Source organism: Pseudorca crassidens, chromosome 2 (assembly GCF_039906515.1).
Source record: "Pseudorca crassidens isolate mPseCra1 chromosome 2, mPseCra1.hap1, whole genome shotgun sequence".
NCBI classification, from domain to species: Eukaryota; Metazoa; Chordata; class Mammalia; order Artiodactyla; family Delphinidae; genus Pseudorca; species Pseudorca crassidens.
The window spans coordinates 27838677-27910127 of record NC_090297.1 but is presented as its reverse complement, the minus strand read 5'-3'; the positions used below and the strand labels follow the sequence as shown (position 1 = coordinate 27910127).

At 40.5% G+C, this 71451-nt stretch overlaps 2 protein-coding genes and 2 pseudogenes across 20 annotated transcripts; 3 read left to right on the top strand and 1 right to left on the bottom strand.

The window, feature by feature from the left end:
• Nucleotides 1-16298: 16298 nt before the first annotated feature.
• ZMYM6 (zinc finger MYM-type containing 6) lies at nt 16299-59745 on the top strand. Of its 15 annotated transcripts, none has more exons than XM_067725410.1 (17): nt 16299-16466; nt 17523-17689; nt 19025-19118; nt 28046-28130; nt 28950-29199; nt 32340-32514; nt 32613-32804; nt 37339-37489; nt 38414-38529; nt 39348-39620; nt 39793-39943; nt 42758-42930; nt 44078-44228; nt 45454-45588; nt 46362-46402; nt 55074-55218; nt 57787-59745. In XM_067725410.1, the coding sequence occupies exons 2-17, from the start codon at nt 17613-17615 to the stop codon at nt 59616-59618; spliced, it is 4041 nt and encodes a 1346-aa protein (XP_067581511.1). In that variant the 5' UTR covers nt 16299-16466; nt 17523-17612; the 3' UTR covers nt 59619-59745. The 15 variants fall into 15 exon arrangements, with proteins under 15 accessions (XP_067581511.1, XP_067581518.1, XP_067581514.1 ...); XM_067725413.1 differs by having other exon boundaries at nt 16307-16370; XM_067725414.1 differs by lacking the exon at nt 16299-16466 and adding an exon at nt 16525-16641.
• LOC137212404 (small ribosomal subunit protein eS12-like) lies at nt 19441-19822 on the bottom strand (annotated as a pseudogene).
• LOC137218487 (ribonuclease P protein subunit p20-like) lies at nt 22822-27503 on the top strand (annotated as a pseudogene).
• Nucleotides 59746-61178: 1433 nt separating the features above from the next.
• On the top strand, nt 61179-70870 carry TMEM35B (transmembrane protein 35B). Of its 5 annotated transcripts, XM_067725407.1 has the most exons (4): nt 61189-61326; nt 63895-67825; nt 68481-68583; nt 69129-70870. In XM_067725407.1, exon 4 carries the CDS (start codon nt 69142-69144, stop codon nt 69940-69942), a length of 801 nt encoding a protein of 266 aa, XP_067581508.1. In that variant the 5' UTR covers nt 61189-61326; nt 63895-67825; nt 68481-68583; nt 69129-69141; the 3' UTR covers nt 69943-70870. The 5 variants fall into 5 exon arrangements, with proteins under 5 accessions (XP_067581509.1, XP_067581508.1, XP_067581505.1 ...); XM_067725408.1 differs by lacking the exons at nt 68481-68583; nt 69129-70870 and adding an exon at nt 62736-62916 and having other exon boundaries at nt 61179-61326; nt 63895-64463; XM_067725404.1 differs by lacking the exon at nt 68481-68583.
• Nucleotides 70871-71451: the final 581 nt, after the last annotated feature.

Sequence of the window (71451 nt, the reverse complement as noted above, 5' to 3'; positions counted from 1 at the left end):
CTGTGCCACCAGGGAAGTCCACAAAATCCTGTCTTTTAATAAATGTACTCATGAGCAATTCCTAACAATAAATGTGTTTTACTTTCTAGGTTCATAAAGTTTGTCTCACGCAGCAAGATAAAGCAGTTGAGCCTATAAGATGTATAGGCTCCTGTTTCTAATGAATGACTCTTACGAGTAAAAAATATCCATGAGACAAGCCTTACCTTTTGTGTAGAAACTTTAAGAGAACTGGAGCAGTGAGTGCATACCTCTGCTTCTGATAACAGGACTGAGGAAAAAGAAAAAAAACACTATAAAAAAAATTGAATCCTCGTTCTGGGTGAGGACTTCCATCGGGTGTGCAAACTGCTTGTTCATGGGGCAGTTATCTAATTTTTTTTTTTTTTTTTTTTTTGCAGTACGTGGGCCTCTCACTGCTGTGGCCTCTCCTGTTGCAGAGCACAGGCTCCAGACGTGCAGGCTCAGCGGCCATGGCTCACGGGCCCAGCCGCTCCGCGGCATGTGGGATCTTCCCGGACCAGGGCACGAACCCGTGTCCCCTGCATCGGCAGGCGGACTCTCAACCACTGCGCCACCAGGGAAGCCCCAGTTATCTAATTTTTGAGATATTAATTTGTGTTATTTGTTGTACACTTTTCCTCCCTTGCATCATTATCTCAGGGATTTTAGTAGGACCAAAAGCAGAAGCTGTTGGAAGTCAAGAGCTGGTCTCGTGTTTTGTAAAAATTCAGTCTGACGGAAAAGAGTATGAAATTATCCAGGGAGGGAGGGAGAGAGAGAGAGAGTTGTTAGGGGAGACAGGAGGCAGAGACATGCCTTAGAGGAAACCAAGGAAGAAAAGATTTCAGAATTACAGGAAGAGGATGAAGGTCTATAGTTCTGTGATTTTAGGGGACCTGCAACATGTTCTTCAACCGCATTATGGGGAGAGTGCTGGACCCTGAGAATAAGGAGTTACATCCTTGCCGAAGATACTCATGATCAAGCCACTGGTCCTGATGAGAACCTGCAGACTGGGGCAATGGTCATCTCTGATGTAACCAGTCTGGACTACTGAGCTAATAGCTGCAGAGATTCCATGATGCTTTGGTGGCGAGTAAGACCCACCATGGGACCTATACATACCTCTGGTGGCATTCTTCTCGGGAACACCAATAATGACTGAGATTAAATTTTCTGCCAGTGTAAGCATGAGGTCTCAGATTTAGATTTAAGCTGATTATGAGAAAACAAGTAAGTTATTTCCTCCATACTTGCGTATGCCCTAAAATTCATACCTGTTACTTTTGGATGAAGCATGGGAACCCAACTTGTTTCCTTGCCTTACCTCTTTGAAATAAGTATCTAAAGAGAGAAGCCCAGTAGGAGTCAAGCCATAGTCCAAGAAAAGCCCTCAGGATCTCATCCATAATCAATGACATTCATACCCTTAGGAAAACACCCAGATATTAAGAGTATCCTGCCTTTGGCCCAAGAGTAGGAGTTCAGAAAGAATGGGAATTAATACCACAACTTTATTCTTTGTATTCTATGCCCCCCCCCCCCCACAACAGGCTTCATTTATTTTTTTAAAGTCTAGTGCTAAAATTCCTTCATTTGATTATCCCATTTGGGTAGTATATCCATTTAGCATGCTTGTTTGCAAGTATTATATAACTCAACTTTAACAGGTTTAAACAATAAAGGGAATGCATTGAGTCATAAAATTGAACAGTATAGAAAGAAGATAAACTCCATACTTGTCTGGACTAGGTTGTATTTTTCTGTAATTCTCTCAGCTCTACCCTCTTTTTTTTTTAGTTGAAGTATAGTTGACTTAGGTACGTTAGTTTCAGGTGTATTACATAATGAAGCTCTGCCTTTTAAAAAAATTTTAAACATCTTTATTGAAGTATAATTGCCTTACATTGTTGTGTTAGTTTCTGCTGTATAACAAAGTAAATCAACTATACATATACATGTATCCCTATATCCCCTTCCTCTTGTGTCTCCCTCCCACCCTCCCTATCCCACCCCTTGCGGAGCACAGGCTCCGGACGCGCAAGCTCAGCGTCCATGGCTCACGGGCCCAGCCGCTCCACGGCATGTGGGATCTTCCCGGACTGGGGCACGAACCCGTGTCCCCTGCATCGGCAGGCGGACTCTCAACCACTGTGCCACCAGGGAAGCCCCAGCTCTGCCTTCTTTGATTGACTTTATTTTCAAGCTGGCCTCCTTCATGGTAGCAAGCTCATTACCATGGAGTATACTTTCTCATTCACAACCAGCTGGCCTATCTGGGATCTTGTGCTGATTTTGAACCAGTTAGTGTGGTAAGGAGTCTTAGGATACTGTTACTGAATTATATCAGGAACAACCCTTGGAATTGAGTGGTAGTATCAGTCCTCTTTGAAGCACATGGCTACCACACAGTGAGGACAGTTGGAATGGAGGATTGCATAAGTAGCATCATTTCAAATACATTTTAAAAAATAACTCACGGAAAGAAGATAAGGGAAAATATGCTAAATGTAAAGAATTGCTGTCTTTGAGACAATGAGACTGAGGGTAGATTTCTTTTTCCCTTACAACTTAAAATATTTCTTTCTTTCTTTATTTATCTCCCCCACCACCCCAACCATAACCTTGTATCACTTTTATAATGGGGAAAAAGCCTCATAAATTTGCTGGGAGAAAGAAATCAAGAGTCAAAGAACGATGCAAAACTGTAGTGTGAGATTTCACCAGCTTGTGAGTACGTAGCTAACTGGCAATATGTGGAACAATGTGCCACAGGGAGAGTAAGAATGTGTCAATTCTGTTTGTCTCCTTGAAGAGCCCTTCTCCCTCCTCAAAGTTCTTTATGCTAAAAAAAATTTTTTTTTAAAGCACCTTAATTATGTGTCTCAGGACAATTCTTTGAAATACATTTTAGATTTTATTTGCTGGTTATCACACAAACAAACTCAGATGAAACTCTTTGTGTGAGTCTTGCTCTGCATCTCTGCCTCACGTGCACTTTCTCTGTTTCTGAAACTGGGTGTCTTTGCCTCTTACATCTTATTTCCTAGCACTTAACACAATAGTGGACAAGGAGTCACTCAATAAATGTTTGTTTAATGAATGGATCAGTGAATGTATCATTTCTGCCTCAGGATGTCTTTGTTTCTATTTCTCATTGTTACTGTCTCTGGACTATGAATACAAATGACCAAATACTAAATAAATTCACCTTGAAATTGGCTTATTTTTTTCAGCTGATATTAAATCTTACAGGGGCCTGGCATTTGGCACTGTTCCCCAGTGTTTCCATCATGACCTCCATGGAACTCTTGGAGTCACTTAATCTGGGCCAACCTAGTTGGTAATATCTGAAATAATAGTATTCTTTTCCTGCTAGCTCATCTTCCCATTTTAAAGATCAGCATATAACAATACTATCTTTGGAGTCAGACAGCCCATGTGTAAATTCTGGCTCTCATTTACTAGTTGAATGACCTTGGGCGTTAACCTGTGTGAGCCTCAGTTTCCTCATGTGTAAAATGGAAATGACAATAATACTTTATGGGGTTGCTGAGAAGATCAAACGGGAAAATGTATATAAAGCATAATATCTGCCCAAAAGTAAGTGCTGAATATCATTAATTATTATTATTAATTAACAGGTATCTGTTGAGTGTTGTTTATGTGACAGGCACTATACTAGATGGTAGGGATTAAAAAAAGCACCAAGATAGACACAAATTCCTGCCTTCATAGAGCTGGTCTAGTGGGGGATTTTGACATGTAACTAGGTATTACCAGCATGACCCTATGAGAGTGGAAGTATGGGATGCTGGGAGGCCCATAAAAGTTCCCATCTAGCTCAGGCTTGGAGGTCAAGGAAGGCTTCCAGGAGAAAATAACATAAAAGTTGATATAAGAAGTCTGAGTAGGACTTAGCCAGGCAAAGAGAAGGGGGAAGAGTATTCTAGAAACAGCCTGTTCAAAGGCTGAGGCAAGAAAGAGCTTGAAGCATTTGAGGAATTGAAATAAATTCAGTATTACTGAAGCCTATTATACAAAGTGGAAGGAGCAGCTAGAATTGAGGCTGGAAGTAGATGGGGGTCACATCATGTTAGGCCTTATAAACTAGGTTAGGGAGTGGGAAGGGTAGTGGGAAGACAAAAGAATTTTAATCAAGGAAGTTACTTGATCGGATTTACACTTTAGAAAAATTGCTTTGGCTGGTTGGGGGTAAGGGTAGGAAGGGCAGAATAGCTGTAGGTACAGAGACCACTTCTGAAGACCAGTTCAGAGACTGCTGTAGTAATCCAAATCAGAGATGATGGTGGTCTGACCCAGGAGTAGAAGTGGGGATGGAGAAAAAAGGACCTATTAAAGAGATGTTTAAGAGAAAATCACTATGGATTAGTATGAGATGAAGGAGTTAAGCATGATGATCAGAAAACCTGGTAGGGAATTCCCTGGCAGTCCAGTGGTTAGGAGTTCGCACTTCCACTGCCAATTGGGGGGGGGCGGTGGTGGTGGAAAGAAAACCTGGTGGATGGTGGTATCATTCCATGAAATAGGGAACACAGGAGAAGGAGAAGTAGTTGAGGGGGTGGGGCACTGGGGCAAATAATGGGTGCAATATTAGATTTGTTGAGTTTCAGGTCCTATGGAATACCCAAAGGAAAATATTTAATAGGCAGCTGGAACAGTTCAGAAGAAACATCTGGGAAAGAGTTATAGCATTGGGTCACCACAGTGTTGATGATTATAGCCACAGAAGTGGGTGATGAGAGTACACCTATTGTGGGTACAATGAGGTGAAAAGAAGACCAAAGAGAGAGACCTTGAGGAGCACTGATAATTTAAAAATTAGTACAGATATGGGAACATAGGAAAGAGATTAAAAAGAAATGACCAAGGCGTACGAGAATATTGTATCACAAAGCAGTGAATATGGTATCATAGCAGTGGATTGAAGAGTGGGTGTGATACGAAGAAATGAAAACAGTGAGTATAATCAGCTCTTCCAAGAGGTGTGTTGTTATGACAAAGAAGATAAAGTGGTAGCTGGTGAGACACTCCCTCCTCTGTAATTGGAGGAAAGAAAGAATGGTTGGTATAATTGCAGAAAACCTTGTGAGTTTGGTGCCAGGAACTGAAGAAGTTCTTATTTAATGGCTTCTATGGTATTTTCTCTATGGACTAAGAGGTCAGGTCATCTGCCATGAGTGAGATGAAAGGGTCACAGATTTGAAGAGAAGGGAGAAACTCTGAATAGTCATTGTGAAGAATGAAAGAGAGAACTGACAAAAAAGGCATGGGAAGATTTCTGGACAATACCATTAGCACAGTTGAGGTTGAGGAACTTGAATGTATATTCATACCAGCCTGGTAGGCTGTATGATTTTTTACCAACAATAGTAAGCAGCCCAGGTGTAGGCATGGAGAAGTTGATTCAGGGTTGTTTTCTCCAGGTAGGTACAACAGAAGGGCCACAGGAGAAAGGTGAGCGTATTGGCAAGTGACTAGTACAAAAATCTAAAAGGAAGAGAAGACAGTGGAAGGTTAATAGGATGAAAATAGACTGATTAAGGAACCAGATGTCTTCATAAGATAGAAGTGTAGCTTTAGAGAGAGAAATTGAGTGAGAAAATAGAAAAGGTAGAAGGCTGTAGTCAGAAAGTGGGATATCTTAATATATTATTTCACAGGTGGAGCAAATTTAGGTGGTTGAAGGATTCAGATTGTGGCCATTGGATGTGAGGTTTCCGTGATTTTGGTCTGGCCAATTGCATAGTATTTTATTATGTCTGGTATGTAAAGGGTACACAGGTTGAGTTAACTTCTTTTTTTTTTTTTTTTTTGAGTTAACTTCTCTTTCCTTGTGCTCCCAGAGTATCTCTTCTGTAATACTCACCACACTGTAGACTAATTATCTGTTTGGTTGTCTGTCCTTCTCAGAAAGTGTATGTGGCACAGTTTCCCTGATTCTTTCAACCAACCCTTTATTCCAGTCCCCCATTTATTACATTCTCTTCTTCCTAAGGAGTAGTAAAAGCATATTATCTACTTCGTGACTTATGATTCAGTATTTGCAGCCTCAGCGGCCATGGCTCACGGGCCTAGCCGCTCCGCGGCATGTGGGATCTTCCCGGACCAGGGCTCGAACCCGTGTCCCCTGCATTGGCAGGCGGACTCTCACCCACTGCGCCACCAGGGAAGCCCATGATTCAGTATATTTGATGGATTCTTTTACATCCAGGGGACTTTTGTGCCTGGGGGAGAATACTCAGAGCTACTTGTTTGTTGCTTAACACCCAATTTACTAAAGTCATATTTCTAATAAACAATATGTTGAAATCATTTTCTTCTTGAGCATTAAACATGGAATACACGTTTGATTACTTTAACTTCCTTAAACAATTTAAACTGCAGTTACAAATTTAATATGGCTGATACTTTATTTATTTATTTTTGGCTGCTTTGGGTCTTCCTTGCTGCGCGCTGTCTTTATCTAGTTGCAGCGAGTGGGGGCTACTCTTTGTTGTGGTGCGCGAGCTTCTCATTGCAGTGGCTTCTCTTGTTGCAGAGCATGGGCTCTAGGCATGCGGGCTTCAGTAGTTGTGGCACACAGGCTCAGTAGTTGTGGCTTGCGGGCTCTAGAGCACAGGCTCTGTAGTTGTGGTGCACAGGCTTAGTTGCTCCATGGCATGTGGGATCTTCCCGGACCAGGGCTCGAACCCGTGTCCCCTGCATTGGCAGGCGGATTATTAACCACTGCACCACCAGGGAAGTCCCTGGCTGATACTTTTGAATATCTCATATGCCTTAAAAATCAGCAAAGCATGTACAAATGCAAAGATTACACAATTGACTACACTTATATTTGACCTATTCAATGCCGTAGGTTAAATATTACTGCATTATTTTTGCACTGTTTTTATACCTCTTAAGTTTATACCTATATTATACCTATACTTCGTTATCTTCTTAAGGTTTCAGTAATATTATTTTAAATATTTCTGGGATTTCAGAAATATTACCAAATTCAGTAGAAAAAAATGCAATTTTAGACCAGTTGAGGTTCTGGGATCTGCGATATCAACTAATTCTTTCTTAGTTGGGATTTAAGACCTAGTTTTGCTGTTCAAGGTAATTTAGACTAACTTAAAAGCCTTTTTTTAAGTAGTAAAATTTAAAAAAATATCATAAGACATAACTCTCTGCCGTCCTTATGGTTTTTAATTTTCGAAGCTTAGTTTCTATACTGGAAACTTTGTAAGCCCTAAGTTTTGCATGATCAATAGTCCCTAATCAATCATCCTGCCATTACATAACATCATTCTGCTTGAAAACTTAGGTATTTCTAACCAGTATTTTATTATAAGTAGTAGGGCCATTTAGTTGTTTTATCACCTGAGAGATGAAAGTTTGATTCACTTTTCTCATCTTTAGAATATCTGTTGAACTCTATTTTTACTTGCTTACTGTTAATCTGGTGCTGAGTAACTGCTGGGCTGTCTTTTATCTGGTCATGATAATTTTATGAAATCACTAGTGCTGATGGCTCCTTCCTATACTTGGTACTTTTAATTTTTTTTATTTTTTAAAACATATTTATTTATTTGGTTGCACTGGGTTTTAGTTGTGGCAGGTGGGCTCCTTAGTTGTGGCTTGCCAGCTCCTTAGTTGCAGCAGACGGGCTCCTTAGTTGCAGCAGGCGGGCTCCTTAGTTACAGCTCAAGGGCTCCTTAGTTGTGACGTGCAAACTCTTTTTTTTTTTAATCTTTATTGGAGTATAATTGCTTTACAATGGTGTGTTAGTTTCTGCTTTATAACAAAGTGAATTAGTTATACATATGTTCCCATATCTTTTCCCTCTTGTGTCACCCTTCCTCCCACCCTCCCTAACCCACCCCTCTAGGTGGTCACAAAGCACCAAGCTACCTCCCTGTGCTATGCGGCTGCTTCCCACTAGCTATCTATTTTACGTTTGGTAGTGTATATATGTCCATGCCACTCTCTCACTTTGTCACAGCTTACCCTTCCCCCTCCCCATATCCTCAAGTCCATTCTCTAGTAGGTCTGTGTCTTTATTCCTGTCTTACCCCTAGGTTCTTCATGACATTTTTTTTCCTTAGATTCCATATATATGTGTTAGCATACGGTATTTGTCTTTCTCTTTCTGACTTACTTCACTCTGTATGACGGACTCTAGGTCCAACCACCTCACTACAAATAACTCAATTTCGTTTCTTTTTATGGCTGAGTAATATTCCATTGTATATATGTGCCACATCTTCTTTATCCATTCATCTGTTGATGGACACTTAGGTTGCTTCCATGTCCTGGCTATTGTAAATAGAGCTGCAATGAACATTGTGGTACATGACTCTTTTTGAATTATGGTTTTCTCAGGGTGTATGCCCAGTAGTGGGATTGCTGGGTCATATGGTAGTTCTATTTGTAGTTTTTTAAGGAACCTCCATACTGTTCTCCATAGTGGCTGAACCAATTCACATTCCCACCAGCAGTGCAGCATGCATGTCCCCCTGACCAGGGATTGAACCTGGGCCCCCTGCATTGGGAGCGTGGAGTTTTATTCACTGTGCCACCAGGGAAGTCCCCTACTTGGTACTTTTTAAAGGTGCTTTGGCTTATTCATAAATTTTTGGTTCATTTTTACTTGCTTGTATATATATATATATATATATATATATATATATACACACACACACACACATACATACATACATAGAGCATAAACATAAGTAAATTATATGTAGGTATATTTAAATCAACATACCCTTTACAGAAGAAAAAATACATGTGCATTCACACCTCTACTTGCAGATACACATATAACTCATTATTAAATGTATCATATTGTATTCATCCTTTTATTGTATTAAAGCTATTTTTCTCTTTTCAGTCTTAGTATGGATGTATAACCTTTATAGATTTGAATTATTCCAATTAACCCAAATTATGATGTTTTACAATCAAATTATTACAAGTTGGTCAGAAGAAAACATAGGCATAAATCATAGCAATATTTTTTGGATGCCTCCTAAGGCAAAAGAAACAAGAGCAAAAATAAACAAATGAGACCAAATTAAACTTAAAAACTTTTGCACAGCAAAGAAATCCATCAACAGTGAGAAGACAACATACTGAATGGGAGAAAATATTTGCAAATGATATGACCGATAGGGGTTAATATTGAAAATATACAAACAGCTCATATAGCTCAGTAACAAAAAAACCCAAAAAACTAAACCAACAACCTGATTAAAAAATAGGCAGAAGACCTGAATAGACATTTTTCTGAAAAATATATATCAGATGGCTGAAAGGCACATGAAGAGATACTCAACATTGCTAACAGTCAGAGAAATGCAAACCAAAACCACAATGAGATATTACCTCACACCTCTCAGAATGACTATCATCAAAAAGTCTACAAATAACAGATATTGGTGAGGATGTGAAGAAAAGGGAACCTTAGCACACTCTTGGTGGGAATGTAAATTGGTGCACCCACTATGGAAAACAGTGTGGAGGTTCCTCAACTAAAAACGGAACTACTATAGGATCCAGCAATTCCAATCCTTTGGTTATATATATGAAGAAAACGAAAACACTAATTCAAAAACATACATGCATCTCAAAGTCTATAGCAGCATTATTTACAATTACCTAAGTGTCCATCAACAGATGAATGGATAAATAAATGTGGTATATATATATATATATATATATATATATATATACACAATGGATTATTACTCAGCCATAAAAAAGAATGAAATTCTTGGGAATTCCCTGGTGGTCTGTGGTTAGGACTCAGTGCTTTCACTGCTGGGGCCCAGTTTCGATCATTGGTGGGGGACTAAGATCCCATAAGCTGTGTGGCATGGCAAAACAAAAACAAAAACAAAAATACCTAACCAGTAGGGAAATTGAATCAGTAATAAGAAGAAAATCCTCAACAAAGAAAGCCTAGGACCATATGTCATCACTGATGATGAAAAAAAGAATGAAATTCTACCATTTGCAATGACATAGATAGACCTAGAGGATATGATGCTTAGTGAAATAAGTCAAAGAAAGACAAATACTTTGTGTTATCACTCACATGTGGAATCTGAAAAATAAAACAAACAAATGAATACAAGAAAACAAAAACAGACTCACAGTTATAGACAACAAACTAGTGGCTACCAGTGGGGAGAGGGAATGGGAGAGAGACAAGATAGGGGTAGGGAATTAAGAGACACAAACTGAAAAGTAAATAATTTAAAATAAAATAAAATAAAATAATTGCAAGTTGGTCAGTGAGCACATCTTTAAGCTTTGGCCTTTTAGCTCTGCCCCTGACATCCTTGAAACACTCTTGACACAACAGAATGTTCCAAAGCCATACTGATTTTTCTCCTGCCCCATAGAATCATCTATTCTGCAATGAGTTCCAGATTCTTTTGGTGGGAAAAAACCACCAGAGACCAAATTTAGGTTTCAAGGGTGTACACAAGAGTAAATGTTAGGCAAAAATATTAGAGCTGCTATTGGGCCTCTTTTAGTATCGAAAAACCTGGAAAAATATATGTATTTTAAGCTTATGGCAAATCTGTAGTCATCAAAACAACATGGTACTGACATAAGTATTGACATATAGGTCAATGGAAAAAAATTGTGAGACCAGAAATAAACCTTCACGTCAATTCATTTCCACAAGCATTCCAACATAATTCAGTGGGGGAAAGAACAGTCTTTGTAACAAATGGGTATGGGACAACTGGTATCCACATACAAAAGAGTGAAGTTGGACCCCCTACCTCACACTATATACAAAATTAACTCAAAATAGATCAAGACCTAAATGTAAGAGCTAAAACTATAAAATCCTTGAAGAAGACATAGACATAAATCTCTGTGACATTGGATTAGGCAATGGTTTCTTAGATATGACACTGAAAAGCACAAGCAACAGAATAAAATAAATTGGACATCAGTAAAATTAAAGATTCCATCAAGAGAGTAAAAATGCAACCCACAGAATGGGATAAAATCTTTGCAAATCACATATCTGATAGGGGCATTGCAATAAGAATATATAAAGAACTTTTATATCTCAATAACAAAAAGACAAGCCAGTTAATGGACAAATGATCTGAATAGACATTTCTCCAAAGAAGATCAACAATTGGCCAATAAGCACATGAAAATATGCTCAACATCATTAGTCATCAGGGAAATGCAAATTAAAACCACAATGAGATACAACTCCACACCCACTAAGACAGTTATCAGCAAAAAGAGAGATAATAATAAACGTTTAGGGGATGAGAAGAAAATGAAACTCTCATACACTGCTAGAGGGAATGCAAAAAAGGTACACCACTTTGGAAAACAATCTCAAGTGGTTAAACACAGACCTACCATATAATTTAGCAATGCCATTCTTAGGTATATACCCAAGAGAAATAAAAACCTATGTCCACATAAGAACTTGCACCTGATTGTACATAGCAGCATTATTCATTATAATCAAAAGTCCATTAAATGATAAATGGATAAATAAAATATGGTAATCCATCCATATTAATTGGCAATAAGAATAAAATACTGATACATGCTGAAATGTGGATGAACCTTGAAAACATGCTAAGTGAAAGAAGTCAGTCACAAAAGACCACATGTTGTATGATTCTATTTATAAAAAATGTTTAGAATAGGCAGATCTATAGAGAAATAAAGTAGACTGGTAGTTGCCTAGGAGTTGGGAGGAAATGAGGAGTGATGGCTAATAGATACAGGGTTTCTTTTTGGGGTGATGAAAATGTTCTGATGTTGATTGTGGTAATGATCGCACAATTTTGTGAATACACAAAATCCATTGAATTGTACATTTTATTTTTATTTATTTATTTGGCTGTGCCGTGTGGCACGTGGGATCTTACTTCCCCGACCAGGGATAGAACTTATGCCCCCTGTAGTGGAAGCGCAAAGTCTTAACCACTGGACTGCTAGGGAAGTCCCGAATTGTACACTTTAAATGGGTATATTGTATGGTATGTGAATTATATCTTTTTTTTGTGAATTATATCTTAATAAAGCTATTAAAATTTTTTAAAAAAGAAACCCATTCTGTGAGAGCCACTTACAAGATACGCCCAGTCTATCTATTTATTTATTTATTTTTGGCTGTGTTGGGTCTTCGTTTCTGTGCGAGGGCTTTCTCTAGTTGCGGCGAGCGGGGGCCACTCTTCATCGTGGTGCACGGGCCTCTCACTTTCGCGGCCTCTCTTCTTGCGGAGCACAGGCTCCAGACGTGCAGGCTCAGTAGTTGTGGCTCATGGGCCCAGTTGCCCCGCGGCATGTGGGATCTTCCCAGACCAGGGCTCGAACCCGTGTCCCCTGCATTGGCAGGTGGATTCTTAATCACTGCACCACCAGGGAAGCCCATGCCAACTCTTAGTTGCGGCATGTGGGATCTAGTTCCCTGACCCGGGATCGAACCCAGGCCCCCTACATTGGGAGCACAGAGTCTTAGCCACTGGACCACCAGGGAAGTCCCCCGCCATTTCTTATTTTGATGATATTGTGCTAGCTGGAGAGACTGTCCTGGACCCTTTATATTTTGTCTAATTTCTGCTTGAAAACAAAATAGTTCCTTCTTTAGCTTATTTCTCTTTTACAATAGCTTATCACAGATGGTTAAAATAAATCAATAGGCACTTTTAGTATTCTTTCTGGAAATCCCCTAATCTAGGTCCACAAGTTCATTAAGTACATTTTCTATCTTCTAAGTTAGTACAGGTGGCAGCACTGCCAAACATTTTGTCACTACATAACACTGGTTAGTCTTTTTCTAGCCTCCAGTAACAATTTCTTGACTGCTCTTCCAGACTCCACTAAGAGTTTCCTTGCTGTCTTTCCAGACCCTGCCTGCTGCCTGGTCCCAAAGCCAATGTTGTATGTTTTAGGTTTTAGGATTGGCAGTACTCCACTTCTAGATATTAATTCTGGAACAGATACCTATTGCTAAATAATAAAGCAGCCCAGAAGTTATTTACTTAAAACAAAAACCATTTACTTACTTGTGATTCTACAATTTGGGCTTAGTTAGGCAATTCTTCTGCCTGAGCTTGCTCATGAAGCTGCAGTCAGCTAGCAACCTGGAGGATCTAAGATGGTTCCACTCACAGGTATGGGGCCTTGGTGCTGGCCATGGGGCCACTCTTTGCATGACTTTTCATCATTCAGTAGTTTAACCCATCTAACTTTGATATGTTGTAGGAATGTTCCAAGAAAGTAAAAGCAGAAGATGTGGGACTTCCCTGGTGGCACAATGGTTAAGAATCTGCCTGCCAATGCAGGGGACACAGGTTTGAGCCCTGGTCCGGGAAGATCCCACATGCCATGGAGCAACTAAACCTGTGTGCCACAACTACTGAGCCTGCATTCTAGAGCCCACAAGCGACGACTACTGAGGCTGCGTGCCACAACTACTGAAGCCCGCGGGCCTAGAGCCTGTGCTCCACAACAAGAGAAGCCACCTCAATGAGAAGCCCGCACACTGCAACAAAGAGTAGCTCCCACTTGCTACAACTAGAGAAAGCTCATGTGCAGCAACAAAGACCCAGCGCAGCCAAAAGAAAAACCAGAAGCTGCAAGGACTATAAGGCCTATGCTTGAGAATTCACATGACATCGGTTCTGTAATACTCTATAAGTCAAGATAATTCACAAGGCCCAACCCAGAAACAAGGGGTAGGGAAATAGACTCCCTTTCTTGATGGGAGGAGTTGCAAACAATACAACATATTTAACCCCCCACAGGTGACTGCAAAAATTCTAAAGCAAATATGGTATTTAATGGTTTTATGTTGAAAGCAACATAGCAGGAAGAAGATACAGATGCCCAATGTCACTATTTCCATTTAACACATTGCTAGAGGTTTTAGCCAGCACAATAAGGCAAGAAAATTAAATAAATAAAAGTCATCTGTTTGGAAAGGAAGAGATGATTTGTCATTATTCTCTACATAGTTGGAAAACTAAAAAAATTTTAAAAAATATATAGATAAACTGTTAGAATTAATAAATGAATATAGCAATTGTGCTGGCTTCAAGACCAACATACAAAAGTCAATTGTAGTTCTACAATTGAAATGAACTATTAGAAAATGAAATTTTACCATTTAAAATGACATAAAATATCAAAGATCCAGAAAAACATCTTAAAAGGATGTTAGCTCTCTATACTTAAAAACTACAAAACAATATTAAATTACAGGCATTTAAATAAATGAGAGATATACCATTTTCATGGATTGGAGGAGTCAACCCTATATAATGCTATCTTAGTTTCCTGGGCCTGCTGTCATAAAGTGTTACTAATAAAAATTTATTGTCTCATAGTTCGGGAGGCTTGAAGGCTAAAATCAAGGTTTCAGTAGGGCCATTCTCTCTTTGAAATCTGTATGGGAGCATCTTTCCTTACCTCTTCTAGTTTCTTGTGTTTAACACCAACCCTTGACATTCCTTGGCTTGCAGTTGCAGCACTTCAATCTCTGCCCCAATTGTCAACTGGTGTTCTCCCTTCATGTGTCCATCTCTACATCTCTTCTTATAAGGACACCAGTCATACTTGATTAAGGCCAACCCTACTCCAATATGACCTTGTCTTAAATAATTACATCTGCAACAACTGTATTCCCAAATGAGGTCACATTCTGAGGGTTAGTACTTCAACATATTTTTTTTGGGGAAACAATTCAACACAGTGAATAACAAATGGCAATTCTCCAAAACAGGTCTACAGCCTTAGTGTAATAGTAAACAAAATCCTTGCTGATTCTAAAATTTATAAGGAAAATTTTGTCACATTTGGCAAGATGATTCTAAAATGTATATAAATATGCAAAGGACCAAGAAAAGCCAAGACAGTCTTGAAGAACATAATGGGACAAAGGACTTTTTCTACCAGATATCAAGTTTTATTATAAAGCTACTACAGAAATAAAGACAGTGTGATATTTCCACAAAAAGAGACAAAAGGAATAGATTACCTAGTCTTCAAACAAACCCGCATTTATGACAACTTATATATATATAGGTGATGATAAAGAACAGTGGGGGAAAGCACAGACTTTTAAACAATAGCACTTAATCAGTTTAACATTCACATGGAAAAATGAAACCTGACTTACTTCACAGCATACAGAAGATACAATTTTAGATGGATTGTAGATCTAAATGAGAAAGACAAAGTAATAACAATTCCATAAGTCAATCAGAACCTTTGGTAGGAAAATATTTCTTGACAGGACTCAAGAAACACTAAGCATAAAGGTCTTTTATGTTCATCAAAGGACACCAGAATTTATATCCATAAGAAAATGGCAGACAGTCCAATACAAAAATGAGTAAGAGACTTGAACAGGCACTTCATAAAATAGGCTATCCATATATCAAAAAACATGAAAATGGGTTCAACCTCATTAGAAATCTGGGAAATCCAAAGTAAAATCACAACGAGATACCACTATACCCCCACCAGAATGGCTAAAATTAAAAAGATGTACAGTAGTAATTACTGGCAAGGATGTGGGGCAAATGGAATTCTTATAAATGGCTGGTGGAAGTACAAACTGAAACAACCACTTTCTAAAGTTGTTTGAAATTATCCACTTAAGTTTCATATATACACAACAAGCAATTTCACTGCTAGGTATAAACCTAGCATATGTGTCACAAGAGGCAGGAATGTTCACAGCACTATTATTCCTAATGGCCGAACATTGGAAATAACTCAAATGTCCATCAGAAGTAGACAGTTAAACTGCAGCGCATTCATAAAGTGGAATACTATACAGCAGTCAAAACAAATAAACGACAGCCTCACAGATCATAGATGTATCTCCAAAACAATGTTGAGTGAAAACACATCAAATCTTGACTTTGAACAAGTTGATGTCTTCATTTACAGCTCCCAGACAAAAATTGTACCTCTTGGAGTTGTGGTGAGCATTAAGTGGAAAGATTCATATCAAGTGTTTACCAAACACTTGGCTTAATAAATATCAGCTATTATTTATTCATGTTCTCTTGGCAGGTCACCTTTCCAGACATGGGCAATAAAGAATGGTGCAGGGCACTTAACAGCGTCATCTTACGCCCCTTAGTTTCTTCCCAACCTCTTCCTCTATCTTCTCACCATTGGGTTTTGGTCTCTTTAAGAAGTCAACCATAACTGAGGAAAGAGGAATGCTGGGAAATCCACTCAGCTCAGGTCTGGAGCATAATGGGAAAGGGGGCGGAGACCAGGGTTGCGCACGCGCAGTTGTCCGGGTGTTGCGTTGCGATGGATTAAGCGGAAAAATTCCCGTAAGAGAAAATAATCTTCGTCCCAGGGTGGAGGCCTTGGGTTCTACTCCTCCTTCCCCGGTCGGTGCTCCCCGGGAGCAGGGAAGCCACCAGAAGGTGAGCGCGGCCGGTAGCAGCGGGAGGGGCCGCGTGGGGCGGGGCGGCGGCCGCGCCACGTGACGAGGCGGGCGCTGGGCGGAAGCAGCGCAGTCGGGCGTTGCGGTTTCGCTGCAGGGACACGCTGACAGGCATTTGCGGGTCGCGTTCTCTCCAAAAGATACAACGTTGCAGCGTTTGTACCCTGTGACAGGCGTGGGAATTATTGGTGGGGACGAGATTTTGGGAGCGATTACGACACGAGAGCCCATAGATTGTTGTAACTGTGGCAGGTAGTCCTAAATTCTCATCCCTCGCACTGGTTATTAAGCCAGTTGCCCATTTCCATGTCTGGCTTGCCTGTTTGGGTAAAGACAACTTTGGAGAGTTTCCTTTTTGCTTTAGGTGTACTACGTCCTGTTTAGGGGAAGGGAAGTCCGCTGAATGACTAAAGATTGTTTACAAGAAGGAGATTGGGAAGCGGATCTCAGAGGGGCTCATTCCTGGGCATGGCTTTCGTGAGACCCTGCAGGTGGTCCACTTTAAGTAAGGGCATACCTGTTCATTTGTGGTGGCAACTTGCGCTCTTATCTATCTTTAAGCCGAGAGTTGGGGCCCTTATGGAGGCCTCTAGTGAAGGCTGAGTTAGAGGTGGGGGTGGGGAGTTTGGTGTGCCCCATTTTGAGAAATATAAGCTGAGGTGGGCCTCCAAGTACTAATTCTCATGGACTCAGAAACAGTATTTCTGAGTCCTTTCTTCTAAGAGCTTGGTAACGTTCTCTCACGTGTTGGTCTGCCAGTCTAATTACCTCAGTAACTTTCAACATATAAAAGACCAGAGTATTTGTCTTTAAAGCTATCAGGGAAGCGGGAGCTATTGCTGTAAGACTTTATGTGAAGGCAGCTACCAAAGAAGCAGAAGGCAGGAAGAAAGGAGAAGAGTCATGGCCCCAGAAGAGTTGTTTTTTTTTCAAATGCTTAGCCCTAAAACCTTGTGCTCAAAACAAAGCTTTTGATATAGATAAACATGAAAAAAAAAAAAAAGCCTGAGTACCAATCCTTTATGTTGTGTTTTAGGAATCCAACTATCCATCACCAAGAAGAAATCTATTAGTTTTAGACCGGGGAATTCCTTTACCTAAAAAATTAGAATGAAAGAACCTTTGGATGGTGAATGTGGCAAAGCAATGGCACCGCAGCGGGGGCTTCTGGACAAAATTAAAGAAGAACCTGACAATGCTCAAGTAAGCATTTCATATTTATTTTAAATTTTAAAAAATGTCTTCCTTTCTACCTGGTGAATTCAAATTTTTAGTTAGTTTCTGACTTGTAAGGTAACCCAAACTGATTTTTTCCCCATTAGATGAGTAAATCACCTATTCTGCTCTTTGAATGAAAAAATATCTTGGTAACTCTACTATATTTCTTTTTGTGGGAAGAAAGTACCTTTTTCCATTGGTACCTTTTTAAAAAGTTCTCTTGTATCTGATAGTAGTTTCCATTTATTCTGTAAGTATTTGTGGTCTACTCTATGCCAGGCTCTGGGGATCCAGGAGTGAGCAAAATCAGTTTAGTCCCTTCCTTCATAGAGCTTGCAGGTTAGTAGAGGAGATAGACATTACACAAGTAATTGAGCACATGATATATATAATTACAAACTAAGACAAGTGCTGTGGAAGAAAAGCCTGAAATGGGGAATCTGACCTAGTTTTGATTGGGGGCAGGGGGCTAGAGAAGGATTTGTCAGCCGCATTATGAAGAATGAATTGACTAGGTGAAGGCATGGAGGAGAGTGTTCCAGGTAGAGTAATCTCCATACAGGAAAGCTCTGATTTGGGAAGATGCTTGGTTCTTTTGAAGGACTGCAGGACCAGTGGGTCTGGAACAGAAGAGGTGCAAAAATGGTGATGACGATGATAATGATGATCATAATAACAATACTAATAGTGATATTAATATGTCAATATGTAGAGTATATTATATCATAATAACATGATCTTATAAATACTAACTTATTACTATTAACACTTATATGTACTTAGACTGTGCCAGGCACCATTCTCACAACCATATTATTATCCCCATTTTAGAGATGAGGAAACCAGGTACAAAGAGGTCAAGCAGTTTACCACAGATCACAGCTCATAAATAGCAAAGATTGGATTCAAACCCAGGTATCAGACTTCAGAGCCTATGCTATCCTACTTCTAGGATGAGGCAGTGTAAGTAGTTTGGGGCCAGATTATGCAGAACCTTGTGGACCTTGTTACGAATTTTGGTCTTCTCCTGAGAGCTTTGGGAAGCCATTGTAGGGTTTTACTTGGGAGAGTAAGATAAACATGTTTGGAAAGATCATATGGCTACCTTTTAGGGACCCAGATTGGAAATCTGTGGAGATTAGTGTGGAGAGACCAGTTAGTTGTTTTGGCAAAAAATGATTTTTTTTTCCTTCATGGACAGTTCTTTTGCTTTATACTCTAGTTATTGGCTTCATTGCATAAGCAAATCAATAATATTGAAAATATAAATAATAAAATAAGTCATAGTGATAATACTCTATTTCTCTTATTATCTCAAAGGCAGTGTCATTCCAGAACAGGGATGTCAAGTAGATGTTGTTTTGTTCATCCACTCCACGCCTTCCTAAAATGCTGTGCTGCGAAGGGTTCTGAGGTAGTGTCTACAGGATGTGGGGTGGGGGATGGTGGTATCCATGACACTTATTTTCCCTCCAGATGGTAAATTCTTTCTCTTTTTTTGCCAGAAGTAACCATTTGTTTGTCAAGTTTTGTGGGTTCTGCCTTTTAAGAATATTTTTTTTACCTTGCCCTTTCCTCCCTGTTTTATTATTTCTCATCTGGACTTTTATAACAGTTTCCTATTCATCGTCATGTCTTCAGTCACATATCTCACCAAAACTCTGTATAGTGATTTTTTTTTTTTTTTTTTTTTTTGAGGAACAAGAGCCAAGTTTTTAATTTGATCATTTCTTCTATTAGAAGTACTCCTTAATGACATCCTTGGCCTGAGACTCTTTGCTTAACCACCACACAACTGCAACCATCCGCTTTACAGGGATTTTCCTGTCTGTCAGTTTTACAGAGGCCTACCCATTCCCCTAGTTTCTTGTTACCATCAATCTTAATTAGGTTGATTTGTCATTCAGCACAAGGGCCTTTACCAACTTGACATAAGCTCATCAGAATTGGATGCAAGCACACAGAGATGGGATTGGCACTTGTCTAAGGCTTTGGCAGCTTTGGAATCCCACATGCTAGGCTGTCCTGGATGAGGGTGGTCTTCAGCATCTCTTGTAAAGCAGTATTAATGTCCATTACACCTCCAGTGGAAATGCTTTCCTCCACCAAGGCGGTGGGTTATGGCCACAGCAATGGGTTATGGGTGGAGCCGAATCTTGAATGCACCGGGGCCTCTACCTCCCATGCAATTCCCCAGCAACAGGGAAAGAGCACTATGGTGCTCTTTATAGATCTGATGACACTGCTCTCTTTAAAGACCCTGTCTCCTCATGAGGGATAAAACATAAACTTTTTAGTGTGGCATCCGAACTATCCATGTTTAGGCCTTTGTTTTCCTCTTCAGTGTCGTCACTCATCCTTCCCACCTTTTTTTTCTTTCTTTTTTTTTTAACATCTTTATTGGAGTATAATTGCTTTACAGTGGTGTGTTAGTTTCTGCTGTATAACAAAGTGAATCAGCTATACATAAACATATATCCCCATAGCTCCTCCCTCTTGCATCTCCCTCCCACCCTCCCTAACCCACCCCTCTAGGTGAACACAAAGCACCGAGCTGATCTCCCTGTGCTATGTGGCTGCTTCCCGTTAGCTATCTGTTTTACATTTGGTAATGTGTATATGTCAATGCCACTCTCTCACTTCGTCCCAGCTTACCCTTCCCCCTCCCCATGTCCTCAAGTCCATTCTCTATGTCTGTGTCTTTATTCCTGTCCTACCCCTAGGTTCTTCAGAACCTTTTTTTTTTTTTTTTTTTAAGATTCCATATATATGTGTTAGCATACGGTATTTGTTTTTCTCTTTCTGACTTCACTCTGTATGACGGACTCTAGGTCCATCCACCTCACTACAAATAACTCAATTTCGTTTCTTTTTATGGCTGAGTAATATTCCATTGTATATATGTGCCACATCTTCTTTATCCATTCATCTGTTGATGGACACTTAGGTTGCTTCCATGTCCTGGCTATTGTAAATAGAGCTGCAATGAACATTGTGGTACATGACTCTTTTTGAATTATGGTCTTCTCAGGATATATGCCCAGTAGTGCTTCCCACCTTTTCTAATCTATGCTCCTGCAAACTATTTGCATTTCACAGGAAGGTATATTCTGTTGATTTTTATTTCCTTGCCTTTGCACATGCCATTTCTTCTGCCTGTGTATCCTAAACTGGATACTTTAGCTTGGCAAAAAGTTCCTCCTCTTTTAAGATATAGTTTAACTGTCACTCAGGTAGAATTAGCCATTCTTTCTCTGTCTTTTTTTTTAAATCATGTAGTGCTTTTACATTTATTATGGCATCTGGAGGTCAATGAATTTGGTTTCCTGGGTCTCGTCTTATTTGATCTCAGTTCCTTGCACAATGACTGGCACATGCTCAATAATCAAAATAAAAGAGGCTGTGTTTCACAGATGAGGAAACTGAGCCTGAAGGAATAAGTGACTTCACCAAGGTCTCATGGCAAAGCTGGGATACAAAACCAGTTTTTTAAAATTCCAGATCCAATATTTCTTTCATCGTACCTTGCCTGTAGTATAAAAATTTAAGAAATATTGTACTGTGAGTTAATTGAGTATTCTTTCTGTATAAAAATTGTGATAATGAAAATCCCGTTAACAGCTTACATTGTAAATTTAAGTGGATAGGGACCTACTTAGTTCCTTTTGGTTTATATTAATGCTTCAAGGTGAATAGGCTATACTTTTTCATGATTGAGAGTGTGACCTATGGTGGAAAAGCCAATTGAACAAATAGTATGTGCAATTTTTCATGTCATATTTGAATATTGGAAAATAGACAAAAAATTGAAAAGTTGAGTATTTTATGATATACTAAGGGTCTGTTCTGGATATTAAAGCTATAGTTGAGCTCTCATTCAGTCGTTCAGTGACTTTTATTCCTGTTTATATAACCTAAAGCACTTGTTGAACACCATTGTAAGCAGTTTACATGTGACGCTTACAACCCTACGAGTTAAGTATGTTATTATTCCCACTTTACATACAAGGAAACAGAGACACAGATGGTAACTTGCTAAACTAAATGTAACACAACTAGTAAATGGGTGAGTTAGCATTTGAACCCAGGCAGTCTGGTTCAAGAGCCCAAACCCTTAACTAGGATGCTAAGCTTTGTTAGTTATTTTGTTTTCAGAGGAGCTACAAAGATGAAAAGATAGGGCCTCTGCTCTCAAGAGAATTGATAGTAAGGGGGAATAAAGGTATGGAAATGGGAGAGGTAATTATTTGCTGGGTGACTTCTCCCTGCCAGAAGGTATGCTACGTATGTCTTACCTATTCTCATTTAAACTCTACAAACATAGGAGGGAAGTATCCTTACCCCATTTTACAAAGGAGGGAACTGAGGGAAGGACAGGTTAAGTAACTTACAAACTCAAAGGAAGCATCAGAACTAGAATAGGAACTTAGTTTTGACTGGCTTCAAGCATATATTCTTTCTGTTGCTTTGTGCCACTTCTATACAGATGTAAAATCACAGTATTATGTAATTACTGTAATTTTAAATATTGTGTAAGGTGCATTGGGAGCACAGGGAAAGGATCCCTTATGTCTGTCTAGGGAGGAGAGGAAGGCTTCACAGGATGGGTAGCGCTTGAGTTAATAGCAATTGATGAAGAGCTTCAGACAGAGAAGAGCATGTGCCAAGTCATGGAGGGGTGAGAGAATGTGGTGTGTTTAGTGGTTGAGTATTTCACTAGTAAAGTGGGAGAAGAGAATAGATTTTAGATGTTCAGGTAGAATTGATCCAACTTAGAGATAGCAAATGAAGTATGAGGGTCAAGGAGGATCCAGGAATACTCAAGAGGTTTCTGGCTTCAGTAAGTTGAGTTTGTGACAGTACCATTTACTGAGGGGCTAGGAACAGGATTTGGGGGGAAGTAATAAGTGTTGGAATCTGTTGTGTTAAGGGGCTCGTGGGACATTCAAGTGGTAATTTGCACTGGGAGGCATTTGCCCATATGGATGTGGTATTTAGAGATTAGAGAGTTACCAACCTGTAGGTATTGTGTTGCCAGATAAAAATGTAGAATGCTCAGTTAAATTTGACTACCAAATGAACAATGAATATTTTTTCATATAAGTATGTTACATGCAATGTTTGGGACTTACTTATACTAAAGAATTATTTGTTGTTTATTTGAAATTCAAATTTAACTGGTCATTTTATATTTTTATTTGCTATATCTGATGACCCTATATAGGTGATAGTTGAAGTCATGAAGGTGGATGAGATTGTTCAGGGAACAAAAGTAGAGAAAAGAGAGTAGAGCTCAGGATAGAAAGCTGGGAACTAGATTAATTTAGTGCTTCAAAATGGCTTCAAAGTAGTCCCTCAAGCAGCAGCCTCATCATTACCTGGGAACTTGTTAAAAACGTATATTCTTGGGCCCTGCTCCAGACCTGCTGAATCAGAAATTCTGAGGCTGAAACCCAACACTCTATGTCTTAATAAGACTTTTAGGGGCTTCTGATGCCACTGAATTTGGAACCATTGACTTCAGGGGTGAATATAAGATCAATGAAGGATACTAAGAAATAGTAATGATGAATTGAAGTAATAACATAATACGAAGACAACCAGTGGAATCATTGGCAGTGTCAGATGTATCTGAGAAGCCAAGTAAGATAAAACCTAAAATTGTTTGTTGAATTACACAATAGTGAGATGATCGGTTATCTTAAAACACCTTCAGTTGAAGTAGTAGCCTGATTGCATTGTGTTCAGGAGGGAATCAAAGTGAGGAAGTAGAGAAAGAATGGAATACTTTTTCTCTAAGTTCGGTTGTAAAGAGAGAGAGAAGAGAGGGCAGTAGTTCCTTAGGGAATAGGTTCCTTGTAAGCCGAAGGGAAGAAACCTTTATGGAGGTTGTGAAAGGAACAAAGGCAAGAATGACTGAGACTGTCTTGAGGATCTCCACATTTGCTGCCCATGCTGAACTTTTGCTGAACTCTCTAACATAAAACTGCTGAATAGTTGCTGAGTTGCCAAAAGGAAAGAACAATGCTGAGAACTGGACTCTTTCTGGACTAAGGAAACCATACCTTTCCCTAGTAATGGATGAAACGTGCTTGATAACCCAATCGTATGAACAGAACAGTTTTATCGTCCAATCCAAATTCTTGGTAAACAGCTTGTGTAAGCCTGTGTGAGCTTCCTCCTTTTCCCCATAAAAACCTCCACCCATTTTCCTCCACTGGGACACTATTCTGGGTTCTTCCAGAATCTGTGATCCCTGAATTACAATTCTAAGAACCTAAGTAAACTACCTTTTTGCCTCTTTACAGTTCATGCTGCTTTTAGTTGACAAGATAGAGAGAGGCTGAGGATACACAAAATCAGTATGAAGTGCTGTAAGAAGGGAGAGGGAAAGAGATCCTGAACATAAGCGCTGTTTTAGTCATGACTGAGAAGGTTGCCTTCTCCTGTAAGGTTCAAGGACAGTTTGCTGATCAATTTGTAGGCATGGTGGGGGGAGCGGGAATCAGAATGTTGCAGGAATTCTTACTTAGCTGCTTCTATTTTCTTGGTGAAATAGAAACATTACTGAGCAGGAAGAATGTGGGGTTGGGACTTATGAGTGATGGAGGTGTGGAACAGTTACTTTATGAAGTAAAAGAAACTGACTAGGGAAATGTAACAGGCATATTAGAAAAATACTAGAGATTGAATTGATGGTAAGACAATTTTTTATTGAGTCTTAAGTGTTCTTTTTGGTAAGTTGAAGGAGGTGTATATAGGTACTTTAACTTCCTCTTCTTTTTGCAAGTGCCAATAAGTAAATACTGTTATTTGAGTATAATGTTTAAGAACATTTGAATTGAATGAACTTGAATGCCCACTTTGAATTGAACTAACTTAGATTCATTCATTCAACAAATATTTATTCAATGTCATAATTATGAAAAGAGTAAGAGCTAGCATTTTTGTTCTTAAATCATATTTAACTTCTGGCTAACTGCAAGACATCACACTACACACTTTATTTGTATTAAATCATTTATCCCCCATAAATCTAGTCCAGTGGGTTAGATAATATTATCTTTATAGATAAGGAAGTTGAAACTGAGAAAGATTAAATAACTTGTTTAAGAACCGGGATCGCTAGTGTTCTGGCATTCCTGCGGCATACCCCTTTCCTTTTCTCCCCTTCTTGGGGCCTTGGGGTCATGGGCAGCATTCTGTATTCTGGCTGGTTGGCGCAATGCTTGAGTGGCCTGGCAGGGGAGTGGGCCACATGCGCGTGGAGGACACTGTGGACCGGAGGGAGGCACACAGCATGGCTGAAAATCGAGAGCCCCACGGGGCCATCGAGGCTGAGCTGGACCCGGTTTAGTACACCCTGTGGAAGCGGCTTCCCCACTGCCTGCACTGGAAGCCCAATGACATTTCTGTCAACATGAAGACTGACGTTAAGGCCCAGCTGGCCCACTGCCAGAAACTGCTGGACGGACGGGCATGGGGTCAGAACTCATGCACTGAGATCTACATGCACTGGCCATCAACTGCACCATGAACATTGCCCTACAGCTTCAGGCTGGCAGCTTCAGGTCCCGGCAGGTGGTGCCAGTACCTCCACTGTGGAGCTTGTCGTTGAACTGGAACCAGAGACTTACACGTGAGCGCTGCTGACCCAGATCTACAACAACTCAGCCATCCACATCTGTGTCTTCAGGGTCGCACCCAAGTAATTGAAATGAGGCTGTCCTGTCTTATCCACCCACTGCATACAGCTAGGCTCAGATGTGGCTCTACTGAGTACTGTCATGGACCTTCTACCAGAGGCATGTAGGAAAAAGCCTGTCCTCCTTGCAGCCCCGAGGACTATGAATTCAGAGGGCGAATATTGTCTTTTGTTGGGCCCAAGCAGTGGGTCTTTCTGAATCTTTGTGTTCTGTAACCATTGTCCTATACAGTCAAACGTATCAAGTTGTGTTGGTGTCCGGCCACCCCACTGCAAAAAAAAAAAAAAAAAAGAACCAGGACCACACCTGTTTCTGTCTGCTCCCGGAACCCATAGTCTTCTTTGTTATGTTGACTGTGCTGGGTGTTGAATGTACAGAGGTGGAAAAACAGATATGGTCCCTGTCCCTAGTGGACATGGTCCTTTTGGTCTAGTGTATGTGTGGGGGAGGAGGAGGGGTGTTAGACATTAAACAGATTATCACCCAAATAAATATGATATGATGTATTATGACAAGTGCTGTGAGTGAAAGGTGATGGGAGAAGCTACAACAGGGGAACTTAATTTCCATTGGGGACCAGAGTTTGAATTCATTATAGTAATTATGTTATATTGTATTTGTACATTTAGGAGGGAGACAGCATGGATTTTGAAACAGAGAGACCTGGGTTTGATTCCCATCTGTGCACTTAGTATCTTTGTGACCTTGGACAAGTTGATGAACATCTCTAAGCCTCACTTTCCTCATCCATAAAGAAGGTTCAATAATTCTTACCTTATAGGCAGCAGTTTGTTTGGTGCCATAACGTACATCATGGGAAGTGGTAAATTAATGCAGTGGTTCTTAATCTTTGGCATTTAATATTCCAAAGAAATTCCAAAGTAACTTTGGGAACCGATACATTTGTCATTTATTTTGCTAAGTACAGGGAGATTAAAAATACAACTACCATTTATTATCACCATTGTTTCAAAAAACTTTGAGGGCGGGCTTCCCTGGTGGCGCAGTGGTTGAGAGTCCACCTGCCGATGCAGGGGACATGGGTTTGTGCCCCGGTCTGGGAAGATCCCACATGCCGCAGAGCGGCTAGGCCCGTGAGCCATGGCCGCTGAGCCTGCACATCCGGAGCCTGTGCTCTGCAATGGGAGAGGCCACAACAGTGAGAGGCCTGCGTACCGCAAAAAAAAAAACCCAAAAAACTTTGAGGGCTTCCCTGGTGGCGCAGTGGTTAAGAATCCGCCTGCCAGTGTAGGCCACACGGGTTCGAGCCCTGGTCCGGGAAGATCCCACATGCCATGAAGCAGCTAAGCCCGTGCACCACAATTACTGAGCCTGCGCTCTAGAGCCCGCGAACCACAACTACTGAAGCCCGCATGCCACAACTACTGAGCCCATGCACCACAACTACGGAGCCCGCGAGCCACAACTACTGAAGCCCACGCGCCTAGAGCCCGTGCTCTGTAACAAGAGAAGCCACCGCAATGAGAAGCCTGCGCACTGCAACGAAGAGGAGCCTCCACTCGCCACAACTAGAGAAAGCCTGTGCACAGCAACGAAGACCCAACGCAGTCACAAATAAAATAAATAAAATAACTAAAAAAAAAAAGAACACTGTCATTTAAAAAAATAAATAAACTTTATTTGAAATACGTAAGGCTGTTTTAACAACCCCCCCCCCCCCCCGCCGCTCCAAAATGTAGGGTAGTTCTGATCTCAGAATAAAGGCCACTCTTTTTCAAGTTAGGTATATGTATTTTAATTTCTTTCATGATTACGTGTTATTTTAAAGCATTTTGAAGAATACATTAAAGATAAACCTGATTTAGGCTGTGTTGATTTTTTGTGTAATGAGCAGATTGCATTGAAACTCGTGTCTTCTGACATTAAGAGATATGCCACTTGCAAATCTGTTGGCTAAAATTACTAATTTGATCCAAACTCTAAATCATTCAGATTTAATTTCATTTATTGCTCCGTTATAAACACAGCCTATAAAAGGGGTAGTGCTCAGCATTGAAATAGCTGTGTATTACTCCCATATAACAAGATTACATTTGAGAAGTAGATATAACTATCATAAAAGATGCTTCAGTTCTAAAGATCCTTTTTGTAAAGATTAAATCTAGGGCTTCCCTGGTGGTGCAGTGGTTAAGAATCCGCCTGCCAATGCAGGGTACACAGGTTTGAGCCCTGGTCTGGGAAGATCACACATGCTGCGGAGCAACTAAGCCTGTGCGCCACAACTGCTGAGCCTGTGCTCTACAGCCCGCAAGCCACAACTACTGAGCCTGTGTGCTACAACTACTGAAGCCTGTGCACCTAGAGCCTGTGCTCTGCAACAAGAGAAGCCATCTCAATGAGAAGCCTGCCCACCGCAACGAAGAGTAGCCCATGCTCGCCGCAACTAGAAAAAGCCTGCGCGCAGCAACGAAGACCCAATGCAGCCAAAAAAAAAGAAAGAAAAAGATTAAATCTAGTCTAATAACTTGTAAATTTTGACTTTTGAGGTATTTGAAGGCGATTACGACTATAATGTAGAAGAGATGAATATGACAGTTATTTTTTTGTTTGAATTTCTAGTTTCCTCAGTACTAACACTGTATTCATTTCTCTGTCTCTTCTTTTTTTCTTTAAGGAATATGTACATGCTTCAAAGCCGAAAACTCAAGAAAGTGAACTGAAAATTAGTGCTGTCTTTTCAGTCAGTGACAGTCCTCTTGGTAAGAAACAGAACTGTAAGTTAGTTAGAATCAGTATTTGTTATATTCTGACCAGTAGAATTGAGGGAAAGTACCTCATGTAAGTCTTTTTCTTCCTTTAGACAAAGCAGTGCTTTTCAAACTGGCTAGCTGGTCTTGACCAGTATTTTAAAAAGTGGAATATAATTACAGTTGGTCCTTGAACAACATGGGTTTGAACTACGCAGTTCCACTTACAGGTGATTTTTTTCAATAAATATAGTACCTGTATTTTTATTCTACAGATCTGTAAATTAACTAAGTGTGGGGACATTTTTATGTTCTATTGGAGATCACAATATGTGGAATCAGAAGAACTAGGGTTTGAGTCCTGATTCTATCCAGACTGTTTCAGCTTCCTGCCCTTGGATGAGTCATTTATCAATTCTTTTGTTTTTGAGACAGAGATAGCAGGACACAGATTTTTGACTGCGTGGGGTCGGCACCCCTAACCTCTGAGTTGTTTAAGGGTCAACTGTATATCAGAGTGTGGTGCATGTAGTAAGGAAGCATATTATTTCATGAAACTACTGTTTCAGTTATTAAATTTTATATACATATACACACACATGCACATACAGATGTATGTGTGTGTCTCTTGGGTTATAATGTGAAATAGTTCTAACTATGTGTCATGGTTCAAAAGTTTGAAGCTGCCTGTTTTAGAGTGGTTATTGCCTCAATATTGGATTTCAAGACTGAGGGAATTTGTCCTAAAAAATAGAGAATGTGTATATGTTCATGTTGATGTGAAAACAGTTTTTGTTGTTGTTGTTGTTTTTTCTTATTTTGTTTTTATAGCCCAACAGTTGACCCCAGGCTTTCAGCTCTCTCTTGCATCATCTGGCCCAAATATATCGCTTCCTTCAGTTCCAGCCGTAGCTATTCAGGTTTTTTGTTCTGGTTGCAAAAAAATGCTTTATAAGGGGCAAACTGCATTTCATAAGACAGGATCTACTCAGCTCTTTTGCTCCACAAGGTGCATCATCGGATATTCTTCACCTGTCTGCCTACCACCTCCTCCCAAGAAAACCTGTGCAAACTGCTCAAAGTATGAAATTCTTAATTATATCCCTTACTTTTTAAGTGTTTTTAGTTCAAATATGCTATTGCTATTTTAAATCTCTTTAGCTCATTTCCCTGGAAATACTTTTTAGCTAATTGAGAAGTTTGCAAATTCTAAAGTTTTGTAAAGTTAAATAAGTGACTTGATGTAAAAAAGTATTGTTTAGACCAGTTTTCCTATCTCTTTCAATTAGAAAGAAATAAATTATTTGTGAGAAACTATAGGACCACTCCTATATTGTACGTCTACTGTAATTGTAGACAACAATACTCAAAATTGTTATCTTGAATGTTATTGAAGTATAGAATGAAATAATATCACCCGTATAATAGTATATGAAAGTTATTTAATTCTTTAGAAGGTAAATGGCCACAAAAATAATGCATTTATTCCTGAAAAGTCCTTGTGAGCTTTTGTTGGGGGTCATTGTTACTTTATAATAATGCATAGATGCAGAGAGAGGAAGAAATAGCAATGAAGTTATATAAACTTCTTTCTCTGCCTCAGTAAGTTTGAAGAATTTGGCACGTTTTACCTATTTGTGTGGTAGTGCAATTCTAGGAATACAGTGTGTTGTCAGTAGTCACTAATGTAGAGCAAGGAAAGTTAAGAGCTTGGTTTTAGATTGTAGCTCTATCACTTACCAGCTATATGACCTTGGGTCAGATATTTAACCTTTCTAAGCCTTAGTTTCTTCATTGGTAAATAATATCTACTTCCTCAGGTTTTAATGAGACAGTGTTGGCACAGGACCTAGCACATAGCAAATGCTTAATAAGTGGGATCCTATTATTTTTAATAATAAATTTGGTATTATGTATATTTAACATAATTTATAGGTCTCTATTTTGTCTTTGGCGATATATGATAGTTTCTTTATCTGCTTGGTGTGTTGGCCTTAGGTATCTAAAAGTAGATCCTGTTAAAATGGAAATCCCCGACTAAAAGGAAAGAGGCATTTTAAAACATTTTACTTAAATATTCAAATTTAGTTTTGTTCCAAAATGCCCCTCTAATACCTTACTTTAACTCTTTTATGTCATTCTCATGAAACTGATCTGGAAGAGTAAATTTAGTTTTTTGTTTTTAGATATTCAATCTCAACATATCAAATATCAAAAGGAAATTAATTAAATTTTAAAGAACATAACACCGCCTATACATCCAAATACATATTCTCTTAAAAGTAGAGACTCTTGTCATTGGCTTTTTACCACAATGCTGTTGTTATTCAAAATTTTTTTTTGTCTCTTGATTTTGCATTGCCTTCAGAGGCTGTGAAACATTCCTTTAGACTAAGTTAGGTGATAAATCTATCTTTCAAGCTGGGGTTTGATTTTTGCACATTGCCAAAAGTTACTTGATGTCTTACCAGCTGACTAGTGTAGATGATTAAACTGAGTCATACTGTTAAACATGGTCTCTGACTATAAAATTAAAAAGTTGTGCTTAGAGTTCTTATAAACTAAAAGAGAAATTAGAAAAAATGTTTGAGCCATGTTGTTGGGAGAGGTATGGTTTCTCTAAGGTGAATGTTAAGATGCAACATATATTTGGATGTATAAAGTTTAGAATGCATTTATATTTATGTGCACAGATTTTCATTAAAAAGTCATTCTCATTGGTTTACTTATATATATATAGCACTGGCAGATTTACATTATTAAATAAAATTCTTAATTGCTTTCATTTTAGTAGAAAAATTACTTTTCAAAATTAATACTTCATCTGCATGTAGGCATATCCACTTGGTTTCCAAGATTCACTGTCATATTAGTAAGGCTAGGTGAGTTTTAGAACATTAAAGTAGTGCTCTATTGCTGTTTTTTTATATTTTTAATTTTTTTTTATTTTGGCTGTGTGGTGCGGCATGCAGGATCTTAGCATGCGGGATCTTAGTTCCCTGATCAGGGATCAAACCTGAGCCCCCTGCATTGGGAGCACGGAGTCTTAACCACTGGACCACCAGGGGAGTCCCTGTTGCTGTTGTTATTCTTTTGTAGTTTACCATGGAGTTCTGTATAATAAAGGTACAGGATGGAAGGCAGAATAGTGGAATGATGAAGTCCATGGACTGTAGAATCAGACTGCCTCGATTTGTATTCTGGCTTCACTGCTTACCAGCTGAATGACTTTGGCAAGTCATTATTTAACCTTTCTGATTTGGTGTCCTAATAATACTTACCTTACAGAGTTTTTTGATAATTAAATTGGATAATTTGAGTAAAGAGACCAGTGTGTGGCACATAGAAATTACCCAGTACATTATTGTAGTACATAATATTATTGCCATTAATTTTCTTTACTGTGTGGTCATTAATTAGAAACTAGTGTTTCTAATTAATGACTATTTCCTTCAGTTTTTATACTTGTCAGAAGAATGGCAATAACTTAGTCTCTGTTTTTACTGGCAGTGCTTATTGTAACAATTAGCTCTTACAGAATAACTCTACAAGTCTCATAGAACAACTCAGTTATTTGTATCCTTTTTGTTTCATTCTTGTTTCCATCTGTCCTCTGATACCAAGCCTTAATAGTGCTTTTGTCTGTCATTTGTTTCTTTGGTCTCTTCAGTTATAGTGAAGATTTATATACCATGCTAATTTTTAATGCTAATCTTTGGTAGTTCATCTGTTTCCCAAATCTTACATTTAAATAAAAAGTTTTTTCATTCCTTATTTCATTCATGTTTCTACTCTTGGCAGCTACTGGGTAGTAAGAGGACAAGTGTTTTGTGGTCTGGAGTTGTGGGATGGCCACTTGTTCTGTTGGCTCCAGTGGATGAAAGTTGGTTGGAGCTGGAAGCCTCAATGTTTTTTTCATGAGCATCTGGCTAGATATATTTTAAATGTAGCTCTCCTTCAACACATCTCTGAATTCAGTATTATAAACTCCATTTTATACATGAGGAAATTGAGACAGTAATTGCCTCACTCATTGTCACTCAGATGATAAGAAATAGAACTAATCATCAAACCCAGTTTCCCAGATGCCTTTTCCAGGGCTACCCATTTACTACTATACAATAGCTGCCCTTAGTAAATGTAGTTATTTTAGCTCACAAAGAGGAAGAAATTACAATTACGAAGAACACATTTCATTTTGCCTTTGTTATTTATTTTTAGAGACATTTTAAATCCAAAGGATGTGATCACAACCCGATTTGAAAATTCCTCTCCTAGCAAGGATTTCTGCAGCCAATCATGCCTTTCTTCTTATGAGCTAAAGAAAAAACCTGTTGTTACCATATATACCAATAGCATTTCAACTAGGTGCAGTATGTGTCAGAAGAATGCTGATGTAAGTTGAATTTCACCTTTATTGGGATTCTCTTCACAGATTAGATGTTTTTAACCGGCTTTGCTTATTTTGTATCTGTATGTGTTTTTATTTCCTAGATTCGATTTGAAGTTAAATATCAAAATGTGGTACATGGTCTTTGTAGTGATGCCTGTTTTTCAAAATTTCATTCTACCAACAACCTTACCATGAACTGTTGTGAGAACTGTGGAAGCTATTGCTATAGTAGCTCTGGTCCTTGCCAGTCCCAGAAGGTTTTTAGTTCAACAAGTATCACAGCATATAAACAGGTATGAATATCAGTCTGTTGTGTACAGTTGGGCTTACCCCTTCTGAGATGGCTGCACAGGGATGAAGTGCAGCGTAAAAGAGTGAGCTCTTCCCATCAGTTGATCTTGGTGTGTGATTTCCCCTCCTGAAAAATGGGATAGATTCTGATGCTGTAAGGGTTGATTTGACAGTGAGATGATATAGGTGAACTAGGTCATTTTTTAGGGTTTCCTTCATGGCCAAGAATTCACAAATATAATTTCATGATTTGCTATGAGTCTGAAATATTCTGTGACATATTGATAGTGAAGAAAACCCCATATTATTGTGAATAAACTATGACCAAGAGTTAAAAGATGATACAATCAGCAAATATAAAACATCTTTTTCCTTTTAGAAAATATATATTTTAAATGTGTTTTGGAATGAATTGTAATTATTCTGGCAACATTGCCTTATTAGAATACTGTAGCTTTTTTGTTTTCTTTTTTCTATTTTCCAACTGCCTTTTTAAAATTTTAGCTAATTTTTATTTATTAGTTTCGTTACTAAATATATTAATTTGTGTCAGTTTAATTATTGCTGAATAATATGGGGTCTTTAAAAAGTTATTTTTTAAACAGGTATAAATGATAATTAAAAGTTTTTTTCAGTTAGGATGTTTGGTTTATTTTTAATTCCTTTGAGCATCTATTTGAGTAATAGATGTTCATCTTTGGAAAGTATCTCTTTTCTAGAAACTTAGCCACTTTTTGCAGTCTGGCTACTACTTTCACAAGAATAAAATCCATGTTTTATATATATGTGTGTGTGTATATATATATACATATATATATGTATTCCAAAAATCATTTCCATTCCTGATTTTGTTACTGGTATTATACCCTATCAACTGCATGAATGATGTTCGTCTTTTACCAGGAAGGTTATGTATTGTAACTTTGCAATTTATATTTTCCTACCTTTTACTTCCCTATTTAATTCATTACTAAAAGACCTTATATTGTGTCAGTGACAGGGTAGCAGTTAGGAGCTTGGACTTAGGAGCCAGATGAAGTAAGTTTAGTCTCCTACTTTATTGTTTATTTGTTAATTTAAAGTTTGTTTAAATTAAAAATATATATATAATTTTTTTAAAGTATCTCACTATGTTATTGAAAGGATTTTATGGTACAGTGTATGTAAATTGCTTAGTGTGGGGCCTGCTCATGGTAAGCACTCAGTAAGTAATAACATTGGTAATTTATATAAATGGTAGCATTATTATTGTTGTTGTTTCTTAAAACATGAATAACCTTACAGGCAAATTTTATTATGAAACTCAGCTTGAACTACAGGTAGTTCTGTAGAATCTCCTAATATACATTAAACATCTTTTCTATCTCCTGATAAAGAGTCTTCCTAGTTAAGTAACCTTCAAGGTGGTAGACTCTATCCTAGATTGATGTCCAGGTCTGTCCTGAGGGTGGTCCTTCGGTTCATGGATTACTTGGTCCTCTCTGATTATTTGTGATGAGAGAAGTATGTTATGACTAATTAGTTATTACTTTTAATGTGTTTTGTTGTTGCTAATATAGATGAGTAGTTACTAATATTTTTCAGTTTACATTTTACAGGCATACCTCAGAAATATTGTGGGTTTGGTTCTAGACCACTGCGATAAAGCAAGATTATATGTATCAATTCTTATATACACATACACACGAATATAATTTATATATATACATATTATATATATAATTGATATATATTCTTGGTTGAAAGAGGTATGTTTCAGGTCTATGTGGGTCCTTTCAAAAAGTAAAGAGCTAATCCTTAAATAATTCTAAAATAGTGTTTATAGACATTACATCAGTTAAGAGTTTTAGAGACATGTGATTGAGTTCATCCAGTTTCTGTAGCTAGGAAAGCAGCTTACTAGATAACTAACTTAGATAGATTATGTCTTTTCTTCACCTTTAGAAAGAGAGGGCATTTATAGACATACCTCAGAGATACTGCATGTTCAGTTACAGACCACCACAATAAAGCAAATAATGCAATAAAGTGACACACAAATTTTTGGTTTCCCAGTGCATATAACAGTTATGTTTACACTATACTGTAGTCTGTGAAGTGTGCGATAACATTATGTCTTAGAAAAACAATGTGCATACCTTAATTTAAAAATACTTTATTGCTTAAAAATGCTAACATTCCTCTGAGCCTTCAGCGAGTTGTAATCTTTTTGCTGGTGGAGGGTCTTGCCTCGATGTTGATGACTGCCGACTGCTCAGGGTGGTGATTACTGAAGGTGATTACTGGGGTGGCTGTGGCAGTTTCTTAAAATAAGACAATTAAGTTTGCTGCATGGATTGACTCTTCCTTTCATAAACGATTTCTCTGTGGTATGCAGAGCTGTTTGATAGCATTTGACCCTCAGTAGAACTTCTTTCAGAATGGGAATCAATCCTGTCAAACCCTGTTCCTGCTTTATCAACTAAATTTATGTAATATTCTAAATCCTTTGTTGTCATTTCAACAGTCATCTTCACCAGGAGTAGATTCCATCTCAAGACACCACTTGTTTTTGCTCAGCCGTAAGAAGCAACTCCTTGTTCATTAAAGTTTTGTCCTGAGATTGTGGAAACTGAGTCACATCTTTCGGGCTTCACCTCTAATTCTTGTCCTTTTGCTATTTCCACCAATCTGCAGTTACTTTATTCACTGACGTCTTAAACCCCTCAAAGTCATCCATGATAGTTGGAGTCAACTTCTTCTAAACTCCTGTTAATGTAGATATTTTGACCTCTTCCCATGAATCACTTATGCTTTTAATGTCATCTAGAATGGTGAATCTTTTCCAGAAGGCTTTTAATTTACTTTGTCCAGCTCTATCAGAAGAATCACAATCTATGGCAGCAATAGCGTTACGAAATGTATTTCTTAAATAATAAGACTTGAAAGTCAAAATTACTCTTTGATCCATGGGCTGCAGAATGGATGATTTGTTAGCAGGTGTGAAAACAACATTAATATCATTGTACATCTCCATCAGAGCTCCTGGGTGACCAGATGCATTGTCAATGAGCAATAATATTTTGAAAGGAATCTTTTCTTCTGAGGAGTAGGTATCAACAGTGGGCTTAAAATATTCAGTAAACCGTGTTGTCAGCAGATGTGCTGTTATCTAGGCATTGTTTTTCCATTTATAGAACACAGGCAGAATAGATTTAGCATAATTCTTAAGGGCCCTAGGATTTTTAGAATAATAAATGAGCATTGGCTTCAACTTAAAGTCACCAGGTGCAGTAGCCCCTAACAAGAGAGTTGGCCTGTCCTTGAAGCTTTGAAGCCAGGCATTGACTTCTCTCTAGCATGAAAGTCCTAGATGGAATCTTCTTCCAATGGAAGGCTATTTCATCTGCATTGAAAATCTGTTGTTTAATGTAGCCACCTTCATTAATTATCTTAGCTAGATCTTCTGAATAACTTGTAGCTTCCGCATCAGCACTTGCTGCTTCACATTGTACTTTGATGTTTTAGAGATGGCTTCTTTCCTTAAAACTCATGAACCAACCTCTGCCACCTTCAGACTTTTCTTCTGCAGCTTCCTCACCTGTCTCAGCCTTCATAGAATTGAAGAGAGGTAGGGCCTTGCTTTGGATTAGGCTTTGGCTTAAGGGAATATTGTGGCTGGTTTGATCTTCTGTCCAGACACTAAAACTTTATCCATATCAGCAGTAAGACTGTTTTGCTTTCTTATCATTTGTGTCTTCACTGGAGTAGCACTTTTAATTTCCTTCAAGAGCTTCTCCTTTGCATTTACAACTTGGCTAACTGGCACAAGAGGCCTAGCCTTAGGCCTCTCTTAGCTTTCCACATGCCTTCCTCACTAAGTTTAATCATTTCTAGCTTTTGATTTGAAGTGAGAAACGTGTAACTGTTCCTTTCACTTGACTACCTAGAGACCATTGTAGGGTTATTAACTGGCCTAATTTCAATATTGTTGTGTCTCAGGGAATAGGGGGCCTGAGGAGAGGGAGAGAGATGGGAAATAGCTGGTCAGTGGAGCAGTCAGAACACATACAACGTTTATCAATTTAGCTAGTCTTAAATGGGCGTGGTTTATGGTGCCCCAAAATAGTTACAGTGGTAACATCAAAGATCACTGATTACAGATCACCATAAAATATACAATAATAATGAAAAATTTTGAAATATTGTGGGAATTACCAAAATGTGACACAGTGAGCAAATGCTGTTGGAAAAATGGCACTGATAGACACAGGGTTGCCACAGATCTTCAATTTGTAAAAAATGCAGTATCTGCAAAGCATAATAAAGTGAAGCACAATAAAATGAGGTGTGCCTGTATTATTGTCTGAAAGAACTTATTTTTCCTACATCCCAACTTTTAGGAAAGTCTGTACTTAGTGTAGCTGCTATCATTGTCATGCTCAAATATTTTAGCCAAAGGCTTTGGTTGTAGGTAGATTTTATTTTTCTTTCCTTAAACCATATCTATATACGTGTGCTTGTACTAGGTATCTAAATCTTATTTTATTTTAATAGAATTCAGCCCAAACTCCTCCATATGCCTTGGGGAAATCATTGAGGCCCTCAGCTGAAATGATTGAGACTACGAACGACTCAGGAAAAACAGAGCTTTTCTGCTCTATTAATTGCTTATCTGCTTACAGAGTTAAGACAGTTATTTCTTCAGGTAATGTTTAAGTTTGATAAATTTATAGATTTCGTAACTGTTAAAGAAGAATGTGACTGCTTTTCTTTCACTTCGTTACAAACTAAACTGATCTATGTGGTTAAATAAAGACCCAAGGTTATTTTAGTTTCAAAGAGCTGATTTTTATTTTTATTTTCTTTGAAGGATCCATGCAGTATTTTTTTAAGTAATTAATTAATTTATTTTAGGCTGCGTTGGGTCTTAGTTGCAGCATGTGAGATATTTTGTGGTGGTGCGCAGGCTTCTCTCTAGTTGTGGCACACGGGCTGAATAGTTGTGGCGCACGGGCTTAGTTGCCCCGTGGCATGTGGGATCTTAGTTTCCCCACCAGGGACCAAACCCATATTCCCTGCATTGGAAGGCGGATTCTTAACCACTGGACCACCAGGGAAGTCCCACAAAGAGCTGATTTTTTTTTTTTTTTTTGCGATACGCAGGCCTCTCACTGTTGTGGCCTCTCCCGTTGCAGAGCATAGGCTCCAGACACACAGGCTCAGTGGCCATGGCTCACGGGCCCAGCCGCTTTGCGGCATGTGGGATCTTCCTGGACCGGGGCACGAACCCGCGTGTCCTGCATCGGCAGGTGGACTCTCGACCACTGCGCCACCAGGGAAGCCCAAGAGCTGATTTTTAAGTGACAAAGTTTTTCAGTGATTCTCTTGACTGAAGTATTTATTTTGTAATTTCATATGTGAAAAGAGAGAAAAAACACGTATAAGTTCCAAGTTAATTTTTGCGTTAAGTGGGACTTAATTGAGGTTAGCTTTACATATTATTGTAAAGTTCCTTCTTTTTTGTTTTGCATATTACTGCATATTTGGTTTTTTTACTCTCCTAATACATTTTTGGATCATTTGTTCATCTGTGTAACTTACTCATTGGTTTTTATTTTTTGCTACCAAGGTGTCCAGGTTTTGTGTCATAGTTGCAAAACCTCAGCAGTCCCTCAGTATCACCTAGCCATGTCCAATGGAACTATATACAGCTTCTGCAGCTCCAGTTGTGTGGTGGCTTTCCAGGTATGAGCTAAGGTAGTACTTTACCCTTGCAGTTCTCTTAGGCGTTGGTCTATGGCAAATGTTAACTGCTGAAGGACCATGCTTATTAAGTTAGAAAGAAAAAAATTCTATTCAGCTGTGATCCAAGAGGTCATTTCTGCAAAATGTCTGAGCCCAAGATTTGACCCTCAGTCCTTCTTAATTCAGAGTGCTCACCTAAACTACCTTTCTCTCCCACTTTCTCCCTTGGCTCTCTCCCTTTCAAAAGAATGGAAGCTAGGCTATGGTTTGGATAGGTGGCATGGTGATGTGCTCATGTGTCCCTTCGTTTCATCCTGGGCCAGATACATAATGAGTCCTGGTGTGGATATGGAAGCTTCCACGTACTTGTCCCATTCTCTTCTCTCTGATACACAGGGAAAGGGTAGAGTTTCCCATCCTCCTGGGTGGGAAGATGCCTGATGTAGTATCCCTGGCACAGGGAGAAAGAGACTACTGGTGGCCACTGTGCTCTTAATAGCCATGAGAGGCTGGTTGGTAATGGGAGTGCAGGTGAAGGGGTATCTTGGGGGAAAGGAGAGGGCTGCTTTAATTTATTAATTAGTCATGTACTAGAGATCTTTGTCTGGAAAGCCTGAATTTTAGTCCTCAATCTTTTAATGTTGCATTTCTCAGTCCTATTCTGGAAGTATGCCATTTCAACTCTTTCTGTGAACTACTCAATAAAATTTTCAAGAAACGTTTGGGGGGAATTAATTTATTAAAATGAGAAAATGAAATTGATCAAGTTACCTTATTTCTCAGTTGATAAAATCTTTGCCTTATTTGTATTCATTCAGAATGTATTTAACAAGCCAAAAGGAACAAACTCTTCAGCAGTGCCCTTGTCTCAGGGCCAAGTGGTTGTAAGTCCACCCTCTGGGTCAGCAGTGTCAGCAGGAGGAGGTAACACCTCTGCCGTTTCCCCCAGCTCCGTCAGTGGCTCTGCCGCAGCCAATCTCCAGCCTCCTGCTCGGTCCCAGCAAGTTGCTTTAACCCATACAGTTGTTAAACTCAAGTGTCAGCACTGTAACCATCTGTTTGCCACAAAACCAGAACTTCTTTTCTACAAGGTAAAGAGAGATCGTGGAAGGGATTGAATATGAGTTTATCTAAAGAAGTATTTTTGTCTTTTCATCTTTGACAGTCCCTTGGTTTGCTTTGAAATGAGAAAGAAAAGGATTTCTTAACAATAAAGCAACTGTTTAATTTAATTAGATATTAATGACTGTTCTTCCTCTGCAGGGTAAAATGTTTCTGTTTTGTGGCAAGATTTGCTCTGATGAATACAAAAAGAGAAATAAAGTTATGGCAATGTGTGACTACTGTAAACTGCAGAAAATTATAAAGGAGACTGTACGATTCTCAGGGGTTGATAAGCCATTCTGTAGTGAAGGTAAAGAAAAAAGCTCAGTTTTGGCCGCAGAGCATATGGTTGTTATGAAGTAATTCATGATGAGTTGAGCTGTTAATCCACAATTAATTTTCAAGTAATTTCTTTTATGAAGTATAATTTGAAGCTTTTTTATTGAGTTTATACTTAATTCACTTTAAATTCTATCCTTTTAAATGTTATAATAATCTCAATAAAGAAAAACTTTCAAAATATAATTAGGTCAATGGTATTCGTATATAGAAAATCTCTTTGTAAGTTTAGCTATGACTTCAGAGATCTTTTTGTTTTTGCACCCATTCATAAAGAGGGTACTTAGGCAATTACTGCTTCTTGGCTTAAGAAACTTTTATATTGGGTTGGCCAAAAGGTTGCTTCGTTTTTTTCTGTATGATGGCTCTTGTAGCACTTAGTTTTCTTTAACTTCATTCGAAACAATTTTGTTAGATTGTATGTGACAGCTGTCATATCAGCGTGCATTTAAAAAAAGACTTACCAAAATTGGTGAATTTTGGGGGACTTCCCTGGTAGTCTAGTAGTAAAGAATCCACCTTTCAACGCAGGGGGCACAGGTTTGATTCCTGATCAGGGAACTAAGGTTCCACGTGCCGCGGGGCAACTAAGCCCATGCGCCACAACTACTGAGCTTGCGCACCTCAACTAGAGAGGCTGTGTGCCGCAAACTACAGAGCCCACGTGCCCTGGAGCCTGCGTGCCACAACTAGAGAAGAGAAAACCCGCATGCCACAACTGGAGAGAAGTCTGCGTGCTGCAACGAGAAGATCTCGCATGCCTCAACGAAGATTCTGTGTGCCACAACTAAGATCCGACACGGGCAAAAATTTAAAAAATAAAAAAATTGGTGAATTTTTATGTAACCATTTTAATATTGAAGATGGAAGAAAAAAGCATTTTTGGCATATTATGCTTTATTATTTCAAGGAAATAAAAATGCAACTGAAACACAAAAAGAAGATTTGCGCAGTGTATGGAGAAGGTGCTGTGACTGATCGAATGTGTCAAAAGTGGTTTGCGAAGTTTCGTGCTGGAGATTTCTCTCTGGACGATGCTCCACGGTTGGGTAGACCAGTTGAAGTTGATAGTGATCAAATTGAGACATTGAGAACAATCAGCATTATACCACGCGGGAGACAGCTGACATACTCAAAATATCCAAATCAAGCATTGAAAATCATTTGCACCACGTTGCTTACGTTAATTGCTTTGATGTTTGGGTTCCACATAAGTTAAGCGAAAAAAACCTTGACTGTATTTCCGCATGCAATTCTCTACTTAAACGTAAGGAAGACGTTCTTATTTTTGTTTGTTTGTTTGTTTGTGTTTTGCGGTACGCGGGCCTCTCACTGTTGTGGCCTCTCCTGTTGCGGAGCACAGGCTCCGGACACACAGGCTCAGCAGCCATGGCTCACGGGCCCAGCCGCTCCACGGCATGTGGGATCTTCCCGGACCGGGACATGAATCTGTGTCCCCTGCATCGGCAGGCGGACTCTCAACCACTGTGCCACCAGGGAAGCCCTTGTTTTGTTTTTTTGAGCTTGGCTTTTTTCTCTTTTTTTTAAAATAAATTTATTTATTTACTTATTTTTGTCTGCGTTGGGTCTTTGTTGCTGTGCGCGGGCTTTCTCTAGTTGCGGTGAGCAGGGGCTACTCTTCGTTGTGGTACGTAGGCTTCTCATTGCACTGGCTTGTCTTTGCTGCGGAGCACGGGCTCTAGGCACGTGGGCTTCAGTAGTTGTGGCTCATGGGCTCTAGAGAGCAGGTTCAGTAGTTGTGACACATAGGCTTAGTTGCTCCGTGATATGTGGGATCTTCCCCGACCAGGGCTCGAACCTGTGTCCCCTGCATTGGCAGGCAGATTCTTAACCACTGCACCACTAGGGAAGTCCCAGTGTTCCATTTTTAAAACAAATTGTGACGGGCGATGAAAAGTGGATACTGTACAGTAATGTGGAATGGAAGAGACTGTGGGACAAGCAAAACGAACCACCACCAGCCACACCAAAGACCAGTCTTCATCCAAAGAAGGTGATGTTGTGTATATGGTGACATTGGAAGGGAGCCCTCTATTATGAGCTCCTTCTGGAAAACCAAACGATTAATTCCAACAAGTACTGCTTCCAGTTAGACCAACTGAAAGCAGCACTTGATGAAAAGTGTCTAGAATTAGTCAACAGAAAACGCATAACCTTCCATCAGGATAACGCAAGACCGCATGTTTCTTTGATGACCTGGCAAAAACTGTTACAACTTGGCTGGGAAGTTTTGATTCATCCACTGTATTCACCAGACATTGCACCTTCGGATTTCCTTTTATTTTGGTCTTTACAAAATTCTTTTAATGGGAAAAATTTCATTTTCCTGGAAGACAGTAAAAGGCACCTGAACAGTTCTTTGCTCAAAAAGATAAAGTTTTGTGAAGATGGAATTGTGAAGTTGCCTGAAAAATGTCAGAAGGTAGTGGAACAAAAGGGTGAATACGTTGTTCAATGAAGTTCTTGGTGAAAATGAAAAATGTGTCTTTTATTTTTACTTAAAAACTGAAGACACTTTTTGGCCAACCCAATACCTCTGATGTTTCTGAATATAGACGACCTAATATTTAGAGTATATGTTTCAAAAGTGATATATTTGTTTTGTGAATATAGATAAGACTGTCTTTTAACCTAGAGGCAAATAATTGTGTCAAGTATTTAGAAATTAGCTTAAAGTTGCTATCTAAGACTGTAGAAACTCACTTTACTGTCTTCAAGTTTATATAAACTTGATGTTTCTTGCTTTTATCCCTCTGGTTCTCAGTTTGCAAATTCCTCTCTGCCCGTGACTTTGGAGAACGATGGGGAAACTACTGTAAGATGTGCAGTTATTGTTCACAGACATCCCCTAATTTGGTAGAAAATCGATTGGAGGGCAAGTTAGAAGAGTTTTGTTGTGAAGACTGCATGACCAAATTTACTGTTCTGTTTTATCAGGTAAATGTAATATATCTCTTTGGCTTTCTGAAGTTCATACAAATTATTTTCTATTTGAAATATATTCAGATTATGTGAAGAAAAATTGGGTGTTTAGAATTGGGTAAATAAATTATGGGCTCCTAAAGCAAAATTCAATTGAATATAAACATGAAATCTTTGGGGTAAAGAGTATAGAATTAAAATAAATAAATAAAAGAATTAAAAAAAAAGAGTATAGAATTTCGGGAGACTTTGTTGTTGTTTGAAGATACGTTCCTTTAATTTTTGCTTTCTTATAAGGCACACGGACCTTATTTATAACTTTGGGTTTTTTTTAGTTAGAACTTTACATAGTTATGTTGCCTTAAGTTGCTCTCTCATTCAGAAAGTTACTCTGAGAAATTTGAAGTCAGACCTTGTTCTCACTTCATAGGTCAAATGACTCTGACCTCCTTAACCCTCACCTGCCTTCTTAAAAAAATTTTTTTTTTGAAAGGCTAACAACGAAAGCTATAATTAATTGAACCACTAATACATGTCCAGTGCTTCATAAGTGTTATTTCATTTACTCCTCACCACAATCCTAAGAGGTAGGTATAGTATTACCTGTTTATAAATAAGGAAAAAAAGTAAGGTCCAGGGAGGTTAAGTAATGTGCCCCTGAAGAAGCTGGTAGGTGATGGACAGCACCTGTAACATTCCAGTGAAATCACCTGTTTACTTGTCTACCTTCCTAACATATAACTTTCTTTGGGGGTCTTTTTCATAATTATATGACCAAGACCTATCTCAATGCTCAAGACGAAGGATATCTAGTTAGATATTTGTTGAATGAGTCAAAATCTTTATGACTCCAAAGCCCATATTCTTTATACTGCAGTAGGCTACCTCTTAACGTTAAAAAAAAAAAGCCTATCTTTAGATTCCTTCATCAGTAATTTTGAAAACAGGAGATAACTTTTATATCCTCTCAATTGAGGGCATCTATACGAAACAAATAGTGTATATATTTTTAAGTACAGTGTCTTAAGGTAGGAACCTTACATTTTGTGATCTCAACTGACTCATGTATCCTGTTTTCATAGTTCCTCCGATTTTATGATTATTGTTATATTTTCATTATTTTACAGTTTTAAGCCTATCCTGTTTTACATTTCTTTCTCAGATGGCCAAGTGTGATGGTTGTAAACGACAGGGTAAGCTAAGTGAGTCCATAAAATGGCGAGGAAACATCAAACATTTCTGTAACCTATTTTGTGTCATGGAGTTTTGTCATCGTCAGCAAATTATGAATGACCCTCTGTCACAAAATAAAGGTAAAGTTAAACTTGGCTAAGGGGGTCTTTATGTCAGTCCTAAGTTACTATCAGCACACACAGTTGTAAATAATATAATAAAACAAATTTCACTGGAGTCAAATAGCCTGAATTTCCTTAAATTTTCCTGTAAGAATTCTTAAAGATTGCTCTTGAGGGAAAATTAATCCTGATGCCTTTTGCTATCAAAATCAAACACACCAAGGAATCAGTAAACATATAAGCACTGATTTTGTAGGAAAATTAGATTTGATTGCTTTTGATTGAATTATCTGTACATAAATAACTTACACTAAGGGATATATGCTATTCAGTTAATAAACCAGAAATAAAAACAGAACATCAGGGCAAACAAAGGAAGAGGATATAAGTATGTGAATATGGTTGTTGTGACTGGTGTCAGATTTGATCCAGAGCTTGCTTGTAGCCAAGGAAAAAAGAACAACACATTAATTATATCAGAAAAAATAAAGTAGACCAGTTCTTCACAGGTAGCGAAGTTTTTCCTGGCTAAGAATAAAATAATTTTGCAAGTAGGACAGCTAATGTGGTCAGAATATCCAGATGAATAGATATGTGGCATGTTCTGAAAGTAGCTCTCTGAAGTAGCACTTCTCTGAGTTAGACTAAAAACATCTGATGTTATGTTCTCTCCTCAAAGCCTGGCATGCTGCTGAATTGACAGAATTCATGTGCTTTGACATTAAAGTCTGGCCTTTGTCTGCCTTTGCAATCTTATTAATCATCACCTTAATCACATATGCCTTGCACTAATCTTTTGTGTTATCATTCATTCCGTAAGACCAGTTAGGGTGGTGGTAGAATTTTCATTGTATAATGTGGGTTAACAAAGTCACTGTTTTTATGTGGATGGACAGCTACATCACCAACTTACTTATAAAAATTAGCATGTTAAATTTTTATTTGAATCAAGCTTAGGTGTAGGAATTTTAGTATTCACTAACGGAAAAGTCCGGTTAATCCTGAAGCTGATACCTGTATTTTCACCTATTAAGTATCAGTTGAAGTTTATAATTTTAGAGAATCAGGTACCCTTTAAGTCCTAATGAACACTAATCTGAACAGAATCACCCAACCCAACATTATACAGAGTTAGATATTTGCATTGTACCTTGAAACTTAGCTGTTAAACAGGGTTTTTTTAATGTGTGTGTGTGATCCTTTTGTTTATACTAGGTCTTACCTTTTTGTCTATTTTAATCAGTAAATATTTCTAAGGCACAAACTGCTTCAGTGGAGCTCCCTTCTGCAAGGACAAATACAATACCAGTTATAACCAATGTGGTGTCATTGGCAAAAATATCTCCTGCCCAGCTCACAGAGAATGTTGTTTTAAAAGGTATGACTTGATGTAAAGGCATTTGGGTAGACTGTAGAGGTGAGTGTTGTCTAGGGTAAATAGCTCTTATTGGTAATGTTTACATATATGTTTATATGAGGAAACATGCCCCTCTGTCTCTGAGGGAAGTGGGTAGCAAGCAGGGTGGCATGTATAGGGAAGGAAGTGGCATGTATAGTTTATTTTTTTAAGAACCCAATTGATTTTATTTATTTATCTCTTTTTTTTGATTTTTTTTTTTTTTTTTTTTTTGTGCGGTACGCGGGCCTCTCACTGTTGTGGCCTCTCCCGTTGTGGAGCGCAGGCTCAGCGGCCATGGCTCATGGGCTCAGCCACTCTGCGGCATATGGGATCTTCCCAGACCGGGGCGCGAACCCACGTCCCCTGCATTGGCAGGCGGACTCTCAACCACTGTGCCACCAGGGAAGCCCTTTTTTTGAATTTTATTTTATTTATTTTTTTATACAGCAGGTTCTTATTAGTTATCCATTTTATACATATTAGTGTATATATGTCAGTCCCAATCTCCCAATTGATTTTAATATCACTGCCTTTACCTTCGGAGATTCTAATACAGTAGGATGGGATTAGGCCCAGGAATCCCTACCTTTACCAAGCACCCCAGGTAGTATTGATGCCAAGTTTCCTTGTACCACTTTTTGAGAAATTCTGGACTAGACTGTAGACCACCTTAGCAAGAGGAAAGTAACCTCTTGGTTTTAGTGTTTACTTCTGTATATTCTAGGGATAATGTATGTTTTAATTTATAACAGGTGCAGTTAATACTAAAGAGGCAGCAAAGATCATTGAAGATGTAAGTTTTATTAAATATTTTCCTGATTAATGCCCCTTGGGTTTAGTTTCATTTTGGATATAGCCTTCTAATATATGTCTGAGTTCATGTCTATTTGCTGCTTAGTCTTTTTAAAAAGTAGAGTAATATATTATACACTGATTTTTGTTTTTGAATCTTAAAGTTAGATCATTAATAAGAATGCATTCCTGATTTTATTGTTTGTGTTCTGGTTCCTGAGTTTCTTTAAATACTTGTTAATTCCGTCTGGTTGCTTATTTTTCTCTTTTACTACATTCAAGTATTTTTCTTTTAGACTAGAAGGTCTCTTGAAAAAGTTCAGTATATTGTTGTTTTATGCATCTTTGAATTATGTGAGGCTGAAAATAGTGCAAAATAAAAATATATTTAAATTCCCACTTTATTGTGAAACTTCCCAAGATTTAAAAAAAAATTTAAAGAAATATATAATTTCAAATCTGGCAGGCTGAAAGAATTGCAGACTATCTCATTGTTGTCCTATGTCAGCATCCCTTTAGCAGGAAAACAAAATTCCTATCATCCTTTATCAGTATCACACGAACCTAATGTGTCAGATCTTGAGTTAATGTTTTCAGTGACTGTTGTGTTGCTCTCTTAACATTTGCTCTTGATACAATTCAAATCTTTTTTTAAATATTGATATCATATAACAGCGTCATTCATGTTCATTAAGTGGTGTTGCTATACTAAAAAATGTGCCCCAAATTCTAAATTTGGAGCAGAAGTTAGATGTGATAAAACTTTGTGAAGAAGGCCAGACCATTGCTATGATATCTCATGCTGTTAATTTAGGAGAGTGCACCCTGCAGAGTATTAGAGATAATGCTCAAAAAACCCCAAAGCAGTATTAAAGCAGGTACATTCTTTAGTTCACAAAATTATCTTGTAACCAGGCAAGGATAATGGAATAAATGGAAGAAATCCTGGCAACACAGCTGCAAAATCAGTGCTGCCATAATGCGTCCCTAAGGCCAAGCTATCATCTGTGCTACGGCATGAAGTATTTTTGATGATTTGAAAGGAGGCGACACTGAGACAAAAAGGTTTACTGCAAGTCATGGCTGGCTTTCCAATTTTAAAGCCCACCAAGGTTTTAAGAATACAAAAATGAGCAGGCCAGCTATATCTGCTAACACTGAAGCTATCAAAACATTTCAGCTTTACCAGAATTTAAAGAGGCTTTAACTTGGAAGACACCATAACATCTGCTAATAAAGAAGCTATAAGGGACTTCCCTGGTGGTGCAGTGGTTAAGAATCCTCCTGCCAGTGCGGGGGACATTTGTTCAATCCCTGGTCTGGGAAGATCCCACATGCCGTGGAGCAACTAAGCCTGTGAGCCACAGCTGCTGAGCCTGCACTCTAGAGCCCATGAGCCACAACTACTGAAGCCCTCTCGCCTATAGCCGGTGCTCCGCAACAAGAGTAGCCACTGCAATGAGAAGCCTGCGCACCGCAACAAAGTAGCCCCTGCTCGCCACAACTAGAGAAAGCCCGCGCGCAGCAACGAGGACCCAACATGGCCAAAACTAAATGAATTAATTAAAAAAAAAAAAGCTATGAAAATGGTAAAGAAGGTAAATTTGTGCAAGGTTGTTGAAAGGAATGTTGAAATTTTGCTTGGGTTGTTGCCCAGGGATTAATAAAGGAAGACTTGCTAGAATTAGAAAAACAAAGGAAGAGGGCCCCAGCAATTAGCCTGGGCCTTTAACACATCAACTAGCAGTGAAGTGACTGGCATAGACTTTTGACCATATTTCAGCAACCAGTTGCTATATTTGAAGATGATCCAAATGTGGATTGCGGTTCCACAGTGGCAAGGCGAAAGACGGACAGTGTGTCTGCATATCAAGAAATCCTCAGTGAGAAAAGAAAAAATGAGAAAAAAAAACAAACCACGTTAGATTCATTAGATTCATTCTTTAGCAAAAGTCTTCCAGGGAATCAGACCAGCTTTCGCCGTAATGTGGAGAGATAGTTTATCCTACTTAGTTCGATATCTCTTAACTCTCCCATTATTAGTGTTGTTGGAAGATGGTGATAACTCTACTTAATTATTTTCAGGCAGTATACTACATTAGTTAATGAACTATCAGTAAGTTAATTTTGTGTCTATATGTATGCTATGTATTGTACATTAAATTATATCTTAAAATTACATTATTAATAGATCACCATGTTGTAGAATTAATAATTTTGTTATTAACTGCCTAACTGTATAATGAATCGTTGTTAATGTACCTTATATTAATAAGTATTATTAATATGTATTATAAAAATATTCTATATTGGTTATAGGCTTATGACTCTGATAATGCATCCCTCCTCTACTTTATATGTGTGGGACAATTAGTCTTGAATTATGTTGGTTTTGAATTGTTCAGGATTTTCAGGAACACATCCCTCATATTAAATGTGACTGCCCTACATATGTTTTCCCTATATGGAGTATTTCTGTAATTCACCAATCATTTAAACTATGTTACAGAATAGTTCTGATTAATATTTTCAGTTTAGTCTATAAAAAGTATAATAATAAATAATGTAGTATTTTTATGATTAAAAAAACCTGACAGTTTTAGAATTTTTTCTTTGTTTCTCTGGGACTTTGGTCTGAATGTCTTCAGGTTATTTAAGTGGTCTTAAATTTGGGGGAAAGGTGAGATACAGGGAAGTGCAAAGAAGAGAATATACTGCAAATGTCAGCAAACTTTTTCTATAAAGGTCTAGAGAGTAAATATTTAGACTTTGCAGGGCATACAGTCTCTGTTACAACTCCTCACCTCTGCCATTGTAGTGCAGAAGTAGCCATAGCAATACATGAGTGAGTAAAACACTGGAACAGTAAAACTTTATTTACAAACACAGGTGGTGGGCCCATGAACCGTATTTTGCCAACTCCCTGTTCTACTGTATTCCCTCCATCCAGAATTAACCATTGATAGATTTGGCTTATTAGCTCACAGTTTTTTTGTTTTTTCTTCTACCCTCCCTTTTTTCTCCTTTTTAAAAAATGAATCACTACCTTCAGTCCTTTTTCACAACCCTAGATGCAACTACTGTTCTGAATTTGGTGTGTGTCCTTTCAGACCATTTTTAATCTTTCACATTCATATATACACATCCATGGAAAATAATGTTATTTTTTAAAATATCCATGTGATATTTAATAGATTTGTTACATTCCCATTGCTGCTGTATAATATTGTATATAGGGACCATATTTTATTTATCTATCTATTGCCTATTGATAAACATTAGATTGCTTCACTATCAAAAATATCTGCTACAGTGGACATTCTGTGTCTCCTTGTGCACGTGTGCAGGTGTTTGTCTAGTGTAGACATGGAATTATGGAATTTTGGCGACAAAGTGCATTTGCATTTTTAGTTTTCAAATTGCCCTATAGAGTGGCTGTTCCAGTTTTCATTCCCACCAGCAGTTTATTTTTGTACTTATTTCCCACAGCCTTATTGTTATTTTATGTTGTCAGATTTAAACTTTCTTTTGCCAGTCTGTTTAGTAATATCTTGTTTTATTTTACATGTCACTGATTACTAGTGTGTTTGCTTATATTTCTGTTTTTGAACATTTGAATTTTCTTTGAATTTCCTGTTTTTAATTTTTCCCCATATTTGTGTTTGTCTTTTTCTTATGGATTTCTTTTTTTTAATATGTTTATTTTTATTTATTTAGTTTTTGCTGCATTGGGTTTTCATTGCTGCACGCAGGGCTCAGTAGTTCTGGCTTGTGGGCTCAGTAGTTGTGGTGCATGGGCTTAGTTGCTCTGCGGCATGTGGGATCTTCCTGGACCAGGGCTTGAACCCATGTCCCGTGCATTGGCAGGCAGATTCTTAACCACTGCACCAGGGAAGTCCTGGGTTTCTTTATATATTCTGGATTTGCCTTCCTTTCTACTTACAATTTTTACCAACACAAAAACATGCAGTAATCTTTCCTACCTGAAAAAAATCCTTCTTTAACACCATGACCTTTCAGCTACTGTCCCATTTCTCTGCTCTCCATTTTGGAAAAACTCCTCTAAGTGTGGCCTCTACTTGCTGCCACCATTTCCTTATCTGTTATCTTCCCTTAGCTCACTCTAGTCAGGCTTTTGTCTGCACCACTCCACTGAAACTATTCTTGTCAAGATCTCCATCAGTGTTTATTTTGCCAAATCCAGTGGTCAATTTTCAGTTCTTACTCTACTCATCCTTTCAGTAACATTTGATACAGTTGATCTCTCCTTCATTCCTTGAAATACCTTCTTCAACTTCTAGGTCAATCATTTGTTCCTTTTGTCAATCTACATTTCTTTGTAGGGGACTCATTATAGTCCTGTGGTTTTAAACCACCTAGATGGTGGCTGATTACCAGATTTATTTCTCTTGCCTTGACCTCTGAGCTCTAGATTCACGTATCCATCCAACTGCTTGCTTGACATTTACTCTTAGATTGTGAATAGCCATCTCAAATAAAGCAGAGCTGTTTTATTTCCCCCACACTTCCTCTCCAGTGTTCCTTCTTATCACTCCTGTTGCTGTCTTCTTAGTCTGAGCCACCATCACCTTTCTTCTGCATTGCAGTGACCTCCTACTTGTCTTCCTCCTTCCATTTTTGCCCTTTGCAGTTTTTTTCTCCACACTATTGCCAGAATGATCATCTTAAAACGCAAATCAGATTGTCATTCCAGTGCTTTAAAAACCTTCAGTGAAATTCTGAAAAAAGAAGAATAGAGAAGGGGAAGAGCTAGTTCCCAAAACTATAGGATAACTACAAATTTAAAAAAATGTTTTTAAAATTTTTATTGGCGTACAGTTGATTTATAAGGTTGTGTTAGTTTCAGGTGTACAGCAAAGTGAATCAGTTATACAACAGACTTTATAAGGCTACGTAGTTGAAACAACAAGAAGCCATGGATAGACAGCTCAATAGAAAAGAAGTCTAGAAATAGACCTAAAAAAAATATATATATATATATATATATATATATATATGCGAATTTAGAAACAATCTAGGTGGCAGTTCAGATCAGTAGGAGAGATCTAGATTATTCAGTAAATAGTGTTGTGACAACTGAGTAGACATATGGAAGAAAATACAGTTGGATTTCTACCTCTTAAACCAAAATGATGTCTAGATGGAGAAAAGTTTTAAGTTTTAAAAAATAATGAAAGTACTAGGAAAAAGTATAGGAAAGAATTTTAGTGCAGAAGTGGGGAAAGTCTGTCTAAATATGTCACAGAACCCAAAAGCCATAAAAGATTTGTAAGGAAAATTCAACTACATTTCAAAGGCAAAGACACAGAAAAAAACAAGATTGCAATTTATGCCATAAAAGGCTATTTTTTTCCATATGTAGAGAGTGTCTGTGAGTCAGTAAGAAGACCCAACACCCATTAGGAACATGGGCAAAAGTATGATCCATCAGTTTACAGACCAGGAAATAATAGTTCTTAAACACATGCAAACATAATTCAACTTCAAGATTAGAGAAATGCCATTTAGAACTACAGTTTTATCAGATGGCAAAGATAAAAATGATGAATTACACTGTTAAGGCATTTTTACATATTGCCAATGGCAGTTGGTAAAACTGCTACAGAGGGCAATTTAGTAAAACCTATTAAAATTTAAAACATAAATACCGTTTTACCCAGGAACTCCAATTTTAAGAATTTATCTTTCAGGTATATTTTGCACATTCATCGTCCTTACTGCCAGTCAACCAAGAACTCCCAGACTGGTCAGAATTATTCCACCAAGGTGGAGGCCTCCGTCAATCGCCTGGTCAGCCTGCCTCTGCTGGCCTCCTACACGTACCACTCTCTGAGCATCCATTTCCACCGTGGTCATGTGGCTCTGGAGAGTGTGGGCCACTTCTTCCGAGTCTCCTGAAGATGCAAAACCAGCGCAGTGGCTGTATCCTCTTCCAGGGTGTGCAGAAACTGTCCCAAGATGAGTGGGGTAAAACCCTGGATGCCATGGAAGCCACCATGGTTGTGGAGAAGAGCCTGAACCAGGCCCTTTTGGATCTTCATACCCTGGTTCTGCCTGTGCAGACCCCCATCTCTGTGACGTCCTGGAGAATCACTTCATAGATGAGGAGATGAAACTCATAAAGAAGATGGGCCACCACCTGACACACTGGCTGGTGTTAGGCTGGGCTGGGCGAGTATATCTTTGAGGGGGCCACCCTCAACTCAAGAAGGGCTAGGAGCCTCCAGCCCAGCTGCCTTTGAGGGGCCCCTCTGTTATCCTCCGGTGTCAGGGCTTCTGTCTGAGCCTCTTCCTGCAGCCACTAGGCAGCTTTTTAACCACGCTGGAGCCCTCTCCCAAGCCATGGACCCAATGGAAACAAGAAAGCTTTTGCAGGAAAAGAGAAAGACCTTGGTCTACAGATATACTGGCACATGAAGAATCAATTTGTATGTAAGGATATTTATTGTAGCATTGTTTATAATAGCAAAAGATTTGTAACATTTAAATGTTTAGCAGCAGGGACTCTTCAAATTACATATAGTACATTCAGTGTATAAAGCTGTTACTAGGCAGCTTTGTATAAAGTTTTATGAAAATACCTCCAAGATAGTTCGCTAAGTGGCAAAGCAAGGTGCTGAGCCTTGCTAATAATATGCTACCATGTGTAGTCAGAAGCAACTTATTTAATTACATAGCCCATCTCTAGAAGGATGTATACGAAACTGGGAACACTGTGTTCAAGACTGAGTCTGGATAGATGGCAGACAGGTGTGGAAAACTTACTTTTCATGTATACACTTTTATACCTTTTGAATTGTTACGTCATTCAAAATTACTGCCTCTATCACCTATTTAAAAAGTAAATTTAAATAACAGTAGTACTCCCTTATCCGTGGGGGATACGTTCCAAGACCCCCAGTGGATGCCTGAAACCATGGGCAGTACCGAACCCTATATATACACTATGTTTTTCCTATACATACATATCTATGATAAAGTTTAATTTATAAAGTAGGCACAGTAAGAGATTAACAATAACAAAATGGAACAATTATAACAGTATACTATAATAAAAGTTATATGAATGTGATCTCTGTCTCAAAATACCTTATTGTACTGTATTCACCTTTGTGGTGGTGATATGAGGTGATGAAGTGAGGTGAAAAACGTAGGTGTTGTGATGAAGTGTTAAGCTTTTCCCTTTGCGCTTGAAGGACACACTTTAGGGCTTTTCTTCGGCATATCTGAATTGCCAGCATCACTGCTCTTGCACTTTGGGGCCATTATGAAATAAAATAAGGGTTACTTGACTAGAAGCGCTGTGACACCACGGCAATCAAGCTGACAACCAGGATGGCTGCTAAATGACTAATGGGCAGGATACGCTGGACAAAGGGATGGTTAACTTCCTGGGCAGGACAGAATGGGACAGCAAGAGATTCCATAGTGCTACTCAGAATGGTGTACAATTTAAAACTTATGAATTGTTTATTTCTGGAGTTTTCCATTTAATATTTTCAGACTGCAGTTGACCATGGGTAACTGAAACGAAGGAAAGCAAAACTGCAGATGAGGGAGGCTACTGTGTACCGTTCGGTGGTTTCCCATCATGCTTAAAGTACAATCCTAATTTTCTGTTGTTTTTTTTACTAAGACCTTCCAGGTCCTATACAAGTTGGCTTCTGCCGACCTTTCCAAATGTATCATTTTAGCCCTGGCTTAACTTTATTTCAGCCTTGTTCTTGTTGATGTTCCTTAAGCATGTCACGCTCTTTCCCACTTCAGGTCTTTTGCATCTCAGTCCCTCTGCCTGGAATCCTCTGACCTCAGGCATTGCATGACATGCTCTTTTGAATATTCATAAGGTCTTTGCTCAAATGTTTACTCCAGAATTACCTCTGCTCCACGCTGTCACTCTCCATTCTCTTATCCTGCTTTATTTCTTTCATAGCAGTTATTACTACCTGGAATTATACATTATGTATTTGTTTTACTTGTTTATATTGTGTCTCCCTCTAGAAGGTAAGGCCCGTAAGAGCAGGACTTTGTCTTGTCTTCTGCTGTATGCCCAGGTCTAAGGACAGTGCCTGGCTTGTCGTAAACGTTCAGTAAATGTTTACTGAATGAAAGAACATGTTTTAAATACATTCTCCCACTCTGTTGTTTATCCTTCACCCTTTAAGACCTTTGTTTGCAAAAGCTTAAAACTTCAAGGTGGTCAGTTGTATCAACCTTTTCTACTATATTTTTAACTCTTTTGTGTTTTATTTAAGAATACTTCCTCTGAGTTCTGGTTATTTGAAAATTCTCCATTGATTTTAAAGTTTTATTTTTTTCACGTTGAGGTCTTTAATCGATGTGGAATATTTTTTTGCATATGGTCTGAAGTTGGATCTGAGTTTTCTGAATAGCCAATTGTCCTAATCAGATTGTTTTCTTTGTTTTGATTGTACTTATTATTGGCAGAGTATTTTTTTAAATCAATAAATGGTACTGATACTGATTGAAGAATTAGGAATTAGTATATATTTTCCAAAGCAACTTTCTTGTACCACTCTTTTAGAGAATTATATTTCTCTTGATATATGTCACCTTTCAACTGATAGCAATATTAGTCAGTGAGAAGGTACTAAAAAAAATCTCTCTGGTTTCTGGATTTTTTTAACTAGGGAAGTACACAGACAGATGCCATGAAACTTCTGTCTTCCCAGTCTTTGAAGCTTTTAAAGAACAAAGCATTATTGTGCAAACCCGTCACACAGACCAAGGCCACCTCTTGCAAACCACATACACAACACAAGGAATGTCAGACAGGTATGTGTTGTTGTGCTTTCCACATGTAGTAAGTTTGTTTTCTGTTTTGTGTGCTTGTTTTTGATTTTTTAAGAAAGGAAAAGAAAGTCATTGACAATTTCTTAAATGTGAAAACAATTCTTGGATCACATACTTTGAACATCTAATTGATTCCTTTTGTATTTATTGTCATTAACACTAATAACTACTGAATTGAATCCATATGCACGCAAAGCATTATGTGTAGAGTGGACAAGCATCTTCTGTACATGTGCACTGCTTTTCAAATGTATAGACAGGCTATTATAATTACTAACATACGAATTTAGTTAAAAGTATTAGTGATTTAACCTTGGTTCTTTTTTTAAATACTGAATTGACTTACTAAGAGTATAATTATATGTCTGAGGTATTGGTGATTAGGAAAATTATTTGAATTCATACTTGAAAATATTGTACACTCTTGCCCCAATCCATGTTAACTGCTTTTAATCCCACTACCCTTATGTTTTCAGTTACTTTTATAGGCTACTCTGCCCAAAACATTTTTTGATTTTTGTTTTTAATGCTACTTTTACTTCATAGAATATATTTAAAAGCTTAGTCGGGGGACTTCCCTGGTGGTCCAGTGGTTAAGACTCTGCGCTTCTAGTGCGAGGGGTGCGGGTTCGTTCCCTGGTTGGGGAACTGAGATCCCACATGTGCTGTGCGGCGCAGCCAAAAGATGAAAGTAAAAGCTTAGTCTGTCAACAGCTAACCATGAGTTTTTATGTAGGATGCCTTTCTTTTGGTAGGAGTCAAGGAGAATTCTCTTTTCCTTCCTCAGTAAATTTGATTGTTTTATATTCCTGTAAAAATGATACACTCTTTGTTTACATGAATTTATATTAAATACACATTCACATGGGGAAGGTAGTAAGGGATCTGTGGACAGCTGTATATGTGGGTATGTGTGTGCTTATACATTTTTGAATTTCTAGATTAAGTATTAGGATGTTTTCTGTATACTGTTGTAAACTACTTTTTCACTTGACATTGCACGAAAACATCATTCCACATCAACGTAAATTTAAATATACGTTGAGATTCTTAATGGATGCATAGATTCCAGTATATATAACGTATGGATGTATATAATGTATATCCATCCTCCTAAGGTTGACATTAGATTGCTTCTAGTTTTTTAATATTATAAACAGTATTGAGTTAAGCTGTATAAATGGATCTTTCTCCACTTGTCTAATTATGTCCTTAGGATAAATCCTAAGTAGTGGAATTACTGATTCAAAAGCTCTCATAGAATTTTAAGGCTTAGATTTTGATATGTATTGCAAAATTGCCCTCCTGAAAAGTTATATGAATTTATGCTCCAATCAGCAATGTTTGAGAGCATCCATTTCTCTACACCTTCACTGACACTGGGTATTAAAACTAATAATTAACCCCCTTCCCCTCAACTTTAATTTTGAAAAATTCAAAATTCAGAAAGATTGAAAATACAGCACAATGAACACCCTTAGATGAATATACATAATGAATATACCCTTCATCTAGATTCACCAAATGTTAACTTTTTGCCAAATTTTTTTTCTCCTCTCAGTTTTTTTCCCCATCTTTTAAAAAGTAAAATAGTATATTCTTTTTTTTTGGTGTTAATTAATTTTTGGCTGCGTTGGGTCTTTGTTGCTGCACACAGGCTTTCTCTAGTTGCGGTGAGTGCGGGCTACTCTTCATTGTGGTGCGTGGGCTTCTCATTGCGGTGGCTTCTCTTGTTGTGGAGCACGGGTTCTAGGTGCGCGGGCTTAAGTAGTTGTGGCACGCAGGCTTAGTAGTTGTGGCTTGGGGGCTCTAGAGCGCAGGCTCAGTAGTTATGACGCATGGGCTTAGTTGCTCCGCAGCATGTGGGATCCTCCCGGACCAGGGCTTAAACCCATGTCCCCTGCATTGGCAGGCGGATTCTTAACCACTGAGCCACCAGGGAAGTCCCTAAAATAGTTTACTCTTAACTTGGTGTATTCTATGGACATCAGCCCTAATTCCACTAATCTACTGAATACATGGCACTGCTAGGACACATACCACTGCCTACAGTTTTACTACAGTCAGTGACCAAGCTTTGGGCAAAGAGAAATTCAGTTTTTTGTTTTTTTGTTTTTTAAAAATATTTATTTAGGCTGCACCGGGTCTTAGTCTTCGTTGCAGTATGCGGGATCTTTTAGTTGCGGCATGCGGGCTTCTTAGTTGCGGCATGTGGACTTTTAGTTGTTGCCTGCAGCCTTCTTAGTTGCCTCATGTGGACTCTTAGTTGCGGCATGCATGCGGGATCTAGTTCCCTGACCAGGGATCGAACTCTGGCCCCCTGCATTGGGAGTGTGGAGTCTTACCCACTGGAGCACTAGGGAAGTCCCAAGAAATTCAGTTTTTAATGGCATCATGGAAGTATTATGGTTTGTGTTTAAACCTTAATTAGTGTATGCTTTTGACAAATATGAATAGTAACAAAATATAAATTTTAAACGTGGGGGAAAAACATAAAGAACATTGCTTATTTGTTCTTGAAAATAACAGTGATTCAAATATTTCATTCAGATTTATCTATGCCTAATGAGAAAAATGATGCGGAACTTGATTCTCCACCTGCAAAGAAAAAAAGAATAGGTTTTTTCCAGACTTATGATGTGGAATATTTAAAAGTTGGTTTTATTATCTGTCCGGGATCAAAAGAAAGCTCACCAAGACCACAGTGTGTCATCTGTGGAGAAATTTTATCCAGTGAAAACATGAAGCCAGCAAATCTTTCTCATCATTTGAAGACAAAGCATTCAGAATTAGAAAACAAACCAGTAGATTTTTTTGAACAAAAATCTCTTGAAATGGAATGTCAAAACAGTGCTTTAAAAAAGTGTTTACTAGTTGAAAAGTCACTTGTGAAAGCTTCTTATTTAATTGCTTTCCAAATTGCTGCCAGCAAAAAGCCATTTTCCATTGCTGAAGAAATAATTAAACCATATTTAGCAGAAATGTGTTCAGAAGTTTTGGGTTCCAGTGCTGGAGACAAAATGAAAACCATTCCTCTTTCTAATAGTACAATTGGACACAGGATTGATGAACTATCTGCAGACATTGAAGATCAGCTGATTCAGAAAGTCAGAGAATCAAAGTGGTTTGCCCTTCAGATAGATGAGTCATTAGAAATCTCAAATACAACCCTTCTTTTGTGCTATATTCGTTTCATTGATTATGGTTGTAGTGATATAAAAGAAGAATTATTATGTTGCATTGAAATGCCTTCTCAGATGACTGGTTTTGAAATATTTGAACTAATAAATAAATATATTGATAGTAAATCTCTGAACTGGAAGCATTGTGTTGGTCTCTGTACAGATGGGGCTGCAAGCATGACTGGTAGGTGTTCTGGTTTAAGGGCAAAAATTCAAGAAGTTGCCATGAATACAGTGGCATTTACACATTGTTTTATTCACCGTGAACATTTAGCAGCAGAAAAGTTGTCTCCGTGCTTACATGAAATTCTTATGCAGTCAGCACAAATTTTAAGTTTTATAAAGAGCAATGCGTTGAATTCACGAATGTTAACAATTTTGTGTGAAGAGATGGGGTCTGAGCACGTGAATTTACCACTTCATGCTGAAGTACGTTGGATATCAAGAGGGAGAATTTTAACAAGATTATTTGAATTACGACATGAAATTGAAATATTTTTAAATCAAAACCATTCAGATTTGGCCAAATATTTTTTTGATGAGGAATGGGTTGCAAAGCTGGCCTACTTATCAGATATTTTTTCACTTATAAATGAACTAAATTTAAGTCTCCAAGGATCTATGACTACTCTCTTCAATTTGTATAATAAAATCGATATACTTAAGAAAAAGTTAAAAATGTGGTTGAAGCGCATGGAGGAGAATGATTATGACATGTTCCCTTCATTTTCTGAATTCTCAAACTCATCAGGCTTAAATATGAGCAGTATTGCAAGCATTATTTTTGAGCACCTGGAAGGACTTTCTCAAATGCTCAATGACTGTTACCCACCAGAAGAAGACTTGTGTTCAGGAAATTTGTGGATAATTAATCCTTTTATGAATCACCAAAATAGTAATCTCACGGACTTCGAAGAAGAAAAACTAGCACGGTTATCGTCAGATTTAGGATTACAATCAGTATTTAAATCAATGTCTGTAACTCAGTTTTGGATAAATGCAAAGGCAAGTTACCCAGAACTCCATGAAAAGGCACTGAAATTTTTATTGCCTTTTTCAACTATTTATTTATGTGATGCTACATTTTCAGCTTTGACTGAGTCAAAACAAAGAAATCTGTTGGTTTCTGGCCCTGCCCTACGACTTGCAGTCACATCTTTAATTCCGAGGATAGAAAAATTAGTAAAGGAGAAAGAATAGTAATGTGCATATTGCTTATTATCAAAGTCTATACTTTTGTGTTAAATTTTGTATGAGATAAGTATCCTAAAATATAAATTCCTAATGTGGATGTGTGTTCTCGGTGATTAAATAAGTGTTTTAATAATTTCTCTCTTTTCATTGAGGAATTTAATAATTATGCATTTATACATAATTATATATAATAGTCCAAGGTAGAGAACTTAGCTATTTTATTAACTGATCAGATAATTTGGATTAGTGACAAAGATGTAGGTAATGAAAAGCCCAGTTTATAATGTAATAGCTAGCACACCTGGATGTTGAAACTGCTTGGTCTTTAGAAGCACATAGGACATTTCAGTCTTCAGCCTGCCGGCTACCTACCCAGCAGGTTGTGGGTAGGTAGAAAACAAAGATCACAAGCAGCTCGGCTATCAGGAAGTGGAAGCAGCAGGAGAGTTTGAGACCCCTGTTAGGGGCCTCTCTGGCTCTCTAGACCAGGGCTTGGCAAACCTTTTTCATAAAAGGCTGGGTAATGAACATTTTAGGCTTCGCAGGCTGTAAGGTGGGAACTACTCAATTCTGCTGTTGCAGCACAAAAGCAGTAGACAATACGCAAAGTGTGGTTCAATAAACCACAGTTTATGAACTTATTTATGAACACTGAAACATGAATTTCATATAATTTTCATGTGTCATGAAAGCTGCCTTAAAAATTTTTATTAAAAAATGTAAACAAACATTGTTAGCTGAGGGAGGGGAAGGGAGTAAAACCAGAGCGCTTTCTGAATTTGTCAGTTTTCTCATCCAGGTCTAGATAGATTTCCAGGTAAAAGCAGATGGGCCAGGAGTGGCCTGTAGGGTTTTGTTCAGTGAAAGCCTCTCTACCCATGGCTGTAAGAACCTGAATTTTCAAACACCTTTCCCATTTTAACTTCAGCTGAGAGATATTAGAGGGAAAATACATTTCAGGCAATGATAGAAAAGAACAACTTATTTTAAAATTACTAGTTATTGATTTATTCTTAATAATTTCATAAATTTACTAATGTACAAATAATTCTGAGTTCTTACATGTGCCAGGCGTTCTGCTAGGCCTGCTCTAGGCTCGGAACTGATAACGGCATTATCCCCATTTACAGATGCAGACGCCACTGAGGCCCAAAGAGGTTAGGTGACAGCTCGGATCGCCAAGCTAGTGTGGCAAGGGCAGGAGCGACTCCCTCCTCCCCTACCTCCCTACCCCCCGCCGCGCAACGTCTTTTGACCGTAACAGAGCTCTTCTGCACGTCACGTCCATATACCGATGTTTGATTCTACTCTGTCCATACTAGCTGGGAGACTTTCCCTGAATTCGGAGGGGCCCGTTTAGTTAAGAGCAAGTGGGCCTCAGTATCCCCATCTGTGAGATGGGGCTGCCCTGCCCAAGCGCCGTCTCCTGCCTCAGCCTTTTGGTGCTGGCCCAAAAGAGGGCGGCAACCCCCTTAGGGGCGAGGAGCGGCGGCTCTGGCGCAGGTCTTCCGGCCGCCCCGGGAGGGAGGAAACGGACGGGCGGCAGGGGGCGGGTTTTCGGCGGGGCCTACCCTGAGGCGGGCGCGTCGCGGAGGCCTGCGCGGCCATGGCGCTCCCGCTCGCAGCTCTGCGCGTCCTGTTGGGCGGCTTCTTCGCGCTCACGGGGGCGGCCAAGCTCTCGGAGCAGATCTCGGCTCCGGTGTCAGAGCAGATGGTGAGCGGCGCGGGGTGGGCGGCGGACGGTTGGGCGGGGGACTGGCCGCAGGGCGGCGGGGGCTGCGACCCCGGCCGTTACCCAGGTGCCCGGCCGGCCCCCGCCTCTCCGTGCCCGCCCGCGCCCCGCGGACCCGCCTGTCTTCGGGCCAGACGGCGCTAGAGCTGGGGGGAGCACCTGGACAGCTACTTAGGCGTGGGCCCCTGCCTGGGGAGTTCCTCCGAGTTCTCTGGATTTTCCCTGGAAGGGGACGGTCACATTCCCTTCCATTCGGGCATTTTTGGCCCCAGGCAAATCTGGAGCCGATGAGGAATACTCTGGGACCCTTGGGGAGAGAGAGGGACCGAGCTCCCTTTGCGCCCTCCTTCCTTTGCTTGAGTTCTTGGGGGTGTTCATGAGGCGGGGAGTTATTAATCCCTGCTTATCAGAGTAGGAAACCTGCCCTGAAGGTGAAGTGTATCTGCTAAAGGTTACACAACTAGTCAAGAAGCAGGACCCAAACTTTAGATACTCTCCTAACTTAGAATCCAGAGAGCCCTTCCCAGAGCCTGAGAGGGAGGCCTAGAAGTCGCCCTTCGACTTCCTGTCTAGTTCCAGACTCTCCGAAAAGCTGTCATGTCCTTCTGCCCACCAATCTGCCCAGTCCCTCAGATAAGCCAGACTTCTAGATCTCTGCCAGTTTCCTTCTTCCAGGCCTGGCTTAGGGTGGGGGGTTGTTTGGGGAAGTACATCCTCAGAACCGGACAGCTTAGAGTTTCTTCCTTAGAGCACTGAGTAGGGGAGGTAGAGCTGAGGTGGGAGAGCCAGCAAAGGTAGCCAACCTAAGGGTCCAGGTGAAGTTGTCATGTGGCCCAGGACAGAGCTTGACTTAGCGAGCGAGCTGAGTCACTCACTTTGACCCCCTCAACTCCCTTTCTGTCTACTGCAATGAGAGCCAGGTCCCAGTATATGATATTGAGTAGAATCTGTTTAATGAACAAGAATCTCCCCTTCCATTCCCTTCCTCCTCACCAAATATTCCCTGCATAGTAGCCTGAAGAGAAACCAGGCCAAACAGAAAGAGAAGCGCCGGAGTTCCCAAGGCCTTGGCACTAGATGAGAAAGCCCAAGCCTAGCTTCCTCTTCCCGGAATTTGGGGCTGGGTTGTAATCTGGTGAGAAAATCAGTCCATCTCTGTACCACCATCCCACCCTTCTTGGAGCGTAAAGCCTGTTTTCTGATTCCAAAGCTCAGCCCCCCAGGGAGGCCGTCTCCTTTCCAGGCTGGCTGACCTTAGCCCTGGACCTGGCCTAGAGTAGTATCTCCTTTGCTGGGGGCGTTGAGGGCACTGGCACAGAATGCCTCTGTGGAGCATCTGGGCAGTGGATCCTTGGTGACTCTGGCTGACAGGCATTCCCTGCCGCCCCTAGAAAGCCCTGTTCGTGCAGTTCGCTGAGGTGTTTCCACTGAAGGTGTTCGGCTACCAGCCAGATCCCATGAGCTACCAAGTGGCTGTGGGCTGGCTGGAACTGCTAGCTGGGTTGCTGCTGGTCCTGGGCCCACCGATGCTGCAAGAGATCAGCAACTTGCTTTTGACACTGCTCATGATGGGTAAGGGGGTGCAACTGGGCTGGTGAAATGGGGACTTCTAGGCGAGGGTGATAGCAAAAAGTCTGGCTGTTCTCGTTACTTTTGCCACTCTTTTCCTCTGGAACCAGAAGCATTTCCTGCTCTATTGCAGTTTCCATGGTCTTCAGACTAGGCTAGGTGCTTTTTAAACTTAATATACTATAACCTTCTTCTATGTCAGATATACCTTCTATGTCATCAATTCTATTGGCTGCATGGTATTTCCATTATAAGGATATATTGTAACCTAAAAGCCCCTACCCCTTTCTCATTACCCCTACCCTGAGATGAGGGGTTGGAGTAGCAGCCGCCACTGGACTCATGTGTCTGGCAGGTGGAAACAGAGAGCAAGGAAGCTGGGCCCCCTGACCAGAAAGGCAGAGGATTTCCCTGTGGCAGGCATTCCTAGAGGGCCTCCTCTTAGTGGCTCTGCCCACAGGAACTGCTGATGTACAAAGACAGCTGCTGCTTCAAAGGCCAGACATCTTCAGGCTCTTCTATGTCCCCTGGCCTTGTGTCACCATTGCTGCTGCCACTACCACCCTTCTTCCAGGCTTTCTTTCCATTTCCACAGCTTCCTTCATTTTCAGATCTTTCCCACTACCTCCACCACCAATCCCTGGGCCTTCTTCCCTCCACTAGGATTGAGAAAGGAGAAGGATCAGGGAGAATCTGTTCCACAATGCCCACCTACTCACCTTGCCCTGTTTGGTTGGATTGTTGCTATTTCTTGCCATCTGAGAGGGTCTACGTTAGTTCAAGAAACTTTTGATTTCTGGTTCTGCTTTCTCTGGGAGGTCAGAGAGATGAGTGCAGCTAGTTTAGGGTGTTTGTGTTGGTGGGGGGCAGTGTTCAAGAGAGGGCTTAAGGTAGAGTGGGTCAGCTTGGCTGGAGGGCCCTGAGCTCCTGGATCTCCTGAGCATTCCCAGGGAGCCTCAGGGACCTCATTTTCCATTCCAGGGGCTATCTTCACTTTGGTGTCTCTGAAAGAATCACTGAACACCTGCATCCCAGCCATCGTCTGCCTGGGGCTCCTGCTGCTGCTGGATATCTGCTAGCTCTTAGTCCAAACTAAAAAGATGTTCAGACACCCTAGGAGGAAGTCTCCAAGTGCATTCAAGGAATCCTGGGAGTAGAGTCTGTCTTGCCTCCTCATGCCATGTCACTGCCAAAGCAGGAACATGGTGGAACACAGAATGTCACCTTGTTACCAGTACACCCAAGGTTGGCCAGTGTTGAAGTAGACATCTGGTCTACCTGGCCCTGCTTTGTCTCTTGGACATTTACTGCTCTTTTTTGAGGGGTACATGTTACATATTCTAGCATTCCTCATGTCATATGAAAATAGAAAATAAATTTAAATCACCCAAACTTTTAATGCCCCCAAATAACTACTTTCAATTCCTTTGTATAACTGTACCTCCCAGTTTTTTCTGTGCCTTTATACAGATGTTTTTAAATGAAAATGAGACCATATATACTACTTTATTATCTGCTTTTTAAACCTAATACACTGTAATACCATTCTCTGTCTGTTTTACCTCATTGATGTTAATGGGTGCATAGTATTCCATTGTAAGGATGTACTGTAATGTATCTATACAAGCCCCCAATGAGAAACATTTGGATTATTCCCAATTTTTTAACTATTGTAAACCTCACAGTTAATCATCTCTGCATATTTATTTTCTTTCCCTAGAAGTGAGGGTGCTGATTCAAAAGGCATGCACGTTTTTAAGGTTTTTATTATATGCTCAGAATTTACACATCGAGTACGGCAGAGTACTGAGTATACCTGCTTCTGCCTGCTGAGCCACGTGAGGTACTCCCCATTCTTTTTTTTTCTTTTAAATTTTATTTGTTTTTGGCTGCGTTGGGTCTTTGTTGCTGCACGCGGTCTTTCTCTAGTTGTGGTGAGCGGAAGCTACTCTTTGTTGTGGTGCATGGGCTTCTCATTGCGGTGGCTTCTCGTTGCGGAGCACGGGCTCTAGGCGCACGGGCTTCAGTAGTTGGAGCACACAGGCTTAGTAGTTGCGGCATGTGGGCCCTAGAGTGCGCGGGCTCTAGGGCGCGTGGGCTTCAGTAGTTGTGGCATGGGGGCTCCGTAGTTGTGTCTCACGGGCTTAGTTGCTCCGCAGCATGTGGGATCTTCTGGACCAGGAATTGAACCTGTGTCCGCTGCATTGGCAGGCAGATTCTTAACCACTGTACCACCAGGGATGTCCCTCCCATTCCTTTTTTTAATTAATTAATTTATTTTTGGCTGTGTTGGGTCCTCGTTTCTGCGCAAGGGCTTTCTCCAGTTGCGGCAAGCGGGGGCCACCCTTCATCACGGTGCGCGGGCCTCTCACTGTCGCGGCCTCTCTTGTTGCGGCGCACAGGCTCCAGATGCGCAGGCTCAGCAGTTGTGGCTTACGGGCCCAGTAGCTCTGTGGCATGTGGGATCCTCCCAGACCAGGGCTAGGACCTGTGTCCCCTGCATTGGCAGGCGGACTCTCAACCACTGCGCCACCAGGGAAGCCCCCTCCCATTCCTTTTTATCTTGTGCACTTGAGAGTTGTAAAGCTAACAGAGATGGGCATTAAGTCATTTTACAGGACCTGAAACTGCCAGGGAAGTGCTCCTTGGCACCTAGATGGAGGCAGGGGACAGCCAACTCTAAGGCATGCTGCACGTTAAAGCAGTGCCAGAACCTGTGATGAATCCCAGAGGTCCTAGGGAGTCAGAAGGGTGTGTGTGAGAGACAATTCTCGAGGGCAAGTGACCATGTTAGGGTACCTACTATCACATCACCAACCATCTTCACCTCAGTGGGGTTCTTTTGGGAAGTGATGTACCTCCATAAGGGAAAATAGTGAAGAAAAAGAAATCATTTATTTATGCAAATACTCTAGCCACCAGCCTACAAATTGCTTTGGGGGTTAGGGAATGGCTTTTGGGAGCCCACAGGAGTGAGAGAAGTCTATGTATATTACTCCATTTCATCTTCACTATAGAAGGGTAATTTCTGCTCTGACACTGATGAGCTGGGAACCTCAGGTAAGCTGGCACTCTTAGTTAGGTCTTCTTGTGTCTGAAAGCACAGTGATGCAATCTCTCTATAGTTAGGGGTGTGTGTGTGTGTACGTATGTGTGTGTGTATACATATATATGTATATTAATACATATATATGTAGTAGTATATGTATACTACATGTACAGTGTGTCAAAACAATAAGGAAACTTTCTGTCACATAAGAGGTCCAGAGATAACATAGCTTCAGTTTCTTTTTTAAAAAAAAATAAATTTATTTATTTTTCTCTGCATTGGGTCTTCGTTGCTGTGCATGGGCTTTCTCTAGTTGCAGCGAGTGGGGGCTACTCTTTGTTGCGGTGTGCGGACTTCTTATCGTGGTGGCTTCTCTTGTTGTGGAGCACGGGCTCTGGGCGCCTGGGCTTCAGTAGTTGTGGCTCACAGGCTCCGTAGTTGTGGCTCGTGGGATCTAGAGCGCAGGCTCAGTAGTTGTGCTGCTTTCAATTTATTGACTTCTGCCCTCAGGGTTACAAAATAGCTGAAGCAGCTCCAGACAACACATTTGCACATAATATCCAAAGGTGAAAAGAAAGAGGAAAGCTCTCTTAGAAGACCCTAGGTTTCCCCTTGCATCCCACTGTACAGAATTATGTCACATTTCCATTCTTAGACCAGTCACTGGCAAGGAGAATGGAATTTCCAAGTTGGACTTAGACAAGTTAAGATTTACCCACACTGGTCAAGTGGTCAGCAAAGAAGAAGGGAGAGAGTAGATAGTGCCACTTATTAACTTATTTGCAAATATGGATAATAATGGCAAATATTTTCATAGAGTTGCTGTGAAGATTTAGTGAGTTAAAGTGTTTACAGTAGTGCCTGGTACATAATAAGTGCTCAGTAAATGCTATTATTATATAGCGTTTGTTATTAAATAGCAGTTCTACAGATGAGAAAATGGATTCAGAAAGCTTAAGTGCCTATGTGTCAGACCTGAGACTAGAATTAAGACCTGGTTGACTCCAGAACCCACACTTTCCACTGCACCAGTTACCAAAGTTGGAAGTGGGCAGGTGTGGCACCCCTGCTCTTCAACTTGAAGGTAGATGGGATGATCGGTTCAATGTAATTAAATCTCCATTGCTTCCCAGAATTGCCCTTCTGCATGAAAATTTTGAAGCCCTTGAAAGTAGAGCCTGGAAACCCTGGGATCTTGGCCTCTTACCATCTCCACCCCTTCCAGGATTCCATAGCCAGCTTGTCTCCAACCAGGACTTTGAGTAAAACCTCACACAGCTGGTATTAGATTGAAGGCTCCTATTTACCGAGGCTTGGCCTGTAAGCTGATTTAGCAGCTACAGGGCCCTTCAAGCTTGGCTGTAGGGCCCACCTAGCAGCTTCAGGAAAGGCAGGGTGCTGGAAGAGTAGGCTGGCCAGCGGGTATGGAGGAGCAGTTGGGATTGACAGCAGCAGGAGTATCTTTAGCTTTAGCTGTGCTGCCTCACCCCAAGGAGAAGCCAGGCCTTAGGAAACGGGCCCCCCAAACCACAGCCTAAGCCTTGGTCAGGTCGGCACAATGACATTCAGCTGCGAGGCCTTCCTTATACTTTGCTATCTCCCTCCCTGTGCCCCCTTGCCTTGCAATGACATTCCCTTCCCTTGGGGCCCTGGCTCTACCCCACAAACCCTGCTCACTGCTGCCACAGGTGGACTCCAGCCCTTCCAGCTGTTGAGCCCATTCTTCATGTCGTGTCTTGGGATTAGTCAGTTGATGGGAGGGCCTAGGATATGTGGGTGGCAGTGGATTCTCATCTGTCTCAGCTCCTTAAACCCAGGCCCCCAGGAACCCAAAGAGATCTGCAGCAGCCAGAGCAGCAAGAGGTAAGAGAGGAGTGATCTGGTGGGAAGGCGGGGAGAGGTTCAGGGTGGGATGGTTAGGGCCAGAGCCATGGTGGGCCGAGCTGAGTGCAAGGGGCAGAAGGGAATACACTCACTCAGGGTCCCAGAAAGGACTGGAGCCTGAGAGATTCAAAGGTAAGAAGTACAAATTTTGGTATTGGAGGAACCATGTTTTGGAACACCCTAGGAGTGTGACTATGTGCCACAAATAGGAACAGGACATTGGCTTGTGCACTTATCCCCCTTGGGGAGAGGGAGAATATGCCCAGATGTGTTTGTGCTGTTGTGTTTGACTGGGGTGTCCGTGTCTCTAACGCTGTGTGTGTGCCTGTGTGAGTGTACACATTTATCTCTGTGCTTACTAGAGGGGAAGGGAGCGTATCTCCCCAGTGTCAGCCAGTGCTCAGAGTTTTACTTATGTTTTCTCATAATCCCCCCAACACCACTGTGAGGCAGGTATTTTAATCTCCATTTTACAGCAGAGAAGACAGGCTCAGTGAAGCTGAGTAATGTGCCCGAGGTCATAATGGCAGATAAATGTGTGTATCTAGGATCTGCCTGATTCCCGGGCCTGTGCTCTTTTTGCTTTGCTGTCCAAAGTTTTAAATCAGACCCAGGACTTCTTTGTGGTCAAAAGGCAAGGGGGAAGGAAACAAGACTGGAAGGCCTGTGAGACGTGAAACCTTTTCAGCTCTGCCCAGGGTGCTCCAGGCAAGCCCCAGGAGAGGACCTTCACCAAGGTAAGTCCAAGGTCACTGTGCATGGGCCTGCCTCTGGGTCACTGCATCCTAAGTCCATAACTCCATCCACGCCTCACTCTCCCCCCTACTGATCTGGATGGCACTGGAGCAGGGAGGCGTGGGCTTTTTCTAGGAAGGACCCTATATTCCAGCCTGGTTTCTCCATAACTCCCTGTTGGCTCAGCCTTGCTTAGGCTTATTAATGCACATACCTGGGCACCACAAGTCAGAACCGTACACCATCTGTGAGGGACACCTTCACCCTCCCAGTCGCCAAGGTTGGAAATTTCCAAACTACCTGGGATTCCTGTCTCTTCCTCATTTTCTACATCTTGTCACCAAGCCCATTCTACTTCAGATAACTCTGGAGCCCATCCCCTTCTCTCCATCCCCAGCTGGTGCTGGCTGTGCTCAGGCCTCAGCCCCTCGCCGGGCTTCCCATCACCACCGACTGAGGAAAAGAGGACGGGGGTCGGGTGGGGGAAGGCGGGATGGAGGGCTCTTGTATGGCTAACCTCCATGGTGACCTCTCTTCCTCTTGCTAGCCCAAGGTCCGAGATGAACAGCAGCGCTGGGGACCTGGGTGTTGGTGCTGGCGGCCGCAGCCCCTGGGGCGACCCTGCTGGCTTCATTGTGGTGCCCACAGCCTACGCCTTGGCGCCGGGCCTGGGGCTGCCGGCCAACGTGGCGGCCCTGGCAGTGTTCGTCCGCCGCGGCAGGCGCCTGGACCAGGCCCTGCGTCTCCACCTGCTCAACCTGGCCATGGCCGACGTGCTCTTCATGCTTACACTGCCAATGCGGCTCACCTACTACCTGGGCCCGACCCACTGGCCCTTCCTGGAGGCTGCCTGCCGCGCGGCCGGGACCACCTACTGCGTGTCCACCTACGCGGCCTTGGCCTTCGCGGCGCTCACCAGCGTGTGCCGCTGCGGCTCGGTGCGGCCGCCCAGCCCTGCGCCGCTGGGGCCCCGCCCGCGCCACGTGTGCTGCTGCCCGGCTGGCCGGCCAGGCCTGTGCCGCACCCTCGCTGGCCGCCCTGCATGCGCTGCGCCCCAGGCCGGGCAGCGCCAGCGCGGACCTGGCCTACGACACCGTGGCCGCCTTCCCTGCCGCCTTCCTGCTGGTGCTTGCGGCCTATGTGAGCTTGGCGCGGGTGCTCGCGGCGCCCTCGGGCCCGAGCCCGGCCCTCGCCCCAGACGGTCCAAACTGGCGCGCGGCCAGGACAATGGTGCTCGGGCACCTGTTGGTCTTTGCCCTCTGCCTGGCGCCCTACCACCTGCTGCTGGCGCCCTGGGTGGCCGGGCAGGAGGACACCGTGGGCCGCGACGACAGAGGGTGCCAGGCCACCTCCACGCTTGACGTCCTGCACACCCTCAGCCTGGCGCTGCTGAGTCTCAACAGCTGCCTGGACCCGCTCATCTACTGCTTCTCTGTGCGCAGCTTCTGCCAGGACTGCTGGGCTCTGAGCTGCCTCCCGGGGGTAGGGAGGTCCGGGTCACACTCGGTCTCCTCGGCCTCCACGGCCTCCTCCTAGAGAGTCCCCTGGCCTGCTGCCTGCTTCACCCCTGCCGCCCTCCCAGTGGTGTCCTGGGTGATGAAAGCTCTTTGCAAGGACCTAGACTCCAGTCCTGACGCAGCCACATACTAGCCGCCTGTAGTTGTAGACCTCCGGGCTCTGTCAAAAGGGGAAAGAACATTCTTTATTGACCCGAATGTTTCCTAGACTTTGCCAGTGTTTGGATACAGATAATATGCCATTGCTTTCAAAATCTCTGGGGATAAACCCCAAAGTCCTAAACAGGGCCTACAAGGGCTAACTGCCTCCTGCTTCTCTCTCAGCATCCTCTCATCCTCATTTTCCCTCTTCTCCTCTACCACATCTGCCCGTCTCCGTGGGTTGAGTCACCTTATCAGTCCCTGGAACAGACCAGTTTCCTCCTCTTCAAAGCCTTTGCAGCTGACTGCCAGGAATGATGTCCCTCCGTCTCCTTTGCTAAGTTAATTCCTTTCCATTCTCACTTCCTCAGACGTAGCTGTAGGGAAGCCTTTGTTGACCAGCACCACATACACCATTCCCTAGACTGGGTTAGAGCTGGTTGCTCCTTTATAGCTCTTTCCACAATTGCAATCAAGCAATTAACTGGTTCTTTTTTTTTTTTCTGTTGTTCTTTTTCTCTGTATTTATGTCGATCCATAAGAGAGTGCCATTTTTGTAGACCCAAAAGGGTTGAATAGTGGCAGTTTTATTTTCATCCAATTCAACTTAATAAATTCCATGTTTGTCATATTTACTGCTTGCTACTGTGCCTTGCATGTAGTAAGACCTCAGTATGTCAGATGAATGCATGAAACCTGAATATCATTAGCTTAAAATGCTCAAGGACTCACTCAGACATTCTAGTCTCCGGTAGATTTTCCTCAAGTGTTTCTGGGATTCTCCAAGCTTGTATTACCAGATGCATTCTTTTTGTTTGTTTGTTTTTGGTTTTTTTGCGGTATGCGGGCCTCTCACTGTTGTGGCCTCTCCCGTTGCGGAGCACAGGCTCTGGACGCGCAGGGTTAGCGGCCGTGGCTCACGGGCCTAGCCGCTCCGCGGCATGTGGGATCTTCCCGGACCGGGGCACGAACCCGTGTCCCCTGCATCGGCAGGCGGACTCCCAACCACTGCACCACCAGGGAAGCCCCCAGATGCATTCTTGAAGCAGTCCTGATGATTGCTTCCGTCTGCAGTTGCTGGTTACCCACGACTCTGCCATCACCTCCACTGTCCCAAGAGTCCTGTGCCAAGACTTGGTGATAACCAAGCTGGAGATCCATCCTGCCATTAGCTGGGACAGGGATCCGTCAGACTTGCTGCCTTCTGCTTCA

Bases quoted from the DNA above. Each gene is read 5' to 3' on its own strand.
- TMEM35B (XM_067725404.1), top strand. From the start codon at position 67,521: ATGACATTCAGCTGCGAGGCCTTCCTTATACTTTGCTATCTCCCTCCC. The intron at 67,826-69,128 runs GTAAGAGAGGAG...TCCTCTTGCTAG, and splicing joins AGCAGCCAGAGCAGCAAGAG to CCCAAGGTCCGAGATGAACA.
- ZMYM6 (XM_067725410.1), top strand. From the start codon at position 17,613: ATGGTGAATGTGGCAAAGCAATGGCACCGCAGCGGGGGCTTCTGGACA. The intron at 39,944-42,757 runs GTAAAGAAAAAA...TCTGGTTCTCAG, and splicing joins TAAGCCATTCTGTAGTGAAG to TTTGCAAATTCCTCTCTGCC. The intron at 42,931-44,077 runs GTAAATGTAATA...TTTCTTTCTCAG, and splicing joins TTACTGTTCTGTTTTATCAG to ATGGCCAAGTGTGATGGTTG.